The sequence below is a fragment of the Urocitellus parryii genome, chromosome 12, assembly GCF_045843805.1.
Source record: "Urocitellus parryii isolate mUroPar1 chromosome 12, mUroPar1.hap1, whole genome shotgun sequence".
NCBI classification, from domain to species: Eukaryota; Metazoa; Chordata; class Mammalia; order Rodentia; family Sciuridae; genus Urocitellus; species Urocitellus parryii.
This window is the reverse complement of record NC_135542.1, coordinates 64,814,237-64,874,321: the sequence shown is the minus strand read 5'-3', so window position 1 is coordinate 64,874,321 and position 60,085 is coordinate 64,814,237. Positions and strand designations below refer to the sequence as shown.

Below are 60,085 nucleotides of genomic sequence, written 5' to 3'. Positions count from 1 at the left end.
GGGCAATTTAGTGTCTTAAAAAAAAAAAATAGAGGATAGGGTGGGAATGTAGGTCAGTGGTTGAGTGCCTCTGGGTCAAACCCCAGTACAAATTAAAAAAAAAAAAAATTCCATTCTGGGAAAGCAGGTGTAGCTCAGTAGCAGAGCACATGCTTATTGTGCTGGGTTCACTCTCAGGTACCAAAAAATAAAAATACAAAATAAAAGAATCCGGGTTCTGAACAGGTCCTGATGAGTCTGTCCCTGACCTGGGAGCACAGACATATTTTGGATGGGTGCACTTGCTGCTGTTCCCAGGAGCACAGAACAACTGCATCTTCAGCAGGAGCAGGGCAAAGCAGGGAGCATCTGCCTTGCTCCAGGAAAAAAGCACACCCACCAGACAGTTGCCTGTCTCCTTGGCTCCACACAGCCTTTTAGATTTCTAGATTTCAATCCCTCCCAGGGCTATTTTTTTTTTTCCAACCCATGGGTTCTGTATTCCTTTTGGCCTAAGCTGGTCTGAGCTGTTTCTGTTATTTAGGAGGAAGTTGCCTCACTAATTGTCAGCAGCCATGGGGTAAGGGCCTCCACGGGAGAGGCTTGAATAGGTTTTATGGAGAAGACTCAGGCGATACCTAAATCCTATCAAGAGGCTAGAGTATATCCTTAGGACTGAAAGGGATTTAGTGAAAGCTGTCACCTAATCAACTGTGACTAGTACTGAAGCAAGGGTATGACGAGCACAAACAGGAGTCTAGTACAAAATGGGTGTTTGAAGAGGATTTTTCCCCCCTTCCTCTCTCTAATACTGGGGATTGAATCCAGAGGTACTCCGCCAGTGAGCTCCATCTCCAGCACCTTTTTTGGGGGGGTAGAGGTGGAATGGGGGACAGAGTATGATTAAATTACTGGGCTGGATTTAAATATACAGTCCTCCTGCCTCAGCCTCCTTAGTTGCCAGGATGACAGGTGTGCACCGCCACACCCGGCTTAGAGAATTTATTGACAGGTTAAAATTAAAGGCAAATATCAAACTGGGTAAAAATATTTGTGACAAAAGGTCAATACAGCTGGGTAGGATGGTGCACATCTGTCATCCAACGGCTTGGGAGGCTGAGACAGGGAGATTCCTGAGTTCAAAACCAGCCTCACCAAAAGCAAGGCACTAAGCAACTCAGTGACACCTTGTCTGAAATAGAATACAAAATAGGGCTGGGGATGTGGCTCAGTGGTTGAGTGCCCCTGAGTACAATGCCCAGTATCACACACACAAAGGTTATCTACAAAGGTTATCTATATCAAAGGTTATCTACAAAACTAATGCCCACAGTTGGGTGTAATGGGCATTATTTTGTGCATTAAAGTAGGACCCCTCCTCCTCCTTCACCCTACTCAGCCCTGGTGACTGGATCAGGCAGTGATGCTCTCCGGACCAATCAGGGCTCTCCCCTGGCATTTTGTTTTATTTTTATGATGCTGGGGATTGAACTCAGGGCCTTGTGCATGAAAGGCAAGCATTCTACCAACTGAGCTATATCCCTAGCCCTCCCCTGGCATTTTAAAATTTCTATCCGAGAGGGAGGAAGGTGCAGCTAGATGAGAAGCCCAACATCTGATCTGGCAGAGAAGGTCCCAGCTGTGCAGAGGCCATTCTGTGGCAGGAGGGAAAGCGCAGATATACCGTCAAAGGTGGCATTTGAGTGTCTGAGTCCAGCTGTCCATGCTGAAGTTTGGTTAGATGAGCCAATAAAGTCCTCCTTTTGCTTGTTTATTTGTTTTTATGGTGCTGGGGGTTGAGCCCCCAGGGCCTTGTGCATAGGAGTCAAGCACTCTATCAACTGAGCTATATCCCCAGCCCATAAAGTCCCCCTTTCTGCCTAAGTGAGTTCAATTTGGATCACTAGCAGGCAAGCATGCTGATGGACACACGGACTACCTTGGAGGAAAACAGCACAAAGAGAGAATGGGTGGGAAGGTGTGGCTTTTGTGTGTGTGGTAGCGGGGTGCTGGGAATGGAACCCAGCGCCTCCTTCATTCCAGGCAAGTGCTCTGTGGCTGAGCTACATGCCCAGCCCAAGGTACTGCTTTTTGAGGAAAGGAGGTGGCACATCTCCTTTGTTCACTGATGAAGGAATATCCTTACTGTGCAGACATTGAGATGTTCTGCTGGGAAGCTTCAGGCCAGTTTCCTTAAGGAATTTAAAGTCCAATTTATCAAGGGCTTTATTTATTTATATTTATTTATATAGTGATGCTAGGGGTTTAACCCTGGGGCCCTCTACCACTGAGCTATAACCCCGGTCCTTTTATTTTATTTTGAGAGTCTCCCTAAATTGGTGCTGGGGACTAAATCCAGGGGCACGTAACCACTGTGCCACTTCCCCAGACCTTTTTTGTATTTTATTTAGAGACAGGGTCACACTGAGTTACTTAGGGCCTTGCTAAATTGCTGAGGCTGGCTTTGAACTCTCAATCCTCCTGCTTCAGCCTTCTGAGCCTAGCCGCTGGGATTATAGGCCCTGAAAGAGCTCCATTTTGATTCTGACAACTTTTGCATTTCTTTCACACTCCTTCTAAGAAGGAAGATGGGAGGTGGGGAGGAATGAAAGAATCTATTCTCTTTCACCTTCTTCTGCCTGGAATGTGGGGTTCTAATAGCCATTTGGGGCCATGAGATCATAAGCCAATATTTTCATTGTCATCCAAGTCCTGGGCTCCTTCCCTCTTGCTACTCTGTCCCCTGCTCCAGGATGGCTGTTAGAAATCCTCATGATACTTCTAGTTATGTTCACTGGCATATTATAGACAAGGCCTAAAATAATGGTAGCATAAACAAGACAGGGCTGGGGATGTGGCTCAAGCGATAGCGCACTCGCCTGCCATGCGTGCGGCCTGGGTTCGATCTTCAGCACCACATACAAACAAAGATGTTGTGTCTGCCAAAAACTAAAAAATAAATATTAAAATTAAAAAAAAAACAAGACAAAAGTTTATTCTCTAAGTCTTTTTTTAACCTTTAATAGAAAATAAATTTCCATCTGTTTATGCTGTGGTTATTTTGGGCTTCATCTAAAATATGTCACTGAAGCTAATGGTCCATCGAGTAACTTAGGGTGGGCACCGGAGTACATTGGAGAATTCAGTGATGGGATCAATTCCAGGTAGGTAGTAGTGAAGGGTAAAATCCAATGGAAATCTGCTCCCAAACATGTCAGGGTCTTCACTAAACAAGCTGAGAGGGTGGTGCTGTACCTTTACTTCCTCATTTTGGAGCAAGTCTTCATGTTCTCTGTACAGATGTCTCTGTTTCTCTATTTTCCCACCACTGCAGATCTATTGAGGGCCTAGGCTCTAGTATAAACACACACAGACAAAAATAATAATACCTGTAATCCCAGTGACTCCGGAGGCTAAAGCAGGAGGATTGCAAGTTCCAGGCCAGCCTCAGCAACTTTGTGAGACTCTGTCTCTAAAAAAAGGACTGGGAATGTAGCTCAGTGGTCAAGTGTAATTGGGTTCAATTCCCAGTACCAAAATTAAATAAATAAATAGAAGCTCCAAAGCTATAGAGACTTCATGGCTTTGTTAGTTTTATTCATTGCTATATCCTGGAATACAACAGTGCCTAGCACACATAGCAGTTTCTCAATTAATGTTGCTGCGTGGAAGAATGGGCAAAATAAACAACTCATGGTCCAGATACAGGTGGGACTTAGCCACAAGTCCTATCACTGACTGTTTTTCTGGTACCCATAGATGAGGCTGAAATCAGCTGCCTTCCGGGTGCCTGTCATTTGTCTCAGTTCCCACAGCAGAGCACAGTGCCGGTTGGCAGGGTCAGTAGAAGTTCTGACAAATGCCTTAATCTTCTTGGCGGCACCCTGTAGACCTCTGTATAAGTGTGGAACACAGCAGAGCCATGTCTCCTCTCACTCAGGAGGGTAAACAACCAGCTCTTAAGAATGGCAGCAACCCTACACCAACCTTTCTCTGGGGCTATGTCTGGGTGATAGAAACAGCTCCTGGCTATCAGAGTGTTGCTACTATTGATTCTGGGTGATGATTTCTAAGGCTAGGTGGGGTTGCCTGACTATGCAATTCTCTGTGTGTGTGTGTGTTGCAGGGGATTGAACTCCGGGATCTTGTGCATGTGAGGCAAGCACTCTACCAACTGAGCTTTATCCTTAGCCCTGGCTATGCATTTGTTCAAGTGGCATTTCAAGTTCCTGGATATTCTGGTTCCTCAGGAAGGCATTGACAGGGCAGTCCTTTTTCTTCTCTGACAAAGGAGAGGTTGCAAATGGAGTACTAAAGTAATAGAACTTGCTGCCTCTGTCATGCCTCAGCTCTTAAGAGACCCACAGGTGCTTTAGGCTTTGGAGTTCAATTGTATGGTTCCTGGTAGATTGCCCGTTAGGGCTAGAAGGTGATCTTTCTGCACGTGTCTCTTAGTTTTTATTTATTTTTAATTTATTCTTCTTATATCAGATATCTTCTTCTCTTCCAGCAGGGCCAAAATACAAGGGTTTTTGTTTTGTTTTGTTACTGTGCATGGAGCCCCAGGGATGCTTAGCTTCTGAACCATATCCCCAGCCCTTTTTACTTTTCATTTTGAGACAGCCTCACTAAGTTGCTGAGGCTGCCTTTGAACTTGAGATCCTCCTACCTCAGTCTCCCAAGTGGCTGGGATTACAGATGTGTACACTGAACCTGGCCAACATACAAGGTTTTAGAGTCTTGGTGCTTCTAGAATCTGAGACAGAGCAGAACCAACCCAAAGTTGGAAGCATCTATGTTTAATATGAATTTTTTGGCCAGGGTATGTGAAGAGTGACAGCGATGAAGAGAGTTTTACATTTTCCCCCAAACAATGGTTGCGACCTTTCCAAGTAAACAAAAAGCTCTTCCTTAGGGGGCTAATCAAAGAGACAGTGGGTTAAGAGGAATCAGGAAAGGAATAGTCTGCAAAACCTGGGATTTACTTTCTGTCTTCCATGGATTGAGGAGCTTCCAATTCCAAAACCCATATTCACTGTCTTATTAGTTTTTGTTGTTATAGTAAAATACCCGAGAGTGGGTATTTTATAAAAAGAAAAGAGATTTGGGGGTTGGGGTTGTGGCTCAGTGGTAGAGTGCTTGCCTCTCATGCATGAGGCACTGGGTTTGATCCTTAGCACCACATAAATGTAAAAATAAAAATATTGTGTCCACCTAAAACTAAAAAAAAATTTAAAAAAGAAAAAGGATTTATTTTGATATAGATTTTTATTTTTATTAAAACAATTTTTGAAGGCTCAGTGGCAGAGTGTTCCCTGAGCATGCATGAGGCCCTGTGTTCAATTCCCAGAATCTCAAAAAAAAAAAAAAAGTTTTTTTTTTTTTTTTTAAAAAACAGTGCTGGGAAGCAAACCCAGGGCCTTGTGCATGCTAGCATGCTTCAGAACCATTCTACCAACTGAGCAACAGCCCAGCTCCTTGGCTCATGATTTAATTAAATTAATTAATTAATTAATTTATTGAGTGTTAAAGGGTAGGGTTTATTCAAGTGAGAAGAAAAGGGCAAGAGGGGATCCAATAGGGGTTGCTTAGTTATTTTTATTATTATTATTTTTTTGATAAACACAATGCCTTTATTTTATTTATTTATTTTTATGTGGCATCGAGGATCGAACCAAGTGCCTCACACTGGCTAAGCAAGTGCTCTATCACTGAGACATAAGCCCAGCCCAGCTCACAATTTTAAAGGAGGTTCAACAGCGTGGAACCAGCCTCAGCATGGCTTCTGTGCCATAACGTGGGAAGAAATGGAAGTTTCCGCAAAGATGAGGCATGTGTGATATACCACAGAAAATTGACCAACTCCTTGTTTCTTTCTTCCTTTCTTTGGTGAATTGGCTTGTGGATGCTTACCTCTGAGCGACATCCCAGCTCTTTTTATTTTATTTTTAGTTTTGGGGTCTAGGGATTGAACCTAGAGGTACTTAACCACTGTGCTACATCGTCAGTATTTAAAAAAATTTTTTAAGGCAAGGTCTTACTAAATTGGTTAGGGCCTTGCTAAATTGATGAGGTTGGCCTCGAATTTGTGATCCTCCTGCCTTAGATTCCAGAGCTGCTGGGATTACAGGCATACACCACTGTGCCCAGCCCCAGCCCTTTTTATTTTTTGAGACAGGGTTTTGCTAAAGTTCTGAGGCTGGCTTTGAACTTGTGATCCTCCTGCTTCAGCCTCTCAATTAACAACTCTGCTTTATTTAGTTCATTTAGGAGTCAGGTTCCTTCCTTTTGTGGCTCCTCTATCCCCTATGGCCTCATGGTATCTCCCTCGTGGAGGCTGGTCTTTGCCTCCAACAGGTTCCAGCAGCAGGGAGCGAGGAGGAGAGAGCCTGTGGAGAAGAGCCTGCTGACTTCAGGGCCTCAGTTCTCTTACCATTGGTGAGAACTTGGTAGATGAACCAGTGCATTGAAAGAGTGCCCAGGATGTGCAGCCTTGTTATGTCCCCTTTCTTAGGTAGGAGAAAGAAAAACTCCCTCTCTATTCTCTGAAGGTTTGATAATTGCATTTATGAAATAAATAGTGGACAGATTAAGAGGCGCAAAACCATTTTAATTATGTGCATACGCAGGGGAGTCCCACAAAATATCAGACCCAAAGAAGAGCCAGATGATGGAAGCTTATAGAGATAGCATCCTTAGCCACAGAAAGAAACATCTGCTCGGGGCTTCTGGGATGTGGTGGTGACACAAACTATGTGGGCGAAGGAGAAAATGACAGGGGACAAAGGTTGTCCTGCTGGGCCAAGGAAGAGTCTTTTGGCTCATGAGCAGCCCTCAGGATAGGTGGGCACACATGCTCCCATCTCTTGTCATGCAGTGTCCCAGGCTGTCTCGGACTCTGCAGGCCAGAGGGCCATCACCCTCGGAGAACAAATCAGTATCTACCTTCTGCCTGATCTTGCACTTGAATCTCCAGAGCTGTGAGCCAAAACAAAACTCTTTTCTTTATAAAATGAGAAAAGAAGAGGAAGGGCAGGAGGAGGAAGAGGAAGAGGTAACACCCTGTGATAATCTGCAGGGTGTGGGTACCTGCCTGTGATCCTAGTGACTCGGGAGGCTGAGGCAGGAGTACTGCAATTTTGAGGCCAGCTTGAGCAACATAGGGAGATCCTGTCTCAAGATAAAATAAAAAAGGGCTGGGAAGGTAGTTCAGTGGTAGAGTATCACTTGGTTCAATTCCCAGTACAATCGATCGATCAATCAATTAATGAATGCAGTAGGTTGTGTGGGGGGGAGTGTTAAATGCTTTATAGGTGGGAAAAAATAATGCTAGAACCAATTTATTCATATCATCTTCATTCTCCTCCTCCTCTTCATCATCTTGTCTTCTTTTTCTTGCTTTGCCTAGCCTTGAGGACTCCCTTTTTTGCTACCTCAGGCTTTTCATTATTTAATTTTCAATTTTATTTTATTTGTGGTATTGGGGATTGAACCCAGGGGTGTTCTACCACTGAGCCACAACCACATCCCTTTTTATATTTTATTTAGAGATAGAGTCTTGCTGAATTGCTTAGGGCCTCACTAAGATGCTGAGGCTGGCTTTGAACTTGTGATCCTTCTGCCTCAGCCTCCCTTGGAACTATAGGTGGGCTCCACTGAGCCTGGCTCCCTTTTATTTTTTTTAACGCAGAGTCTCACTATGTTGCCCAGTCTGACCTTGAACTCCTAGGCTCAGTGGGTTGTACTGTCTCAGCCTCCTAAGTAGCTGGGATACAGGCACAAAACTACATTTTACTTTTTTCACTTTTTCCCCCACTTTTCCATACTGTGTCTTTGGAAGGAGTCACTATGAACAACCTACAATTAAAGAGTGGGGAGTTAAGCTCCACCTCCTTGAGAGCAGAAAATTTACATAAATGATGATAATTATTCTGTATCAGAGATTCATCTTGTCTCCCTGTTCATGTATTTATTCAATAATTTATTTATGTTAAGTATAAACTCATGGACACTTATTTTATACTTTGGATTAAAATCCAAAAAAAAATTTCATTTTGTTAATCAAATTGTTCTAGCTTTGGCCATTGGAAGGTCTTTCATTTAGTTCCTCTGTGGTTTTTTTTTTTTTTTTTTTTTTTTAAAGAGAGAGTGAGAGAGGAGAGAGAGAGAGAGGAGAGAGAGAATTTTTAATATTTTTTTTTTTTTTTTTTAGTTCTCGGCAGACACAACATCTTTGTTGGTATGTGGTGCTGAGGATCAAACCCGGGCCGCACGCATGCCAGGCGAGCGCGCTACCGCTTGAGCCACATCCCCAGCCCTCCTCTGTGGTTTTGATATGCTCCAATCAATTTTTTTTTAAGCTCTTCCCTACATTCTGGCATTTTGTGATACTCTGTGTTCATCTTGTGTATTTCCTACCCTAAACCTATAGTTAGCAATCTCTCCAAAAAGCCCTAGTTGTTTTTGTTGAAAAATGGTATTAAAACCAAGATCTGGGTGCTGGGTATGCTGGATTCAACTGTATTTCCCCCTCTGTTATTTTCTGACCTAAGATAAAATGTACTATACTTTTGCATAGGTCTACTTTGGTTTCTCTTTTAGCTTCCTAATTTCTTTGTATACTTTGATAGTCATTCTCTGCTTGTCTGCTTTCTCTTTCTTTCTTCCATTATTTTTGGTATGGGAGATTTAACCTATGGGGCACTAAGCCACGGAACCACATCCCCAGCCCTTTTTATTCTTTATTTTGAGACAGGGTCTCACTAGATTGCTTACAATCTTGCTTAGTTGCTGAGGCTGGCTTTGAACTTCCAATCCTCCTGCCTTAGCATCCTGAGCTGCTGGGAGTACAGGTGTGTGCCACCATGCCTAGCTCTCTCTCTATTTAAGGCTCCTTAAATAGTCTTTGGCTGAACCGATGTGCTTGGGTTGTCACCCCAGCTTCCTCAACCACATATACCGTTTCAAGTCTAGACTTAAGTTCCTGCAGCCATTTCCTTCCTTCTTAATGTATGGGTATGGACATTTTGTAAAATAAAACTCTTAACATTTTCCTTGAGTTTGTATACCTGTAAACATGAGAATTCTGTAAAACCATTGTTGATGAAGGAGACAGAGAGTCTCTTTGGACACATAGGGAACTAGGCTGAGGTGGGACCCTACACCAGAAAAGGCTTGAGTTCTATGAAGATATGTCCATCTTCTATGCCTAATGAAAAGCCTGGATCAAAGGAAAAGACAGCAATATTTCTGGTGCTTTTTTTTTATAGTTTATCTGTACTCCTGCCATCCTAAAAGTAAGTGTGGCCAAAACCCCCTGCCCCTTCAGTTTAATAAGCACACACTGAGTTTTTACAGAATGAACTTTTTTAAAAAAAATTTTAATAATTTATTTTTTGGTTATAGATGGACACAACATCTTTATTTTATTTTTATGTGGTGCCAAGGATCGAATCCAGTGCCTCACGCGTGCTGGGCGAGCGCTCTACCTCTGAGCCACAACCCCAGCCCAAGAATGAACTTTTAAAGTGAACACGGGGGCTGTTGGTGTAGCTTGGTGGTAGAGCACTTGTCTACCACCCCAAAAAACAAATCAAGGAAAACAACCACACACAGGTGTGTACATAAAAAGAAAAATGTAAAAGCATAATTTTTTTCTGATTTACAAACAGCATAGAAACGGTGTTAGGTACAGCGCTGTATCCCTGTGATCCCAGGGACTCAGCAGGTGAGGTTCACAAGTTCACTTCCAGCCTCAGCAACTTAGCAAGACTCTGTCTGAAAACAAAAAATCAAAAGGGCTGGGAGGTAGCTCAGTGATAAAGCACCCTTGAATTCAATGGGGTGGGGGGCGGGGGCGATTGAACTAACTGGTCTGTGACTTAGCTCATTGGCAGAGTGCTTGTTTAGCACACAGGATGCCCTGAGTTCAGACCCCAGTATGGCTAAATAAATAAATAACCAAAAAAGCTAAGATCATTGGGATTGTAGTTCAGTAGTAGAGCATGTGCTTAGTATATGTCAGGTCCTGGGTTTGAATCCCAGCACTGAAAATAAAAGGAGGGGGCATCATAGTTTGCAGACCTCTGTTTTAGAATATCTGCTCTTTTTTTTCTCCCTTTTGTAGTGTTTTTAATCCACTTAGAAGTGTGGAGATGGAAAGCAAAGCCTGATTGTAGGGGGTCATCACTGAGTGAGAAGGTTCTTTTGGTGCCTGAGATGTTCAGTCCTAGGGACATTTATTAAACTGAGATCAACCAACCTAAGCTCAGTGACTGTCTTAGCTTTTCTTGAGTATCCCAAGTGTTCTCATTTTATTCCAAGAAGTACCTTAAAGGACACTGTCAAAGTATAGATGATATGCCACAGCAGGAGTCGCTGGAAAGAGCAGTGTCTCCTTTGCCTAGCTGATGATTTAGCAAGTTAGTAGAAGGGTGGGCAGAGGGAACATTCTTCTAGGGGACCCTATAGGGACTGATTCAAATGACATGGCAATATTACTTATATACCTGGAGTTCTCACAATTTTTGGTTTTATTGGCATCATTAAAATTGGAGTTTCCTTAAGGGTCCTATAAGTCAGGGGATGTCTCAGTAATATCTAAACTACAAGGAATATAAATATCACTCTTGGGTTGGTTACTAGGGTGAAAGCACAGTGAACTATAAATTGAAAGAATAGACTGATGCTGATTCGATGGAAGTTACATACATTTCTCTCCCTTTCTAGAAATATCTGTTGCTATTGAGATAGACCGTGGTGCAGTTGTTGAGTGTTTCCTAATCCCCTGATGCTGTCAAAATGAAATATGCTCCATACCTAGAGGAAGGAATGCCTTGGCATCCTCAAACTTGGGAAGCCTATTTTCTTTTTTGTTTTTGGAGATTTACACTGACATCTGCTCTAATTGTTCTTGCAGTTTCATCCATCACAATAGGAGCTAGTGAAAGGGTAGCAAAGGCTTCTCAGTGTCCTTTGTTAACAAAGATTTTTGCGATTACTTTCCTCTGGAAAGAAAAATCCTATTTGGATGGCTTTTTCTTTTCTTGCAGTATTAGGAAGGGAACTCAGAAACACTCGACTACTGAGCTACCATCCTTAATTTTTATTTTTGAGAAAGAGTCACACTAAATTGGCCAAGATGACCTCAAACCTGTGATCCACCTGCCTCAGCCTTCTGAGTAGCTGGAATTACATATAGTCCTGGGCCATTGCACTCAAATATTAAGTGGAGGGCAGGGTCCTGTAGCCAGAGGAAGGTGCTTTTTTGGGGGACAGGAGCTGATGTGACTTGGCCACACAATTGCATGGGGGTCACAGCTCTGGAAGAAGAGTCTTGGAAAGCAGGGAGAGCTACAATAGGCTCTCATTTCATCTTATTTTTGTTGTTTGTTTTTTTAACTGGTGGGCCGTAGGCTCTGTTTGTCTGACCCAGGCCTGAGACAGGGTTCACAGCTCACAGCAACCTCACTGTATCTTCTCCAAACCACTATGAGTAAGGTAATTTTTTTTTTTTTTTTTTTTGGTACCAGGGATTGAAGCCAAAGTTCAATCACTGAGTCACATCCCCAGCCCTTAAAAAAAAAAAAAAAGTATGATTATTATTATTTTGAGATAGGATCTCACTAAGTTGCTTAGGGCCTCTCTAAGTTGCTGGGGCTGGCTATGAACTCACGATCCTCCTGTCTCAGCCTCCAGAGCCACTGAGATTACAGACATGAGCCACTATGAGCCATCCAAACCACTATGAAAAAAGGGAAGTCCGTTGGGTGCACCAGTGTATCTGTCCTAGTCACTGAGGAGGCTGTGGCAGAAGTAGCACCTGAGCCCAAGAGTTCAAGGTCAACTTGGACAACATATGGAAACCCCATCTCAAAACAAAACAAAAACATCTGTAAGTCATCCAGACGGCTGTACTTCTCACCTCTTCCCTCAGAGTTATTTTTGCTAAGGTGTCTCCCAGGAAACTGAGGTAAATGCCTGAGGTTTTTTGACATAGAAGGGTAATAGGATCACACACACTACTATTGGATGATTTTATCTCCAGTTAAGAACTGGGTTCTTCAATCCAATACTATAAAAACAGTATTATAAATCCTGCACCTTGGAGAAAAATGCACTTGAAAAATGCTCTTGAAGAGTATATCAATTATTAAGTGTGGAGCCGAGGCTATTTTGGTTGCATTTACAATGGGAAGATCATTTCCAGGAATGCCATACACTTCCCTTCAGTAACCCCGGCCCCAATCTTTCCTGAGACAGAAATAATAGCACTGGGCATGGGGGAGGCGGGCTGGATGGTGGGGCTGGAAACAGACTGGGAGAGGGACAGAAGGGTAAGAACAGCAGGTGTTTTTGGAAGCTGACTTCTAAACTAGTTAATTTTGGTTCATTTGTGTTGGTAAAAGCAGCTCTCCTCTTTGCAGAACGGATAGAACACAGCGGGGGGGGGGGGAACTTTCATTTTGAAAATGTCTTTGATTTTTTTTTTTTTCTGAGTAGAATGTTCCCTGTTTGCATATGCCCTGCCATGTGATAAGGGGCAGAGTGGGGGAATCCTTCTCTCTCTGCCAGGCTCTCCCACTTCCTTCTTGTCTGGGCTCAAGGACTGCCTTGCTGGAAGGTGTCTCCCTTGACCTTGAGCATCCAGGCAGGCGGTTGGGTCTAGGAGATGTCAATCCACTACGGAGGTAACAGCTTCATAGATTTCCTTCTGAATTTTCTTCCTTTCCTCTTTTTATTTTCTATAGTTTCTGAGTTCTGTAGTTTCCACAATTCATAACAAAGAGCCTCTTGAATCCATCCACGATTCTTTTTGGATAGAATAATTTTCCTTTTGTAATGTAAGAGCCTTATTGAGATAAAGCCCACAATTTGCCCATTTCAAGTGTTCAATTCAATGTGAGACATCTGTTCCTTGCACCCCTGGTCTGCTTCTGCACCAACTCCTTCCTCCAGGAACAGTCTGAATGGGTGAGGGAGACCCAGAAACAACTGGGGCTGGTCCCAACAACTTTTCTGACTAGAGCATCTTCTAGGTAAGGCATGACAGGGGAATACACAGACCCCTACTCAATGTGTAGGGCTTCTGCAGGGCTTTCAGACACCAGAAGCTGACAGATACCATAGATACAGGAGAAGGCAGTGCCAAGATCTCCACCAATGTGCCAAAATTGAAGTGGTTTTTCAAAACAAGCCTGAATTTCTCCAGATGGTCAATTCCAGCCTCATTTTATACATACACAAATACTGCCAGTTCAGCACTCAGAACAGTATTGAGATCAGTGGTAACACCATTTATTCCTTTACTCAACAAATAGTTATTGAGCTGGGTTAAGGAGCCAGACACTGCTCTAGAAGTTGGGGTGGGTGTGAACTGGCTCCAGGGTCCCAGCTTTCAAAGGAGATGAGCAGTCTGGTTGGGAGACAGATTACAAACAAGTAAAGGTGAATAAATCATTATTATTTTTTGGTACTGGGGACTGAACTCAGGGGTGCTTGACCACTGAGCCACATCTCCAATCCTATTTTGTATTTTATTTAGAGACAGAGTCTTACTGAGTTGTTTAGTGCATGGCTTTTGCTGAGGCTGGCTTTGAACTTGAAATCCTCCTGCCTCAGCCTCCTGAGCCGCTGGGATGAAAGGCGTGTGCCACCATGCCCAACAATAGATGATTTTTTAAAGATTAACTTTATTTTTAAGAGCCATTTTAGGTTCACAGCAAAATTAAGAGGAAGGTACAGAAATATCCTGTATACTCTCTACCCCATACATGCATAGCCTCTCCCATAACCAATATCTACACCAGAGTGATAATGGACACAACATAATCACTCCAAATCCATAGTTCATATTAGAGTTCCCAGTTGGTATTGGACATTCTATGGGTTTGGGCAAGTTAGGTTTTCTTGTGGGGTTAAGGGAATTAAAAAAAAAAAAAAAACGGATGATATGCTAGAATGGGTGACCAGGGAAATCTTCTCTGAAGTAACATTTGAACTGAAACTTGACTGATAAGAAGGAATCAGTCACATATGCTCTGGGACAAAATGTTCCAGGCAGAGGGAGTAGCAGGCGCCAAGGCCCTAGGTGTATCTGTGCAGAGGGAGATGCAAGACACAGCAAAAATGGGCCAGAGAAGGCTGGGGGTGTAGCTTAGAGGCAAAGTGCCTCCTTAGCATGCACAGGGCCCAGGGCCCGCTCTCTAGCACTGCAAAAACCAGAGAAAAAAGAATGGGCCTGAGGACAAAGGTAATGTGCAAAGAGAACCTGTGCTGAGATTTTTTTTAAACTACTTTTTTAAAAAAAAAATCAAAAACATATCCTTTCATATTTTTTTTTTTACAAAAAGGACAAAGGGGCTGGGGATGTGGCTCAAGCGGTAGCGCGCTCCCCTGGCATGCGTGCGGCCCGGGTTCGGGTTCGATCCTCAGCACCATATACAAACAAAGATGTTGTGTCTGCCGAGAACTGAAAAATAAATATCAAAAAAAATTCTCTCTCTCTCTCTCTCTCTCTCTCTCTCTCTCTCTCTCTCTCTCTCTCCCCGTCTCTTTCTTAAAAAAAAAAAAAAAAGAGCTTGTCTCAAAATAAAAAATAAAAAGGGCTGGGCTAGGGATAAAGCTCAGTGCTAAAGCAACACTGAACTCAATCTTCAGTATCAAAAAACCCCAAAAAAACAAAACAAAACAAAACCCCCACAAAACTGGAGTGATTAATATAAAGAAACCCTCATCAACTGAGCACTCATCACCCAACTTCGACAATTGACCTGTGGCCAGTCTTGTTTCATCTGTATGTCTACCCACTTGCCCCATTATTATTATTTTAAAAAATATTTTTAGTTGTAGATGGACACAATACCTTCATTTTATTTTTTAAAATTTTTACATGGCATTGAGGATCAAACCCAATGTCTCACATGTGCTAGACCAGCACTCTACCACTGAGCCACAATCCCAACTTTTATGTTTTATTTTGAGACAGGGTATTGCTAAGTTGCTGAGGGCCTTCCTAAATTGCTGAGGATGGCCTTGAACTTGCAATTGTCCTGCTTCAGCCTCCCAAGCTGCTGGGGTTATAGACTACACCACCTGCCTGGCTGAAAGTGATTTTTCTTAAGATTTGTTATCTTGTAGAATATTCTAGATTTGTCTGATCACATCCTCTGTTATCACCTAACTTGTTCCTCCCTCCCCAGATATGTTTTTTGTCTTTGTTTTGTTTTTAAGATATTGAGAATTGAATGCCAGTTGAGGTGGTGTACACCTGTAATCCCAGCAGCTCGGGAGGCTGAGACAGGAGGATTGCGTGTTCAAAGCTAGCCTCAACAAACACTAAGAAACTCAGTGAGACTTTGTCTTTAAATAAAATACGAAAATAGGGCTGGGGATTTGGCTTAATGGTTGAGTGCCCCTGAGTTCAATCGCCAGTACCAAAAAAAAAAAAAAAAGATATTGGGAGTTGAAACTAGAGGCACTTTACCACTGAGATATATCCCTAGCTCTTTTTATTTTGAGATAGGTTCTGGCTAAGTTGGTGAGCCTGGGCTCTAACTTGAAATCCTCCTGCCTTAGCCTCCTGAGTAGCAGGGATTATAGGTGTGCATCATTGTGCTGGGCCCCAGAGATGTTTGATACTTGGCAGATAGGAGAGTAGGTGGTGAATCAGAACTCGAGGCAAGAGAACCTGCCATCTTGGGGTTTCAAGACTGCGCTGCAACACTTACTAGCTAGCTTTGGGACCTGGGCAAGTCATCATCTGAGGATCGACCCTTGGACCCTGCACATGCTAGGCAAGCTCTCTAAACTGAGCTACATCCCCAGCCCCTCCAGCAGGTCCTCTAAACCTCACCCTCTTATCTGTAAAATGAGGGTAACAAAGAGAGTATTTTTGTGGGAAGCTGAGTGCCTGGTGTCACCTAAAAAGGTGAAACAAAGGATATAGAGTGGTGGGAGAAGAGCTATTTCAGTCCTACTCTGGAGGACTAGAGTGAGGTTTGGGGGGGGAGAATGTTTTTGCCATTAATGACTATAGAGTGATGCTCTCCAAGCTGGATGATTAAGTCAGAGAGTCTCTTCTTTTCTTGCATAAGAGCATAAAGTGTCTTGGAGCAGAGTGAAAGCCAAGGGCACTGGTGAGAGATGGAGCTGATACCTTTCTGGTGGATTTTCACCTTTAAGAATGTGGTCCAGGTGCTGGGATGGTTCAGAAGGCAGTTAATGGAATGACGCCACTGAACTAGGACAGCTTGGCTGGCAATGCTTAATTGCCACTATGACCTATGTAGGGAATCAGAATATGCCACCCCAAAATATGCCGCTTTGACCTAAGATTATTTGAAGCTGCAAAATGCAAAGCAGGACGGACAGACAGGCAGACAGACAGACACACACACACACACACACACACACACACACACACACACACACACGCTCTGTGTACTCCTCTCACTACCAGAAAGGGCAGGGAGATACAGTCACTGAGATACCAGATACCCTAAACTCTCATCAGCCCAGAGATGGCACCAGAGGAATCTCTGAGACATCCTTACTAAAATTCTTATCTTCTATTAGTTTCCTCCATATATTTACTTCTCTATAGTCTGTCACCCCTAAAAGTCTAGCCCCCCTTCCTTTGTTACTTCTTTACAAATTTATTGTTCTTTGTTAATATGCTATAGAAGCCCAAAGTCCTAAGTATCCCTTGATTTTCTCCTGAGATGTAGTGAATAAACTCTTGTTCTTTTGTTATCTGTTTGTGTTGTTTGAGATGGGGTCTCACTGTGTTGCCCAGGCTGGCCTGTAACACTTGATCCTCGATCACAGGTGTGTGCCACCACACCCGACCAAATTTTTTAAATATACATTAAAGTGTAGGCACTATGTTGTATAGTAGATCTCTAGGACTTATTTCATCTCGAATAACTAAAACTTTGTGTTAATACCTCTTCAAATTAGATTTTTTTTATTTTGAGTGGAGTCTTTCTATGTTACCCTAGCTGGTCTTGAATTCCAGCCTCAGCCTCCAGAATAGCTGAGACTACAAGATGGTGTAACCATGCCCAACTCAAATTAGAATTCTCTGTGTGTTTTTTTTCTAAATATTTTTTTAGTTGTAGATGGGCACAATATCTTTGTTTTATTTATTTATTTATATGTGGTGCTGAGGATCAAATCCAGTGCCTCAAGCATGTGAGGCAAGCACTTAACCACTGAGCTACAACCCCAGCCCAAATTAGAATTCTTTCAGGAAAGTACTATCTAAGCTTTGTCCTTGAAAATGGTAGTTTTACCTTATATAGGGTAACTAGGCATTATGGGCTAGGCCATTAGAGTCTTTCTTTTATATATAATTGGAGAAGTATTAAAGTTATATTTCCATTCAAAGAACTACTTTTTAAAAAAAAAATGTACGTACTGATTCTGTAGAGGCCAAGAAATAAACTGTTGTAAACACAAGTTCTTGGAAATATGAATTAACAACAGAGCAAGGGCTTCTTAAAGCAGACAGAGCTGATAAGTAAGATGCATGGAATTGTAGTGTCTACAAGGAATTTCAATTTCTAAAGCTTTGGGACTGCCAGGGTATTTAGTCTGCTGTGCAAAGTGATGGGGGAATTCATGTTCCACCCAGAGTTAGCAGTGTAAGAGCTACAACTTTAATGAGTTTTTTATGTTTCAAGTTATTTATTTGTGGTTGGTCACATTTTTAGATGAATCAATTCACTCATCCAATTTGTACTTGTTTAGAACCCAGGAAATAAGTGAGCATGGCCTGTTTGGCTAAAACATACATAAAGCGAGATTCTCCCAGTGTTATGCCCTGAACTATATACCTGTACTTATGCAGGATTATAGCTACAGACCTCACATCATCATTTCATGCTTCATACCCTTGCTAAAGATATCTTTATCTCTCTCTCTCTCTCTCTCTCTCTCTCTTTTTTTTTTTTTTTTTTTGTACCAGGGATTGAACTCAGGGGTACTTAACCACTGAGCCACATCCCCAGCCCTATTTTGTATTTTTTTAGAGACAGGGTCTCACTGAGTTGCTTAGTGCCTCGCAGTTCGCTGAGGCTGGCTTTGAACTCATGATTCTCCTGTCTCAGCCTTCTGAACTGCTGGGATTATAGGTGTGTGCCACCATGCCTGGCCACTTATCTTTATGAATGAGAGAACTGAGGCTCAAAGAGGTTAAGGAGCTTACTCAAAGGTCACTTAGCAAATAAGTTGTACAATCAGGTTTGAATCTAGGGAGAGTCCTAATAGCAAATTTGGACTTTAATGTATGGATATTTCATAATTTCATAGATCAATATAGTCTTTTTATTTTACTTGTTAATTCCCTCCCTTGTCTCCAGGTACTGGGGATTGAACCTCGGAGGGCTCTACTACTGAGCTACATCTCCAGAACTTTTCATTTTTTAACTTCAAGGCAGGGTATTGCTAAGCTGCTGAGTCTGGTCTCAAACGTGAGATTCTCTTGCCTTAGCCTACCATGTCACTAGGATTACAGATGCACCATTACACCTGGCTCCTTTTAGGTTTTGAACTGGGGAATGCTTAGATGAAAATGAACAGAAGGAAGAACTGTCTGGTGGCATTATATAGGACCACAGAGGTAGGAAAAAGCTGGTGTGCAAAGAGAGGTGGTAGAAAGGTTTTTTCAAAATATATTTTTTAGTTGTTGTTGGGCCTTTACTTCATTCATTTATTTATATGCAGTGCTGAGAATCGAACCCAGTGCCTCACATGTGAGGTAAGTGCTTTACCACTGACCCACAACCCCAGCTGGTAGGTTTTGATTGCAGACAATGCACTGGAGACAGAGTGACTAATGTGGAACTAGAAGACCTGTTCTTTTTTGGTACCAGGGATTGAACCAAGGGGCACTTAACCACTGAGCCACATCTTAAGCCCTTTTTAAATTTTATATTTTGAAAGAGGATCTTGCTAAATTGCTTAGGGCCTTGCTAAATTGCTGAGGTTGACCTTGAATTTGCAATCTTCCTGCCTTAGCCTCTGACCTCAAACTTTCAATCCTTCTTTTCAGTCTCCTCAGGTGCTGGGATTATAGGCATTTGCCACCTCACATGGCAAGAATGCTTTCTAAACAAGATTATATTGAGACAAATCAAACATTTCTGCATCTTTCTGTATTCTTTGTTTAAGAAAATGATTAGGGTATTGCTGTCGCTGCAGGGGTACATGTTAAAATCCAACAAGAATATTACTTTTGGGACTGGGTTGTGGCTCTGTGGTAGAGCACTTCCTAGCATGTGTGAGGCACTGGGTTCAATCCTCAGCACCGGGCTGGGGATGTGGCTCAAGCGGTAGCGCGCTCGCCTGGCATGCGTGCGGTCCGGGTTCGATCCTCAGCACCACATACCAACAAAGATGTTGTGTCTGCCGAAAACTAAAAAATAAAAATATTTTGGGGCTGGGGATGTGGCTCAAGCGGTAGCGCGCTCGCCTGGCATGCGTGCGGCCCGGGTTCGATCCTCAGCACCACATACCAACAAAGATGTTGTGTCCGCGGAGAACTTAAAAAAAAAATAAATATCAAAAAATTCTCTCTCTCTCTCCTCTCTCACTCTCTCTTTAAAAAAAAAAAAAAAAAAAAAAAATCCTCAGCACCACATAAAATAAAAGTATTGTGTTCATCTACAACTAAAAAAAATTTTAAAAAGAACAATACTTTTGAAACAAGTGAAATGATTTAAACCCATTTCTGTAAGACATTTTATGAAAATATACTTAGGAGGCATAAATTGCACTGTCATCAAATTAATTTGTTTCCTAAGCTCAAATTTAATTTAAAATGAGATATTTCTTCAACTACTTCAATCCACCTACTGTCAAGGGATTTTTGGATAGAAAACACAGGAAATTAATACAGTAATGTTTGAGCAAATAACCAGCACAGTTCTGTCTTCTGTTGCTTGTGATGCTTCTAAAGAGTATTTTTAACAACTTCCCGATGAAATGGCTATAGCTAGTGTGAAGCCAGCCTCATCTCTGGATGACACCTGCAAATTTTTCTCCATCCCCATGTCCTAAAACAAACCCATTAACAAACTCTGCTAAATCCTTGGTCTGCATTTCTTTTGACTGACCTTTCCATTTTTCCATCCCTGGGTTGCTGAAATGGCCTTCTCTTCAGACTCACCGACAGGGCAAAGGCCTCTTCCCGAAATAAAGCTTTCATCAAGCTATTTCTGTTATTAAAATTGAGGGGATCCCTTGCTTACAGGATGAAGTCTTAATACTGCAGCTGAGCTCCCCATTGTTTCAGCCAGGCAAATTCATTCGCTTTCTTTAGACTTGACTCCTCCACCTACTGAGATTCTGCTACTTGGAATTCTTTGGTGTTTCTTTCTGCCAATTCAGGGTCATCATCTCCTTCTATTCGGAGTTGAGATTCACTTCTTTGAGTATGTTTTCCTTGTTTAGAAGCTATTTAGCAGATGAAAAAAAAACCCTCTTGTTTTCTAGCTTTTAATCACGTTAAGTGCTTTTAAGATAAATCATCCAGGTCTAGGGATAAATAACTTACAGAGATTTCCATTCTTCAAGAACCACACAGAGCGATTTTACTTTGTCAGAAACAGCACTCCAAATTTTAGGCGGCTGCCTTTTCACTAGGAATCTACACGAGAACCAGAGCAAAATGATTCTTTCTGGTGACCTCTAGTGGGCAAGGGACAATCCTACAAATTGTGAAAAGTGGAGGGCAAAGTAAAACCCTTCCCTGTAACCAGAAGGGTTACTCTACGGTCAGCTGATCGCATCCTTCCCCACCCTTATTTTTTTCTTTCAGCACGTTTTGCATCTAACATAATTTGCCCTACGACTCACCTGTTTCGCCTTCCGCAGGTTGGGCTGCCGGTGTCAGATGTCGAGTGAATTGCTGGTAGCGGTTCAAAATAATCCCTACTAAGTAAAACCCATTCCCTGGGCATCCAGCAGAGCTTGGGGTTGTTCGCTCAGCGGAGCCTTAAGGGGCTCTTCAAGCTCCGGTGCTGCAGCCGGATCCGGGGTGCACGGGGGAAATCAAGACATTATGGAAAGAATGCCGACGAAGGCAACGAGAAATTCTGTTTTTGCCAGGGAATCCTCCCCAGACTTTCACCCCACTCTATGAGAGACTTCACGAGAGGGTCCAGGCGCGCTACACGTTGGTGCCTTCCCAGGACAGGTGCAGGGGAGAGCGGAGGCCGGGGCCACTCGGCGGGCGGCATCGCGCGGGGGCTGGGATGTGCGGCCGCCTTCGAGCACACGGCACGTGGGTAGCCCTGCGCGGGGAGAGGAAGCGCAAAGTCTGCAGGAAAAGCATCGGCTGGTGTGCGTTCTCTGAGGAATCCTTTTGGGGCGGTCTCAGAAGCTGGGACAATTTCTGGAAAGAGCTCTGGCCAAACGCCATCTGTCCCTTCTCTTCAGACCCTGCACCCCAGACCTCACCTCTGCACCCCTCCTTACCCTCCTGTCTCCTCCTTTCAGGGGTTGTTAAATGAGGCCCTTGGGAGATGCCCAAGTCATCCCGATGGCCAGGGATGTGGCAGCAGGCAACCTGGCCACTGGGCTTGGCTTGGCTCCCCCTACACCAGGGACTCCCGGCTCCTGGCATCCCCGCCCTGCGGACCCCTCCTGGCCGTGGCAGGCGGGAGTGCAGCAGGGAGCCAGCGTCACGAGGCTGGGAGCCCGAGGTCCAGGGCGGGGCACCGGGGAATCCCAGCCCGAGCGCGCCCGGGAGGTGCGGGCGGACGCGGGCGGGCAGAGGAAGGCGGCGCGCGGAGGGAGGTGAGCGGCGCGGAGCCGGCAGGCAAGGAGGAGGCCGGCGAGGGAGGCCCCGCCCCCGCCTCTCAGAGCCGGCTTCTCGCCGCCGCCGAACCCGCTCACTTTGCCTCTCGCCTCTGGACGGCTGCGGGGCAGCTGCCCGAGCTGCGGCGGGCGGGAGCGCCTCCCGGGACCTGGAGTCTTCCGCACGGCGCCTCCCCTCGGCGCCCGCGCCCCTCAGGGAGGACGGCGCCGCCGCCTTGGAGAGGGCACCCCGGCATCGCAGGGGGCATCCCCCGGCGCGAGGGGCGGCGGCGCCAACACAGACTCGTTCCCAGCCAGTGGGGCGCAGCGCTGGCGCCGGAGGGGACTCCCCGGCCACCCGCAGGTACTGCCGCGCGGAAGGCGCGCTGCTAGCAGCGACGCTGGGCTGCCGAGGAGGCTAAAGCCGAGGGGCCCCGGGCCGGTGCGGGGCAGAGAGGAACCCCGAGGGAGAGCGGGCCCCGACGGCGCTCTCCCCGGTCTGCCAGAGGCAGGCAGGCCCCACGCGGCGGCCGGGCGACCCTTGAGCTGAGGGTCCCCAGGGCAGCCAGCCATGACCTTCGGGCGCAGCGGGGCGGCCTCGGTGGTGCTGAACGTGGGCGGCGCCCGGTACTCGCTGTCTCGGGAGCTGCTCAAGGACTTCCCGCTACGCCGGGTGAGCCGGCTGCACGGCTGTCGCTCGGAACGCGACGTGCTCGAGGTGTGCGACGACTACGACCGTGAGCGCAACGAGTACTTTTTCGACCGGCACTCGGAGGCCTTCGGCTTCATCCTGCTCTACGTGCGCGGCCACGGCAAGCTGCGCTTCGCGCCGCGGATGTGCGAGCTCTCCTTCTACAATGAGATGATCTACTGGGGCCTGGAGGGCGCGCACCTCGAGTACTGCTGCCAGCGCCGCCTCGACGACCGCATGTCCGACACCTACACCTTCTACTCTGCGGAAGAACCGGGCGCGCTGGGCCGCGACGAGGTGCGACCCGGCGGGGCCGAGGCGGCTCCCTCCAGGCGCTGGCTGGAGCGCATGCGGAGGACTTTTGAGGAGCCCACGTCGTCGCTGGCCGCTCAGATCCTGGCCAGCGTGTCCGTGGTGTTCGTGATTGTGTCCATGGTGGTGCTGTGCGCCAGCACGCTGCCCGACTGGCGCGCAGCAGCCGCTGACAACCGCAGCCTGGATGACCGGAGCAGGTACTCCGCCGTCCCTGGGAGGGAGCCCTCCGGGTAGGACGCACTGCTTCTCTGCACGTCCGTCCTGTAGCGTCTGTCCGTCCCGTCCGTCCGTCGCGTCTCCGTCCTGTCTGCCTGATGAACCAGGCAGGGTTCAGGGCCCAGGGAGGCCCCCCGCGCGCCAACTAAGGGAAGGGTTGGGCCCCGTCGTCACCCCTGTTTTCTGGGCACTGACCAGATCTGATACCTCTGCTAGAGACTCAGCTTGAGGGCGAGATCCCCAGGCCTGGATAGGGGCAGACGGAGATACTCAAACCTCTTATCTTTGTAGTTTACTTCTGAGCAGATAGAGACCTGCTAATTAATTTTCTCTAAACTTTTGTTGCTATTATGCAGTCATTTAACCGTGAGCATTTAATAGCAGTTTCAAATATTTGCCAATTTTTGGTGGTGTTTGAAAAGATGAAATCTTGTTCTGGCGAAATGTGGTCTGCTGTGCTCTGCCCACACATGCTATACACCCTGCCCCCGGCGTAATGTGTGCTGTAATGGAATTGCCATATGATAAAGGAGGCTAATTTAACGACAGACTCTAAATAATGGATGTCTGTGCCCTTTTCTGCCTTCTTTCCCTACCAGGGATGAAGTTAGTGAAGCTCCTGTCTATCTGGTACCAAAGAAACACACTGTGACTTTCAGAGGGTCTTCAGTAATGAGGAGGGAAAGAACCCTTGCCTCTGGAGAAGAGAAAAACCCAAACAGCCTAAAACCCAGAAACAGTATCTGAGTAGTTTGTTTTGTTCTTTCCACTTTACTAGATGAAAGGAGAATATTTTAATCTGATTCCTAAGATGAGGCTTACCTCTTAATGGTGATAACACTTTTCTGTTTTTAGTACAAGTGAGTTTATTTTGCATATTTAGTGGGAGGAATAAGCATACTAAAGTTGGACTTTCAAGGGAGACAGCCATTTTGGGCACAAAAATCAAGTTGTATATTCTGTTTTACCTTTGTTTGGTAACCCTTTTAAGATTCTCCCTTCATTCACTTTTGTATTTTATTTTATTTTTCCTAGTTACTTTTTAAATTCAAGTTTGCACCTTGTGATCTTTTTTTCCTGATAGGCCCGTGGATGTTAGGAATGGTGCTATGCTTCTTGATTTTGTAGTGGATTAAGTTCACATAATATTCTTCCTGGGGGAAGCAAAGATTTCTCCATAAATCTAAGTAAATAAAATTGTCTAGTATTATGGAGTCTATTACTGATATGTCATCTTGGCATGAAATCCAAGATACACGCTTTGAAAATAAATAAATTAGGAAACTTACTTTGTTTATTTTATTAGGTTCTAACTGTTTTCAATTTTCAGATAAGAATTACTTGGTACTCCAACAGAACAATAAAAGTAGTTTATATATCTAAATACATAAGAGCCCTTGATTTAGACTCCCCCCCACCAAAGAGGGTTGCAGGAAAATGAACCATAAATGGCCAGCCTTGAAATGATTCACTAGTAACTAGAATTCTAAGATCAGTGAAGACTTGAGCTGTATTAGCAAAGGAAACAGGAGACTTGAGTTATTAGCACAGATACGCAGGGAGTAGACTACACCAATATATAAGCAAACACAGTTGAAATACATGAATAATTTTTTCGAGGGAGCTGAGGGGTTTTGGGAGTTTAGGGAAAGGTAGGCTGCAGATTATTAATGTACAGCATTTGGAAAGAAGTGAGAGGGATGAATGATAATTTCAGGGAGAGCATCAGAAGAAACCAAAAAGGGGAAGAGGCAGAGATAGAAAAGAGGGAGGATGCAAAAAAAGTGAAGGAAGAAGAGTAATGTTTAATTTGTATATATGTATTTCATGTATGTATATAATTATTCAAGTCAGAACTGTTTCCTAGACACCAGATATTTCAGGCAAATACATGTTTTTCTTGGCTTAATGGCCCAGTTTTAAGCTTCCTTTTAGAAGTGTAGGTATATCAAACCAATATCTGTAATCCCAAACAGATGAACCGAAGGATGACTGACTGAGAATGTGACACATTTCAGAGAAAGCCCCTCACATGCCTCCTTCAAGTAGTCTTTCAAACCTCTTTTTTTTGGGGGGGGGGGTGTACCTGGGAATGAACTCAGGGGCACTCGACCACTGAGCCACATTCCCCAGCCCTATTTTGTGTTTTATTTAGAGACTGGGTCTCACTGAATTGGTTAGCACCTTGTTGCTGAGGCTGGCTTTGAACTCAAGATCCTCCTGCCTCAGTCTCCAGAGCCCCTGGGATTACAGGTGTGTACCACCATGTTGGGCTGAAATTAGTCTTTCTAAAACATCATTCTGGTCATTCGATCATAGCTGAGATTTATCAAATAAAGCTCCTTTCTTGGCCTCAAGACTCTACAATTTAAAAAAAATTTAGTTGTAGATAGACACAATACCTTTATTTATTTTTACGTGGTGCTTAGGATCGAACCCAGTGCCTCACACAGTGCTCTACCACTGACACAACCCTAGCCCAAGGCTCTTTTTTTTTTTTTTTTTTTTTTTTTAAAGAGAGAGAGAATTTTTAATATTTATTTTAGTTTTTCGGCAAACACAACATCTTTGTTTTGTATGTGGTGCTGGGGATCGAACCCGGCCGCACGCATGCCAGGTGAGCGCGCTACCACTTGAGCCACATCCCCAGCCCTAGCCCAAGGCTCTTGACAATTTTATCACAACCATCATTAGCTGCAAATATCTTTTCAGTGTAAGCTGTATTAAGGCACTGATTCAAATATTGTAACTTTGTGTTGTAAAGAAAAGTTGGATGTGTAGGACTTAGAGAAGATAGATTTCTTGAGATTGTTCTGAGAAGGCATTCAAGGTCAGGGAGGACAGGGAAAAAGCCTTCATTGGAAGGCTGCAGAGATTTTGCACTGTCCAACACTGGTGGGGTGTCATTTATATAAAAACTAGCTTATGCAGCCTGTATAACCCATGTGCCAGTTGTGCTCTACCTGGGAACAAAGTAAGGACGCTTCCAGGTGAAAGGAACAGCAAAAGTGTGAAACTTATATAATGTGTTCAGGGAGTGAGAATTCAATGATAGAGAGAAAGGTGGCTAGAGAGCAGATGTGAGGGAGAATAATTTTATTTTGCTGGCATTGGCTGCAACAGTGAGTCATTGGCTGGTTTGTAGGGTTTGTGGTGTGTGGGTTATGCATATAAAGTAATGAATGTAGCTAGATGCAATGGCTATGCCTGTAATCCCAGTAACTCTGGAGGCTGAGGCCGGAGGATTGGAGTTCAGAGCAGCCTCAGCAACTTAGTGAGGCCCTAAGTAACTCAGTGAGAACTTGTCTCAAAATAAAAAATAAAAAGGACTGAGGATTTCATTTGGTTCAGTGGTAAACATCCCTAAGTTCAGCTTCTGGTACCTAAATCAATAAATCAATCAATAGAATGAATGTGGTATGTACCATGAATTGGAGGGAGGTGGTGATTGTACCTGGTAAGTTGAATGTGGAGATTTTTTGCAGAGGGAGGGAATGAGAACCTGATTGCTTTGTGGTGGTAAGAATGGAGAATACATGACAACTCTGGAACATTCTAGGAAGAATTAGAATTACTCCAGGATATTGGAAAGATACACGAATCGGGGGCTGATTCAGTGGATTTCCAGGGGCTGTATGTATTCCCTGGGACTTGAGGTTCCATTTGTCCACCCTGGCCTGCTTGCTGGTTCTCAGTGTCTCTTTACTCTGCAATCTTTGGCCTCTTGAAATTGAATAATTCATCAAGCCCAACTCAGGTTGTTTCTCTTGAAGCCTTTACTGTGTATCCTCCTGAACTTCTTGAGAAATTCCTGTTTGCACTGCTTAATTAGCATCTATAATATATACTTCCTAGCATGGTAGTTATTTTCTCATATTAATGTGTTCTAGCTGCTAAGCTTAGATTAGACAGCCCAGGAAGGCAAGTGAATTTGCTTATGCTATTTCTTATCATGGCATTTTTTTTTAGAAAAAAATTACTTTTCAGGTACAATAAATATCTATTGTTTATATTTCAAAATAGAACCTTTCAGAAAAATTTTTTTTTTCTTTTGGTACTGGGTACTGAATCCAGGAGCAATTTACCACTGAGCTGTATCCCCAGCCCTTTCTTTACTTTTCTGTTTTGAGATAAGTTCTTGCTAAATTGCTTAGGGCCTCACCAAGTTGCTGAGGCTGGTTTTGAACTTGGAATCCTCTTACCTCAGCCTCCTGAGTCTTGGGATTACACGTGTGCCACCATGCCTGTCCTTATTACCATTTTTATTACTCTGTCAACCCTTATATTAATTATACGTGGTTCTGGAGATTGTGCCCAGGGCCTCACACGTGAAGCAAACACTCTACCACTGAACTGCATCCCCAGCCCCAGAAATATATTTTCTGTTGTATGGTTTGGAGAGCTGTTTGGGGTAAGGCAGTGGACTTCAGGTGCCAGAACTCTTGGCAGATGGGATCCTGTACTAGAGTAAGAAAAAATTTATCAAGAAACAGTATTTATCAAGTACTTATTGTACAAAAAAGATAAGAAACATGGTTTCTTTAGGAAAAAAATTTTTTTGATTCCATGATAGGAATCAAACTCAGGGTCTTACCCATGCTAGGCAAGCCTTCTACCATGAAGCTATATCCTCAGCCCTTTTTAAAAAGATTTCATCTTACTAAGTTGTCCAGCCTACCTTGGAACTTGCGATCCTCTGGTCTGAGCCTCCTTGGTAACTGCGGTTACAGGTGTGTGCCAGTGTACTCCACATCAGGAACATCCTGATTTTCTTGTGCAGCTTCCTGGGTCCAATCTCTCCCCTCTCCAATTCATGGTACACACTGCTTTTATGGCTGTCCTGTAATTGCTGGGCATCTGTGTTGTTTCTTGTCCATACGAGTTGCTTTGGTGATTATATTGTATATGCATATAATTTTGCTTGCTTTTTTTTCCCCCCTCCTGCAGCACTGGGGATTGAACCCAGGGGTGTTCTACCATCGAGCTACACCCTCCACCCTTTTTGTTTCTCATTTTAAGACAGGGTTACTGAGGGTTTCAGGGTTTCACTAAATTTCTGAGTCAGGCCTTGAACTTGGGATCCTCTTGCCTCAGCCTTCTGAGTCCCTGGGGTTACAGACGAGCACTACCGGGTTACAGACGAGCACTACCGTGTCTGACTGATATTATTGTGTTCCATTTGCAAGTATACATTAGAATAAATTCTTGAGCGTTAAATCATTGAGTTAAAGGACATGTACACTTATAATTTTCATAGATAATTCCAAACTACTCCAAAAAGATGGTATCAATTTATGCTCCCACCCACAATGTATGAGAGATCATGTTCACAATCTGAAGGTGAAGAATGATATCTAGTAGTTTAAGTATGTTTTGTTTAATTTTGAATAAGATCATGCATCTTTACATGTATTGAGAAGTCATTCATCTTAAAAGTTTTTTCTTTTCTTTTTAAAGAGAGAGAGAGAGAGAGAATTTTTAATATTTATTTTTTAGTTTTCTGTGGACACAACATCTTTGTATGTGGTGCTGAGGATCCAACCCGGGCCGCACGCATGCCAGGCGAGCGCGCTACTGCTTGAGCCACATCCCCAGTCCCTTCTTTTCTTTTTTAATGTGATGTTGGGGATTGAAACCAGGGCCTCAAAATACTAAGCATGTTTACCATTGAGCTACATCCCCAACCCCCAATGAATTTCTGTTTAAAAGTTGTTGTTTTTTTTTTTTTAAATGTTAAGAAATTTCTTTATGATATGAGTTGCCAAGGCTGGCCTTAACATTGCAACCTCCTGCCTCAGCCTCCTGAGTCATTGGAATTATAGGTGTGAGCCAGGGTGCCCAATAAGCTGATGTCTTTTTAAAACACCACTGACTGCTGGATAGAAAATGTACAGGAGGTGAACAGCAGATGCTGCAAGACCTGGAAGGCAAGAGATGTAGGGGATGTAGCAGTGGAGATGGTGAGAAGCGACTAGATCCAGGTCAGTGGTGGACTTTTATGATGACTCAGCCATCAGGACTAGGAAAGTGTGAGGGATGTTGTGGATTGAGTGAAGCAGCCCCAGGGCTCACCGATGTTGGGGTCCCTCTGTTGTGACCACTTTGGCCCACAAGTAGCTGTCTTGTATAAGGTCTGCTTCCCATTTTAGGGTATTGTGAGGAGGAGGATCTGAAAGAGGGATACCCAGAGGGCTGGTGGCAGACAGATCCTCTTCCTTACGGTACACCTGAAACCGTCTCACTGAGAAGATCTTACTCTTGAGTCAAAGATCTTTGCACCTCATTTAGTGGTCACATTCACAGCCTCCATTGATAAATAGTACTCCTAACTAATTAATCTTAGAATGGTGATGTGCTTAATGTTTTATCCGATTGAGAAGATAAACTAGATTCTCCAGGCAGTTTGCCTTCCAGTAACATATGAGGATTATTCTGACACTGATGAGATGAATGTTCTTTTTGGCCCTTTAACATACAGACATATAGACAAATCATCCTTTTTTATTTTTTGGTACTGGGGATTAAACCCAGGGGCACTTAGCCACTGAACCATATCTCCAGCTCTTTTTTTTTTGTTTTTTATTTTGAAATAGGGTCTTGCTAAATTGCTTAGGGCCTCACTAAATTTCTGAGGCTGTCCTTGAACTTGGGCTCCTCCTGCCTCAGCCTCCCAAGCCTCAGGGATTACAGGTGTGCCCCACCACACCCAACTCATCCTTTAAAATTACTAAGCATTGCTACCTTTTTTCATAAAAAGATGCTCTTTGCTTGTTGCCTTTGAGAAGTTATGACCTCTGAAAGACAGGTCAGATATAAAGCTGTCCCTTTCACTGCCTGGTCCCTTTTGCCTCAGGACTTCTGTCCCCTTAGACAGTCTCAGTAGAAGTTTATTTGAGTTCTTAATCTCTAGCATGCAGTCTTGTGATGGTTTTGATCAGATCTTCAGAAATTCTTTCTAAAAGTTGTTTTGTGTAGGAATGTTGATCTTTAATTTGTATTACTTTATATTGGGGTGATGAGAATTTGAGGAGATTTTTAAATGTTTGAATTTCTTACATTGTTATTTTAAGCTCAAGTTAAGGAAATTTAAATAATCAACATGAAAAGCTGGATGATGGAAATTTAAAAATCAATTGTATTATTTCCATTGCCTTTTCGTTCGATATTATAAAAATCAAGTAGGTTTTTAAAGTGTGTTAAAAATAAAAAGCAGTATTTGAAACTGAATGTGAAAGTCTCAGTGCTTTTATTCTGCAGATAAGATGGCTATTTTCAGAAGTCAGTAATTAATAGATCTCTGATAAGATTGAACATAACCCAGAACCTCAGTTAAATCCTGCTCTTTCACAGTAGACTTGTTTCTTTTAATATGTATGGGGTTTTCAATCCTCTGCCAATTTTAGAGTCCAATGGAAACTTTGTTTTGTTAATGTCTTCTAACCAAAGTGCTTTTGGTAAGCAAATCATTTTTTGATAATATTAACTTTTAGTTAAAACTTTGCTCATTGGGAAAAAAAGTGTTTTGATGTAAAAAGTTAATATGCCCCTCTCTCCTCCGTCCTGTCACCCAGTTTCTGGGTATTACACGCACACACAAACACATGTGCACACATTTTCATACATATATATATAAACATACACACATATGTATATATTTATATATATAAATATTTTCTTTTAAAATATATAATTTAAGCAAGATCATTGTATAATTACATTCAGCAATTTGCCTTTTTCATGTAACTATACATCTTGGAACTCTTTCTGATATCAGTTCATATAGTTCTTATTCTTTTTAATATCTGTATAGTATTCCAGTGTATGGATGGGACATCATTCATTTAATAAGTGTCTGTCCTGGAGATAATAGTAATGGTTGTAAAAGCCATCAGTGCACACACACACACACACACACACACACACATATGTGCATACATATCCATGCTTGTATAAATATACACAAATGTGTGTGTATTTATTTATTTTTAATATTTTTTTTAGTTGTAGATGGACACAATACCTTTATTTTATTTTTTTAATGTGGTGCCGGGGATCAAACCCAGTGTCTCATGCATAGTAGGCAAGCACTCTACCACTGAGCCACAACCCCAGCCCCATGTATATTTATTTTTGAGACAGTTTTTACTGTGTTGCCCAGACTAGCCTTGAATTCTTGGACTCAAGAAATCCTGCCTCACTCAGCCTCCTGAGTAGCTGGGGTTATAAGGATATATACCACTGTGCCTAGCCGTAATGCATATTTATTGAATACTTAAATATATGCTAGTCACTTAAGTTTTTACATAATTATGTCATCTAAGTCTCATTACGGTCCTATGAAATAATGCTGCTTTTATTACCATTTTATGACTAAGATTTAGATAAATTAACTAATATGTCCAGATTCCCATGAGTGAGTAAGAGTTGCCCTAGTTCTGATTCCCATTTTGATTAATTTGCCTCAATTTCCTTAGAGTGGTGCAGAGCACATTGTTTTTCGTATCTCTTTGGAAATGGGTATAATTCTATATGTAGGCTAAATTCCAAAGTGGAGAAATAGCTGAATTAAAAGGATTATACATTCACATTTTTTGATAGAAGGGACTGGGTATGTAGCTCAGTAGTAGAACATCCCTAGCATGCACGAAGCCCTGGATTTGATACCAGCCCCTTAAAGTATGAATAAAAAGTCAGGACTGTTTGTTTGTTTGTTTGTTTATTTATTTATATTTTTTATTTTGCAGAGCTGAGGATTGAATCTAGGCTCTCCTGCATGCTAAGCAAGTGCTCCGAGTTGTATTCCCAGTTCCCAAATTCACCTCTTCTTCTTCTTCATTTTGTTTTTTAATGTGGTGCTAGGATTGAAACCAGGGCCCAGGACATGTGAGACAAGTGCTCTACCGCTGAGCTACATCCCTAGTCCCCAGATTCACCTTCAAAGTGCATAATTGAGTGGTTTTCAGTGTATTCACCGAGTTGTGCAACCGTCACCATCTGTACTGCTTTCACCATTGTGGCTTAGTGGTGTGTTTGGGGGAGGATACAATGTGTTAAGGAGGGGACCCAGGCATTTTGGCTGAGCAGATGAATCAGAGAAAGTAACAGACAAAACATTTGTGTTTGAATAAATTAATTGATCAACTGGTGGGTTCTACTGGAGTGTTTGGAACAATATATACATTTAAATGACCCTCTTTGTGAATAGTGAGGACTCCTTGGCTCTTAACTCTACTGGCAAAGGGAAGTATGTAATTGAAGCAGTCATTTGACTTTCCCAGACAACACATGTCAAAAGGGAAAATCTGTGGTGGAAAGAACCAGGGCTCAGAGTCAGGAGGGGTGTGTGTGTGTGTGTGTGTGTGTGTGTGTGTGTGTGAGAGAGAGAGAGAGAGACAGAGAGACAGAGAGACAGAGACAGACAGACACAGAGGCACACACTGTACAGTTAATTAGCTGACTCATTTAGTAAATTGGGATATCCCACAGAAAGGGTGAATGAGAGAATAAAGACCAACCCTCAACTAGAAAGCAGACTTCCTTAGCTTTATCTTTCCAGGTTTGAGGCCCCTTCTTACTGTCTAGCTTGTCTTGAGGTTGCTTGAAAGGTTCAGATTCCTTTTAGTCTGTTCTTTGAGAACAGAAATTCTGTGCTTTGCAGCACAGGGTTTAACGCCTTGCACAGGGGCAGGCACCCCATATATATTTTAAATTGAATGAGGTGTGTGAAAGAACCACGCAGATACAATGGCATTTCATTTTTGTAAGAAGATGAGTTGTCTTCGACCTATAAAACCTACAAGCAGGATTTTTTTTTTAAGCTACTGGGGATCAAACCCAGGTCTTCACACATGCTAGGCAAGCTCGCTACCACTGAACTACATCTCCCAGCCCAGTAGTTTAATTTTTTCTCTCTCTCTGTGTGTAGGGGTGTGTGTGTGTGTGTGTGTGTGTGTGTGTGTGTGTGTGTGTGTGTGTTTCCTTTTTCTTTTTTCTTTCTTTATTTCTTTTTATTGGTACTGGGGATGGAACCCAGGGACACTTTGCCACTGAGCTACACACCAAGCTCTTTTTAATTTTTATTTTGAGACAAGGTCTTATTAAATTGCTTAGGGTCTCACTAAGTTGTTGAAGCTGGCCTTGAACTTTCAATCCTCCTGCCTCTGCCTCCCGACCCACTGGGATTATAGGTGTGTACCACCATATCTAGTCCCAGCTCTTCTTTTTGAAAAGGGAAAATAGTAAAGATCTGGGTGTATATCTGAATGTGAGTTTTGAGCAAAAGACTTAATTTGCTTCCTCCTCTTTTTGAAGTAGGGGGCATGAAAGAGGGGGAGGTTGTTCTTTGTTGTCCACATATGCCTTCAATTTGTAATCTGCCTGCTACCACTCCCAGTTTGGTTTAATTTTAAAAGCTTGCTCTAGGGGCTGGGGCTGTAGCTCCCTGGTAGAGTGCTTGACTAACATGTGTGAGGACCTGGGTCCTTACTACCACGGGGGAAAAAAATGTTCGCTCTGGCCCAGGGGTGAGGATAGTTTGAAGGATGTAACAGGAGGCCAGGTAGCCGAGTGGTTTCCTTAGCCATCTCATAGAAGCTTTGAGAATCCGGTTTTACTTTGACACTCAGAGGACTGCCTCTGAGTCCTGGGTCCAGGCAGCTGAATTCCAGGGTTTCCTTGTTCATTTTGTGGGAGGAGATATTGGAATCAGCTAAGTTGCCTCTGTCATCATGGTGTGACCATGATCCCAACTGGTTCTCTACACTCCTAGTTGCCAGAACAGTGGAATTCTGGAGCCTGCATGTGAAGTCAGCCCACTGGCTGTGTCTTTGAACAGATGCAAAGCTGAGGGTAGTTATATTTTTATTTTGTTTTACGGGGATTTTTTTTTTTTTTTTTTTGTACTGGGGATTGAACCCAGGGTCACTTTGTCACTATGCTACATCTTCAGCCTCAGTTCTTTTTATTTTTTATTTTAGAACAAGCATCTTGCTAAGTTGCTGAAGATCTTACTGAATTGCTGAGGCTGGCCTTGAATCTTTGATTCTCCTACCACAGCCTCCTGAATAATTGGGATTATAGGTGTGCAACATGTACCTAGCTTTTTCTTTCTTTCTTTTTTTTTTTTGGTACTGGGGATTTAACCCAGGGGTGCTTAATCACTGAGCCACATCCTCAACTCCCACTTTTTAAATTTTTTATTTAGAGATAGGATCTCACTAAGTTGCTTAGGGGGCCTCACTGAGTTGCTTAGGTTGGCTGTGAATTTGCAATCGTCCTGCCTCAGCCTCCCTAGTGGCTGGGATTACAGGTGTGCACCACTGTGCCCTGCTTGTTTTGTTTTGTTTTTCAATTAAAAGTTTTTTGGTGGTTCTGGGAATTGAACTTGGGGCGTTGTGCTCTAACCATGACCCTGGCCCCAGTGTATATTTTTATAATAATCAGTGTGATGAAATGGGAAATTGCAGAAAGCACTTCTGTGCATACTGGAATATCGTGACTTTCTCCGGAGTACTTGTGCAGTTGGCTGAGTCGTGAACTGAACTAGTGGCTCTCTTCATGACACACTACTCACTTTTATTGCAAGAATGACTAACACACTGGGTTTATTCCTACTTGAGAGTAGAGTAGGCATCTTCTCAAAAACAGACAGGATAAGTCTTTGAATCTGACGAAAATAATGGACAGTGTTTGTTCCTGATGAAAAAAATTCAAGCTTTCAAGAAAAAGTTAGAAATGCCTTCCTAACACTTAACAACTTATCTGATGAAATTTGTGCTGGTGTTCATAAATGTAATTTTTTTCAAATACATAATGAGGTGTCGGGGTAAAGCTCAGTGGTAGAACATCCATCTGCTTAGCACATGCAAGGTGAAAAAGTCTATTTGAAATTGACGTAGTTTTCTCAGTTCTTTCAAGGATCAGCAACGTTTGGAGACTACTGTGCCTCAGCTTGCTGGAGCCAGGCAAGACTGGGGAACCACATTGCTATAGGTTGTGATAATGTCACAAAGCGTCAAGAGATGAGGATGGTCAGCCAAAGGGTGTCAGATCACACAACAGCTCCCCGAGTGACATGTTCAATGACTAGCTTTGTGGGTGAGGACCGTGTGTCACAGAAGCATCCAAACCCTAGACGATACTGAAAAGCCTAGAAGATGACATCACATTTTTGGCTATTTCCAGCTCCTCTTCCTAGGATCATGCCAGGGTTTTTACCCACCCCTTCATTCATTTGCTTCTCCTGTGTCTGCCTTGATGATCACTAAGGATCTGATTGTAGGATATGATACATTTTGAGGAAAAACAGACATTGTCAATTTTGTCTGCATGATACCTGTGGGCACCTCTGCCTTGGGCACAATTCCTGCATGTATGAGATGTGAGTGAGCAGAATAAATACGATGGCGCTCCCTCCCTGTGCTCAGTGGTAACTTTTGTGTACAAAACCTCCTGAGTTTAACCATGAGCATCTCAGGATCACAGGCGATGAAGAAGTCAAGTGTTGGACTCCCTGCAGGCCACCGAGTGCCAGGGGGTTGGGATCAGCCAGGTTCTGGTCCCCCGAGCTGCTGTGTGTGGCTGAAGCTTCATTGCTTTCTGTGCAGCAGCAGCCCTGTCTCTGGGCGTGGAAATGATGCGTGGGGAATTTTGACTCAACATTTCAAGAACCAAATTAAGGACCAAATTGAATTTAATTGGTACTTATTGTCATATATGTCATTTAAGAACCAAGTAAATGAAAAAGATTTTTTTCCCCTATCCCTAGAAAGATAAAAACTAAATTTTAGCAGTTCACAGTACAGTATACAATGGGCTTTTGAAACAAATTGCCCCTATTTCTCAGTTAACTCATAATTTATTTAAATGTTGGTGGTGAGCCCATTATAGTAAATGATCTGAGGACTTTTTCTTTAATACAAAAGACTATTGGAAATAAAACAAGATTTAAGCATTTAGAAAAATGAAGAATTCCTTATGCCAATCAGAATGTTTTCCTTGAATATAACTATCCAAAACTTGAGAAGAACAAATCAATCTGTGAAATGAAAGAAACTCATGCTTTACAAAGGTAGAAGAAGAATTATGCATAAAAGCCATTATAAAGTTTTTCAGGTATGTGAAAAATATAGATTATAGTACAGTGAACATTTGTGTACCACCCAACAGAAGAAATAAACCAAAACCAAAAAAAAAAAAAATACACTCCACAAGGTGCTTCTTTCTTATTAAAATACTTTCCTTTTCCATAGAAATTTCCACCTCCTAACTCTGATGTGATTATTTCCATGTATTAAAAATATATTTTAAGGGGCTGGGGATGTGGCTCAAGCGGTAGCGCACTCGCCTGGCATGTGTGTGGCCCGGGTTCGATCCTCAGCATCACATACAAGCAAAGATGTTGTGTCCGCCAAAAAATTTAAAAAAAAAAATATTTTTTTAATATATACATGTCTATACATTTATATGTGTGTTACTCAGCTTTCCATTACTATAATAAATACCTGACATAATCAACTTAATAAAGAGAAAAGGTAGCTGGGTGTGGTGGTGCACACCTGTAATTCCAACTACTTGGGAGGCTGAGGCAGGAAGATTTCAAATTCAAGGCCAGCCTTAGTCACTTAGGGAGACCCTGTCTCAGAATAAAAATAGTGAAGTGCTGTAGCTGCTGTAGCAGCTCAGTGGCGGATCATCTCTGGATTCAATCCCTCAGTACCAAAGAAAAAGAGAGGGGGTAGGCGGAGAGAGAAAAAGAGAGAAAGGGGGTGGGGAGAAATGAAATGGTTTATTTTGGCTCTTAATTTGGGGGGACTGGCCCTGTTGCTTTGGGGCCTGTGTTGAGGCAGTAGGTCATGACTGAAATCTGTACTGGAGCAAATCTGTTCATCCCATGGCAGACAAGCACAGAGGAAGAGAAAGGGATTCGGGTCCTGTTACCCCCTTTGAGGTCATACCCCAGTGACCCAAAAGATCCCCCACCAGGCATCACATTGAAAGTTCTCATCACCTCCCAACCGTGCAAACTGGGAACCAAACCTTTACCACATGAGCCTTTGGGGAACATTCCAGAGCCAAACTACAGCAGTGCATCTGCACATAAAGTATGATGTCGTTTTAGTACTTTCAACCGTTTTTATAAATGGTATCACCAGTAGAATCTGCAGCTTGTCCTTTTAGGTCAGCTTTATATTCTGATGTTGATTTCTGTAGCTGTAGTCCTTTCATTTTAACTGTAATAAGAAGGTATTGATTTATTTGTTCTTCTGTCTGTAGAAATTTTGCTATTACTGTAGTGCTGCAGTGAATAGCTTAGTTCATATTTCAGTGCACACATAGGAGAATTTCTTTAATGTATCTACTCAAGATGAGAGTTGCTATATCCGAAGGTATGCGTGTTTCTCCTGGATGCTGCTAGCTGGTTCTCCAGGTTAGTTGTACTGATTTATACTCTTTTTGGTAAGGAATAAATCTTGTTGCTGGTTTCCTTGCTCTGTCTATGTGTTGCTAGAATTTAAAACTTTGCTTATATGATAGATGTGAAATAATATCTCATTTTTTCTTTAAAGTGTGTTATTATTTTTTATTATTATGCTACTGGGATCGATCCTAGGGGTGCCATATATCTGAGCTACATCCTAAGCTGTTTCTAGTTTTCATTTTGAGACAGGGTCTTGCTAAGTTACTGAGGCTGGTCTTGAACTTGTGATCCTCCTGAGTCACTGGGATTACAGGTGTGCACCACCACGAATGGTTTAAATTCATTTTATTGAGACATAATTTATATAAAATACATTGCACCCATTTCAAAATATACAGTTTGGTGATATTTGACCAATGTATATACCAATATGATGACCATCCCAGTCAGATACGAAATTGCCTTATTGCCCTAGGTAGCCACTGATTTCTGTCACTGTAGGTTAGTTTTGTCTTTTTGTTTTCTTGGTACCAGGGATTGAACCAAGGGACACTTTACCACTGAACCACATCCCCAGCCTTGTTTACTTTTTATTTTGATACAGGGTTTATCTAGGTTGTTTTTGCCCTTGTTAATTTAGTGATACTGGCTTTGAACTTGGGGTCCTCTTGCCTTAGCCTCCTGAGCTGCTGTGATCATAGACGTGTGCCACCATGTCCAGCTAGCATCATGTTTTTAAAAATTCATCCGTGGGGGCTGGGGATGTGGCTCAAGCTGTAGCGCACTCGCATGGCATGCGTGCGGCCCGGGTTCGATCCTCAGCACCACATACCAACAAAGATGTTGTGTCTGCCGAGAACTAAAAAATAAATATTAAAAAAAAAAAAAAAGAATAAATCCACTTTAAAAAAAAAATTCATCCATATGCTGTTTGTGTCATTGGTTTATTCTTTTTTAAATTGTGATATAATTCACATAATAATTTTTACCATTTTATTTTATTTTTACTTATTTTTAGCTTTTTTGAGAAGGCTTCTTGCTGTATTATCTAGCTGGTCTCAGACTCGTGGACTCATGAGATCCTCTTGTGTTCATAAATAGCTGGAGACTTACAGGCATGCACCACCAATACTGGGGAAATTTACCATTTTACTTATATGCATTTTTTTAACGATTGCTGTGATTTTTATTCAATTTTAAATCCTGATTACAACAAAAGCAGTGAGAATGAACCTTTACAAAGATTGCAAAATTATGACATCATTGTGAAAATTTACCATTGTAGGCATACAGTTGGTGGTTTTTGCTATATTCTCTCTCTCTCTTATTTATTTTTTGTGATGCTGGGGATTGAACCAGGACCTTGTGCATGTGAGTGTATTCTCTGTATGGTGCAGTCATCATCCCTGTTCAAGAACGTTTTCATCATCCTTAAAAGAAACAACCCCCTTAGCAGTCATTTTCCTTTCCCTCTCCTCCCTCCATCCCCTGACAGCTGTTTATCTATTTTCTGCCTCTCTGGATTTGCTTAGACTGGAGGTTTCATATGAATGCAGTTATACAATGTAGAGCCTTTTATCTCTGGCTTTTTTCACTTAGCATGATACTTTAAAAATTCATCTATGTTGTATTTTATTCCTTTTATGATTGAATAATTATCGTATGATTACACCACATTTTGTTTATCCATTTCTCTTTTTTGACTATTCTGATTGTTGGGAACATTCATGTTCAACTTTTTTTTTTTTTTTTTTTTTTATATTAGGGCTTGAACCCAGGGGTGCTTAGCCACTGAGTCACATCCCCAGCCCTTTTTATTTTTCCTTTTGAGATAGGGCTTTTCTCAGTTGCTTAGACCTCACTAAATTGCTGAAGCTGGCTTTGAATTTGGGATCCTTCTATTTCAGCCTCCCCTGTGACTGGCATTACAGGTGTGTGCCACTGTACCCTGCTCATGTCCAAATTTCTGTGTGAATACATTTTCATTTGTCTTGGTTAGACAACTAGTAATGGAATTGCTGGATTGTATGGCAATCATATGTTTTTTTATGTAAGTTTATTCCTCCTAATGGTATTCCATTGTATAATGTACTACCAATTTATCATTTGTTAATTGATGGACATTTGAAGAGTTTCTTATTTTTAGTTATGAATAAACTGCTATGAGCTATGAGCATTTATGTACAAGTGTTTTTGTGGACATATTCCACTGCATCACCCACCCTTAAATAAACACCTAGGAGTAGAATTGTTGGATCATAGGTAGATATATGTTCAGTTTGTTTTCCAGTACTGGAGATTGAGCCCAGAGCCTTGCAATTGCTAGGCAAACATCCTGTCACTGAGCTACATCCCCATCCCTTTTAAATTTTATTTTGAGACAAGATCTCATTAAGTTGCATAGGTTGGCTTGGCCTGGAATGAGGCTGGTATGCTCCTGCCTCAGCCTTCCAAGAAAGTGGTCTTAGATGTGTGCCACAGATGTGTATTTTTTGGGGGGGGAGGGGTACTGGAGATTTAACCTCAGGGGTCCTTTACTTCTGAGCTACATCCTCAGCCATTTAAAAATTTTTTTATTTTGAGACAGGGATTACAGGCATGCACCAACATACCCACTTACTTTTTAAAATATCACCGGCCTTGGGTATTTATGGGGATTGGTTCCAAGACCCCAGTGATATCAAAATTTGTGGATGCTCAAGCACCTTATATAAAATGGTGTAGTATTTGCATTTGACCTATGCATATTCTTTTGTATCTTTTAAATCATCTCTAGATTAATTATGTAATACCTAATACAATGTAAATGCTATGTAAGTAGATGTTATACTCTATTGCTTATGGAATAATGATGAAGAAAAAAGTCTGTAGAGTCAGGATAGATACAATGTTTTGTTTTCTGAATATTTTTGATGTACAGTTGATTGAATCCATGGATGTGGAATTCACAGATTCGAGGGTCTACTATACTCATATAGTCTTCCAAAGTGATTGTACCATTTTAAATTCCCACCAGCAATGTATGAGAGTTTCAACTGCATCATGTCCTCTCTGCACTAGATATTATCAGTCTCTTTAATTTTAGCTTATCTGGTGGGAGTGATACCTCATTGTAAGTATAATTTGCATTTTCCTGCTTAGTAGTGAAGTTGAGCATCTTTTCATATATCTTTTTTGCCATACGGATATCCTTTTTTTTTTTTTTGGTACTAGGGTTAGAACTCTGGGGTGCTTTTACCACTGAACTAAACCCCAGCTCCTTTTTCTGTTTTATTTTGTGACAGGATTTCACTAAATTGCTGAGGGCCCCGCTAAATTGCTAGGCTGATCTTGAACTTGCCATCCTTCTACCTTAGCCTCCCAGGTTGCTGGGATTACAAGTGTGCCCCACTGTGCCCAGAGTATTGTTTTGTTTTGTTTTTAGACAGGGTCTCACTAAGTTGTTGAGGCTAGCCTCAAACTTGTGATCCTCTTGTCTCAGCCTTCTGAGTTGCTGAAATTATAAGCATGTGCCACTGTGCCTGGCTGGATTTCCTTTTTGTGAACTGTGTTCATAGTTTTTGTCCATTTTTCTTTTCTTTTTCTATCCCATCCCCTTCCTTTCTTTAGTACTGGGGTTTGAACTCAGGGATGCTCTACCACTGAGCTGATTCTGTATCCTTTTTTATTTTTCATTTTGAGACAGGGTCTCACCAAGTTGCTCAGACTGGCCTCATCCTTAGGATTCTTCTGCCAGAGGCACCGAGTTTGGTGGATTACCCATGTGCTCCACAGTGCCTGGGAACATTTTTTTTTCCTTAATAGTTGTTTATCCACCCTTTATACCGATTTGTAAGTTATTTGTATTGAAATATCTTTTTTTTCCCAATTGTGGGTGGACTTTTCACTTTGTTTATGATGCTTAGTGTATAGAAATTGGGGTTATTTAGTTATTTACTTATTTTTTTGGTGTCTGTGCATTATTGAGCATGTGCTCTATTATTACACCACTAGCCTCTGTGGATTTTAACAGACACACTTATACTTATCTTCCTTTATGGCTGATGTGATTTTTAATTTAAAGAAATAACCCATGTCTCCAAGTTTGTAAAAATCTGATTCAAAATAAAATTTTAAAAGGCTGGGGATGGAGCTCAGTGGAAGAGCACTTGTCTGGCATGCTCAAAGTCCTGAGTTCAATTCCCAGTATGGGGAAAAAAAGAAAGAAAGGAAGGGAATATATTTATAAAAATTTGAGTTAGCGTTTACTTTTCAAGTTTGATCTTAATTATTTATTCAGTGAGGGGTTTAAAGGTTTTTTTTTTTTTTTTCCCCTCTACTTGGCTAACAGTTTCCTCAGCACTACAGAATAGTCCAATATGAACCACACTAATCTGGGGGGGCTTCATCTGCCATGTATCTGGTTTCTGTGAGTATGTAAATCCTGTTTAAAGGATATTATTGACATAGTAACAAAAGTTATAAAGTACTTAAGTGTAAACCTAACAAAAGATATAGACAGATTTTTAAAAGAAAATCATACTGTAAACATACTGGGCTCCTTACTCTTCATTCCTAACTGCTCCTGTTAATTTGAGCATCAATACCACACTGTCTTAATTACTATAGTAATATAATCAGCTTATCAATTTCCATGAAAACCCTTCTTGGCAATTTTGATTGCAGTATGTTAAATTTTTTTGCATTAAGACTGGATTAATTTGAGACAGTTGGCATGTTTACATTAGTCTTACTATCCATGAGCATAGTATATAATTTTATTTACTCCAGTGTTCTTTAATATCTCTCAGCATGATTTTCTTTTAAAAATTTGTCTATATCTTTTGTTAGACTTACATTTAGGAACCTTATAACTTTTGTTGCTATTGATAATAATATCCTTTTAAAATTCTCAGTTTCTGTTTTTTTCTTTTTTCTTTTTTTGGTAGGGGAATTGAACTCAGGGGAGCTTTACTACTGAACTATGTCTCCAACCCCTTTTATTTTTTTATATTGAGAAAAGATCTCACTAAGTTCTGAGGGTCTCCCTAAATTGTTGAGGCAGGCCTCAAACTTGCCATCCTCCTGCCTCAGCCTCTCAAGCTGCTGGGATTACAGGAGTGCGCCGCTGTACCTGGCCTCCAGCCCTTTTTTGTCTTGAGACAGGGTCTCACTCAGTTGCCCAGGCTAGCTTTGAAGTTGTCATCCTCCTGCCTCAGTCTCTGGAGTAGCTAAGATTACAGGTGTGCATCACTACCCCTGGCTTGATACCAATTTTTATAAGATGATCTAGTTTTAAGAGGGGGATGGCTCTCAATATCCCTTCTAGTCTCATAATTCTCTTATTAATGAATTGCCAGTTAAATGGAAAAGGTGTAGAACCATCTGTTAGTGACATATGGAGTGGGAACAGATGAAGTTTCAGGACAGGATTAAGTTTCTTGTAACATTTTTCAGGTCAGTGCGTGCATATTGGGGTGGTGTAAAGCATCAGTAAGGTTGCTGCACATGTTGGGTGAAGGGGGCCCACCTGGAATGGAGGATGGGGGCCTGGGAGGCCAGGTGCTGGTGGCTCTGGGTTTCTTTTTATCCTTACCTCTGGGAAGTTGTTTAATGAGAATCAGAACCATAGGTTTCAGCCAGACATAATGGTGTATGCCTGTAATCCCAGAGGTGTTGGAGGCTGAGGCAGGAGGATTGCGAGTTCAAAGCCGGCTTCAGCAACTTAGCGTGGACCTAAGCAACTCAGTGAGGACCTAAGCAACTCAGTGAGACCCTGTCTCAAAATAAAATATAAAAAAGGGCTGGGGATGTGGCTCAGTGTTTAAGTTCCTCTGAGTTTAATCCTTGGTACCAAACAAAAACCATAAAAAGCCCCACAGATTTTAGGTCTCCCTATCCACATGCCCACCTAGATCATGGTAGTCTTCTGCAAACTCAGTGCTTAACTCTGTGAAGAGACACATCCCCGATATCTGGGTCAGTCAGAGAGAGACAACACTCCTGACCCAGCCTGAGACACACAGAGCCTTCCAGGGCTAAGGCAAACAACCCCAGGCTTCTGTTAGAGGGAATGAGCATGAACACCATCTCGTTCTAATCGATTCTAGATGGATGAAATTCTTTAGGTAATTTAGCTCCTAAAAGGTGATTTCTCTCTTTTTATCTGTTAAGAACATCAAGAGAATGGACAGAGAGGCTTTCTCTTGAAATAAGACTTTCCTGGGTGGTTTTTGTTCTCTTGTCTTTTCATTTAGAGGAGCTCTGCCTGGCTCCTTCTGACCTTCGGGGCCTGTCTGTGGGAGGTGCAGGTAGTGGCTGAATGTCTGCCTGTGCCATCGGGCTGGGTTGTGCTCACATGCTCCCAGCCAAGACTGTGCACCCCCACAGCCCGCCAGTTGCAGGGTCTTGTTGAAGTCCTCTGGCTTCTCTCTCCCATCACTTGATTTCATTTCATTCCGTTACCATTATCTCCTTCCAGTTTGGGTTCCATTTCTCTGACATCTGTCATGACCTCCTGACTCACGGCACCCTCCAGCCATCCCATAAACTGCTGCCCCGTGTATATTCCCACAGCTTATGTGGCCTCCTCCCACATGCAGGTCTGGTAGGGATAGCCACATGTGGAAATGCCTACTGAGTGAATGAATCACCATTTCCAAATCATCAATGGGCTCCCTTTGCTTTTAGAGCTGCAACTTGACCTTCAAAACCCTTTGCTGGCCAGCTTCCAGGTCCACACCCAGCTGCCTTTCCCAGTCTCCCCCTCTTCCCACTGTACATCTCACTGTGATCCAAGTGGGGCTGTTTCCTGAGCATCTTGAGACACAGTGCTCCCTGCTTTTCTTGATATCAGCCCCTCCTCTTGTTTTCCACAAGCATCGCTTGGTTTTTGGCTTTTATTTTGTTTTTTGAGTATTTTGAAGTTCCCTAACTAGACCGCTTCCTCTCAGTCTCCCCCAACAGAAATGTCTTTGCTGCAGTCCCAGTACCCCGACTATGCCACTGATGAGCCACTAGCCTATGACTTCATCTGTAGAGTAGGGATCATACAATGGTGATGACAAACTTGTGGGCCCTGAAGGGTAGTAATAATATACACCTAAAAGTTTTTTTCTTCCTGGGTACTAGGGATTGAACCCAGGGGTGCTCTACCACAGAGCTGTATCCCCAACCCTTTGTAGTTTGAGACAGGGTCTAATAAATTAACCAGGCTGCACTCAAACTTGCAACTCTTCTGCTTCAGCCTTCCAAATAGCTGGAATTACAGTCATGCGCCATTGTGCTTGCTTGTCTCCTTTGTATGTTGAATAGTCTTTATTCTCCACCTCAGAAATTTATTGAAAAATAAAAAACCTATTATGTTGATAGTTGACTGTAACATAACAACTTCTTGCCAAGCCTGGTGGCTCATGCTTGGAATCTCAGCAACTTGGGAGGCTAAAGTAGGAGGATCACAAGTTTTTTTTTTTCTTTCTTTCTTTTTTATATATGACAGTGGAATGCATTACAATTCTTATTACACATATAGAGCACAATTTTTCATATGGAGGATCACAAGTTTGAGGCCAGCCTCGGCAACTTAGCAAGACCCTGTTTCAAAATAAAAAAAAAAATAATAGGGCTGGGGAGTAGCAAGCAAACAAAAAATGCTGCTTTCTGAGGTTTTAGGGTCTCTGCTAAGACATCCTAGCCACACAGAGTTTCAAGCAAGATGCTACCTCAGGCTGAATCACAGTGCACTTGACATATATTTGGGCAGAAAATGGAATTGGTTATACTAAAAGGAGTCAGAGAAGAAAAGGGTTATTTGAATTAATTGCCTGTAATTTTTTCACAGACACATTCTGATCTTGGTGAAGATCTATGCAGGATAGGTGGGCCTGGTCTTCACAGACCTTGGATACCTTAGATCAGGTGCTGTGGTATTCAGATGTGCAATCAAGAACTTGGTTGTTCTTTTTTTCTTTTTAATATGTTTATTTTTCCATTTTTTAGTTGTGGATGGATAATGCCTTTATATATTTATCTTTATGTGGTGCTGAGACTCGAACCCATGCTAAGCAAGTGCTCTACCACTAAGCCACAACTCCAGCCCATTGGTTGTTCTTTATAGAGGGTCCCTGGTCCCTGTTTACCAGTAACGAGAGAATGTGGATTTGGTGCTTGAGTGGCTAAAACAGAGGACAGAAAAAACAATGGGGGAAACTGGGCAGGTTTCTTGGAGGAGGGAGACAGCAGCACGTTCCTGTTGTCTAAAAGGAGAGTGAAAAAAAACAAGGGCAGCCCATTGGAGGTGGTTAAAGGGAACAACAGAGTCGCAGCTGCCCCTTAAAAGCTCCAGGAGAACTGCCCAGTTCGCCGCAGCCAGCCGGATGCCTTTCTGCTCACCATTAGCCTCACCCTGCCATAGCACCCTGAAGAAATGGCCACCCAAACACAGGGGGGTAGTTTGGATCTGAAATGTCTCCCACAGGCCCATGGGTTAAAGTCTTGGATCCCTAAGAGGTGTGGCCTGGTGGCACACCTTCAGGTCATTGGGGCTGGGCCCTGGAAGGGGATAATGAGACTGCAACCCTTCCTCTCTCTGTTTTTTTCAACTCCTGGCCATGAGCTTCTCACCATGATGTGCTGCTTTGCTGAAGGCCCCCAAAACGAGGCACACCAGCCACAAGTGGAAACCTTTTTCTCCATCAGTTACCAGGTATTTGTTACAGTGACTGAAAGTTGACTAACGCAGCAGGAATGAGTAAACAAAATAATGTAAAGCAAGGAAACCAGAAGAGTAAGCACGCATTGGCTATGGCTACAAGAAAATGCCTACAAGCTGGGCGGTGGCACATGCCTGTAATCCCAGCAGCTCTGGAGGCTGAGGCAGGAAGATCACCAGTTCAAAGCCAGCCTCAGCAATGGTGAGGTGCTAAGCAAATCAGTGAGATCCTGATTCTAAAAAAAAAAAATACAAATAATGACTGGGAATGTGGCTCAGTGGTTGAGTGCTCCTGCGTTCAATCCCTCAGAACCCCCCCCCACACACAAAAAAAGAAAATGCACCCCAGACGGGAGTTCATGTATGACATAGTCATCAACGAGTGCATATTACTCTCCCCTTGGTTAGCTGTGGTACATGAGCCTATTACTTCTTTTTGCCTCATTTATAGGAGGGAGTAATAGCAAAACCTGTCACATACGGTGTTGTGAGAATGAAATGAATTAATACACACAAGTTTAGAGAAAGCTACCATTCGACTAAGTGCTCAATATGTGTTTTTCTTTATTCTCATCAGTAGAGACTGGAAGATAAATAGATAAATGATAGAGTTCTTTTTTTCCCCTCCTTTAAGGTACGTAAGAAAAAAAAGTCATGTTTAAAAAAGATCCTACCTTTTCCTTATGTAATTGATTGTCGTGGAGAAAACTCTTATAAGGACATCAGAGAGACTTCAGGAAATATGGTGGACGTTGATGTGCAGTTTGTTGAGAATTTTTATTACACTACGTATTATTACAGTATACTTGCCTATTAGAAATGTGATTGGAAACACTGTGCACATTTAAGTCTGAAAGCTCAGGGTAGGGCTGTGGTTGGCTTTTCCTTTTGTGGTAATCCTGGGGTTGTACAGGTTGATTTCAAGCTGCTGGTAACTCGATCATGATGATTGCTCTTCTGGTTGGGCAGGGTTTTTACTCTTTCTTTAAAAGTGTTTTTTAAATTGGAACAGTAATACGTGTGCATGGTAAAGCATTTAACAGCACAAAAGGGAATACATTTAAAAAAGTGAGTTTCCATCTAGCATCAGGCTTGAGGTTCCCTCCCTGGAGGCAGCTGGTGTTGACAGTTTCTTGAATATCTCTCATGTGTACACACACAATTTTAGCACACTGTATGCACACAATTATAGATACTATATGTACTGTTTTGCACCTTGCTAACCATGTATCTTGAAGGATGTTCCACACCAAAGCACAGTGATGTACCACATTTTTTAAAAAAAAATTTTTTTTTTTAAATATTTATTTTTTAGTTCTCAGCGGACACAACATCTTTGTTTGTATGTGATGCTGAGGATTGAACCTGGGCCGCACGCATGCCAGGCGAGCGTGCTACCACTTAAGCCACATCCCCAGCCCCCACATTTCTTTTCATAGTATAAGATTGAATCATATAAAATAGTTGATTTTTTAAAAATTGTGAGAACAGCCTTTATTGGTTGCAATGGTAAATAGAAGAGAGAATATGATTATTGCTACTGGGGTGGCATCCAGAGACTTGGACACCACCCTCCAAAATGTTAATCTTTAACTGACAATTTTGTATGATTCAACCCAAAATACCTTTGAGAAATACATTTATATAATCAATCTTGTATAGTCAATTTCCTATAGATAAACATTTATATATTTGTATCATTGGGTACTATAAATCATGGATCTTGTCATACATGTTCTTGTTAATATATGGGTCCATATGTAGGATAAATTTCTATGTATATGGTTGGGCTCCTGAATAGTATGAAGCTTGATAGATTCCGCCAGTTGCTCTTGTAAGTGGTTTCAACAATTTGTGCTGCAGCTGGAAATGTGTAAGAATATATGTAGAATTCTTGAAAGAAGAAAGAATGAAAAAATGGAATATTCACTCTCACCTTCTGTCTAGTCCATTTCCTGTGGCTGTAGCAGAATGCCACAGATGAGGTTATTTATCTATCTATTTATTTTTTTGGTACTGGGGAATAAATCAGGGCACTCAACCACTGAACCACATCCCCAGCACTTTTTTGTATTTTATTTAGAGACAGGGTCTTACTGAGTTGCTACCCAGCCATTGCTGAGGCTGGCTTTGAACTGGCGATCTTCCTGCCTCAGCCTCCGGAGCTGCTGGGGTTACACCGTACCCAGAAGATTGGGTAATTTATAATGAACAGAAATCTATTGGCTAATGGTTCTGGAGGCTGGGAAGTCAGAGATTGAGGGACCAGTATCTGGTAGGCACGTTCTTGCTGCCACATCCCATGGTTCAAGCATCACATGGAATGAGAGGAAAGAGAAGGGAAGAGATGCTCAGGAGGGGGTGAACCCACTCCTCTAATAACAAACCCATCCTGCGACTTGGCATTAGCCCATCTGTGAGGGTGGAGTCCTCTTGGCCTAAACACCTCTTAGAGCTCTTTCTTCCCAGTGCCATCATAATGGCAATACAATTTCAACATGAGGTTTGGAGGGGACAAACATTTAAACCATGGCACCTTCTCTTTGTGCTCAGGAAAGCATTGAACTTATTCTTCTTTGCGTAAGAATGGCTATTATGAGCTCAAGGATAGTGATAATAATTGTAGTAATGCTATGATAATAATTGTAATAATAATAATAATGACAGCAACACTTTAATGAGCATTTATGTGCCAGGCAATGTTCTAAGCACCGCCCCCCCCCTTTACAGTGCGATCATGATTAAGTTGAATTCTTTTGTAATTTAAGGTTTGTGTATCTTTTCTTGGCAGTGTTGGTGATTTAACGCAGGGCCATGTGCCCACTAGGCACACACTCTACCACTGAGCTACGGCCCAGACCTTTTAAAATTTTACTTAGAAGCCAGGAGTGGTGGCATAGGCTCCTAACAGTGACACAGGAGGCTGACACAGGAGGATCTCAAGTTCAAGACTAGCTTCTGCAACTTAGTGAAATTCTATCTCAAAAAAGAAGAAAGGGCTGGGGATATGGCTCAGTGTTTAAGTGCTCCTGGGTTCACTCTCCAGAGCCAAAAAAAAAAAGGAAGGAAGGATAAGAAAAATTTTTATGTAGAGACAGGGTAACGAGTCTTACTAAATTGCCTGGGCTGTCCTCAAACTTGATCCTCCTGCCTCAGCCTCCCAAGTAGCTGAGATTACAGGTATGCGTCACCACACACAGCTACTTTTAGTTTTTTAAAGTCAGCTAATCAGTAAAAATATTTACCTTTTATATATTTCTATAATTTCCTCTTTTCTATGCTGGGAATCATATCCAGCGACTTATACATGCTTGGCAAGTGCTCTGCTGAGCCACATTCCCAACCCCCATAATAATTTTCTTAGTTATCCTCATAATATTGAATTTTATTAGATTCTGCTTGGGGGTAATGACAAGAATAATCACCTTACCTCTTTTTTTTTTTTGAGGTAAAAGCAGAATATAAACTAATTAATGGCAAAGTCAGCACCATTTTTTGTCCTTGATCTAGTGGGTATGTGGTTGAGCAGTCTGAAGTGGCAGATTGAGGCTCTAGTCCCCTTGAGGATGTGGATTTGAATCCCATCACTGCCCTTTCCCTGCCCTCTGGTGGTACTGGGAGGGGAGGGGAGGAGGGATAGTAGGGGATAGGAAAGGTAGCAGAATACAACAGTCACTAATATGCCATTATGTAAAAATGTGAGTGTGTAACCGATGTGATTCTGCAATTTGTATTTGGGGTAAAAATGGGAGTTCATAACCCAATTGAGTCAAATGTATGAAAGATGATATATCATGAGCTTTGTAATGTTTTGAACAACCAATAAAAAAAAATAGAGATTGAAACCAGGGGTGCTCTGCCCCCGAGACACATCCCTAGCCCTTTTTATTTTTTAATTTTGACACAGGATCTCACTGAGGGCCTTGCTAAGTTTCTGACACTGGCCTTGAAATTGTGATCCTCCTGCCTTGGCTTCCAGAGCCACTGGGATTGTAGGTGGACGCCACCAGAGGTACCCTAACTTTGAAAGGTCAAATAATATTTCATTGTTTGTTTATATTACATTTTCTTTATTCATTCATCCATCGATAGACATTCGGGTTGCTTCCACGTCTGGGCTATTGTAAGTATTCTGTTATGTATATGGGAATACAAATGTTCCTTCAAGGCCCTGCTTTTCAATTGTTTGTATACCCAGAAGTGAGATTGCTAGATCATATGATATGTCTATTTTTAATTTTTTTGGAAGCTTCTGTGCCATTTTGCATAATGGATGTACCATTTTACAGTCCCACCATGGCTGTGCTGTGGCCCACATCCTAGGCCTTTGCATTCTGTTGAAGTCATTTACGAGGTACTGGGCAAACATCTGCTGCATTCTTGCTAAGCTAAGTGTTTGATGGATTTGGGAAGCAAGGAGAGGACATCTAAAGATGAATCAGGCAGAGAACTTTCTGGGCGATGTGAATGTTCTATATTTTGATAAATGGGGCACAGATTATGTATTGTCGAAACTCTGTAAATGTACACTTAAGATTTGTACATTTTATTGTATGTAAAATTTACATCAAGAGGAAAAAACCTAAACTATTGAACTCCAGTTAATGACACGCTCTCTGAAGTTTTAGAGGAAAGAGCACTGATAGCTGCAATTTATTTTGAACTGCATGAAAAAGGAGATTAATGGACAGATAAAGAGAATAGTTGGTGATAAGCAAGTGCAGTATATTTAAAATATTAATGAATCTATTCTCTTTGAAAGTTTTCATAATAAAATGTTGGGGGTAGAAGATGAAAAGAGAACCCAGAGGACCCTGATCTTTACCTTATGCTGCATAGTTAATGGCCTTTTGTGTCCCAGCCTCGTCTTTTGGAGGTAGTAGGAGAGCATGGAGACTGATACTGGTTAATCTGAAAGCATTTGCTCCTTACTGTAGCCTGTTTATAAACCTGAGTCATTCCCAGACATGTCTTATGTCTTGAGGGATCAGCCAGCAATTAGTAATGGCCAATGATTGCAAGCAATGTTGAGGTCCTCCAGGACCGGCAGAAAGGGACACTTTTTGCATCATATCTGTCTTGGTCCATTTTCTGCTGCAATACTAGAATACCAGATGGGTAATTTATAAACAATTTACTTGGCTCATGGATTCTGAGTGTGGGAAGTCCAGGGGAATAGCCCAGCAGCTGGCACAACCTTAATGCTGTGTCATGGCATGGCAGAAGGGCCAGTGAACATGTGAGAGGCAGAAAACTGGGATGATTCCCCGCCACCCTCCAGTGCTGGGAATTGAACCTAGGGTCTTGCACATGCTAGGCAAGTGCTCTGCTACTGAGCTACAACCTCAACCCAAATAAAGTTGAATTTACCCCCCCACTTTTTTTTTTTTTTGGCTTCTGAGGATTGAACCAGGGATGACTCACTAATGTCCTGAGGCTAGCCTTGAACTTGCAATCCTCCCGCCTCAGCCTCCCAAGTTGCTGGGGTTTCAGGTGTGCCCAGTGAATTTATCCCTATTTCAAGGAGCTCCCTCCCAAGATAATTAACCCACTTTCTCAGTGGATTGAGCCACATTGATCCATTTGTGAGATCAGAGCCCTCATCTCCTGATCACCTCTTAAAGTTGTCACTTCTGAGTTCTGTTAGAAAGGCAATTAAATTTCAACATGAATATCTGGAGGGGACACTCAAAACCATGGCAATAAACTAGAACACAGTTACACTTAACTGAAGTGAAGCTTTCATAAAACTGTACTTTCATGTACCCTGGTATTTTCTTTTCTTTTCTTTTTTTTTTTTTGCAGTACTGGTGATCAAACCCAGAGCCTCACACATGCTAGGCAACTACTCTACCTGTAAGCTTTTCTAGTATTTTCCCTTTCTATTTTTGAAAAAGAAGTTTTTGATCCACTAATGAGTTAAGAATCTGTATTCTGAAAAATGCTGTTCTAACATCAACCCTGGAGACCCAGAGATTGACAGATACAATTTACCATTACAATCAGTATAAATGGACACCACTATGAAAACTATTAATGTTTTCAGATGTTCCCCATAGTTCTCAAGGCCTGTAGATCTGGGTTTCATTACCTGTGTCATCGCAGTTTCTTAGTTGTGCCAGAAAAAGATGGTTAACCTGTCAGTCTCAGTTTTGTTATCTGTAGCATGGAGATATTAGGGGAATGCACACTGCACAAATTATTATTATTATTAATTATTTTTGGCATTGGAGATTGAACCCAAGGATGCTTTACCGCTGAGCTACATCCCCAGTCCCCTCTTATTTTTTTTGGGGGGGGGAGGGGGCAGGGTCTCGCTAAATTGCTGAGGCTGGCCTTAAATTTGAGATCCTCCTGCCTTTGTCTCCCAAGTTGCTGGGATTACAGGTGTGTGCCATTGTACCTGGCTCAGAGAATTCTTGAAAAGGATTTGGTGTAATGTCTGTACAGTGCTTCGCCTAGTGCGCAACTAAGAGGTTGCAGTAAGTTGTCACCATTTTTTTTTCTTTCTTTTTTTGGTGCTGGGGATTGAACCCGGGGCCTTGGACTTACAAAATAAGCACTCTACCAACTGAGCTATACTTGCAGCCCCAGTTGTCAACATTTTTATTAGTCATGCATTCAGGAACTTCTGTATATGTGGACTGCAAAAACAAGCAGACTGCACTTCCAAGGAATATGGTGTTCCTTGTTATGTTCTTCAGTTCTTTTTTCCTGTTGGTGTTCTGTAGATGTAACCTTCAGGAGTACCCCGTTGTTTCTGCAGTGCTCAGTAAACAGTACTCACTTTCAGCAGTCGTTGGTGGCACTGGCAAGAGAGCCATTTGGAAACATGGGGAGTTTGGCAGGCTGAGTGGTGTTTGTTTTTGGAGACTGCCTTGGCATAATCCTAGGTGGAAGCGATGCCTGGGGTTTCTCACTGATTCATCCCTTTGGTGTGAATTCTGAAGAAACTGCATCTGACTTGAGGGATGGGCAGGAGGAACACCTAGGACTTTTTCATTAAAGATGTGCTTCTTTGAAATTTCCTTTCTGAGAGATTATTCCACATCATTTGAATTTCTTCCTTTTTAATCTGAACAACTTTGATTGCTGGTAGAAATAATTAGAAACCGTTCTGGTATTTTTGGTACAATTAAAAAATTTTACTCTTATGTAATTAATAGAATGTTAGGATTTTAGAGCTGGTGGGACCCACACAACTATGCCACTTGATGGGTAAAGCTCATCCATTAGAAGGGAAAGAACACAGGGCTTCTTGACATCAAGGCCAGTGCCCTTCCTTGCTCATGTTGGCTAGAGAAGAGTATGTTAGCCAGAGAGCTGGTACATTTTATTACAAGCTAGCCTAAGACAGCTATTATTATTATTATTGACTATTTATCTGAAATGCTTTGGGCCAGAAGTATTTCAGATTTTAGTTTTTGGAATATTTGTACACACATAATAAGATCTCTTGGGAATGGGATCCAAGACCTGAAAAAAAAAACAATTCATTTATTTTTCGTATACACCTTATGCACATAACCCGAAGGTTATTTTATACAGTATTTGTAGTGAGCCTGTTTCTTGACTGCTTCATGATATCAGGTGTGGAATCTTCCACTTATAGTATCATGTCAATGCTCAAAAAGTTTTGGATTTTGCAACATTTTAGACTTTGGATTGCAGATTGGGAATGGTCTTCTTGCAGTACATAGTGTGCTTCTGCGGTCCCTTCTGAGCACACAATTTACTACTCCCTATAGTTACCAGTTTATCACCTAGAGTAGCAAGCAATTTAGGAGTCTCCGTGGCTTAACACAACAAAGATTTACCTTTTGCTCACATATTGTGTCCAATCTGGATTAGGTGGAAAGTGTCTTTGCTCTGTTCTGCACAGTAACTCATGGACTTTGGCTGATAGGAACCCCATCGTCTTACAGCCAGCCATTTAGCATAAGTGCCTTCCAGGTTGCCATGGCAAGACAAAGAACTCACACCCACTCTTCTATGCATCTGCCCAGAAATGCTAAGTCATTTTGCGCACTGCCCGTTGGTCAGAACTGGTCACATGACCATACTGAGTTGCAAGGGATTTAGAAATATGGGTAATACGTGGAATATTTGAGCTTTACCAGGAGAAGCGAGGCAAGGTATTAACGCTAGTTAAAACTGTAATTTGGGGCTGGAGATGTGGCTCAGCGGTAGCGCGCTCGCCTGGCATGCGTGCGGCCCGGGTTCGATCCTCAGCACCACATACCAACAAAGATGTTGTGTCTGCCGAGAACTAAAAAATAAATATTAAAAATTCTCTCTCTCTCTCTCTCTCCTCACTCTCTCTTTAAAAAAAAAAAAAAAAAAAACAAAACTGTAATTTGGAAAATTGTAGCTTCCCGTTTTTTAGGTCTACCAAGTTTTATGACTCTCCCAGTTTTTTAAGCGTCCATATTCATGAAGGCCATTGTGGCAATGACCTTTCTGGTTAGCCTGGTGAGGACAGGGAAGCTACTGCCAACCACAGGGTCCATGAGCAGAGCAGCACACAATAGACCACGATAGAGGAATTGTGGGGCCAGCTGTGACGTCATTACCAGAAAGGATGTTAGATGATCTGGGCTGTGGCATGCATCCTCCTGGTTACTTTGTGTGGTTAACTGTCCCTCACCCCCCAAAAGATAAAAAGGACCTAATTCCTAATTTTTAAAGGAATTTTTAAAAATTTTATTTTATTTTAAAATTTGTTCTAATTAGTTATACATGACTGTAGAATGCATTTTGACACATGGGACACAAATGGAGCACAACTTCTCCTTGGCTAAAGGAATTATATAGAGATGTGATTAATCTTCAGATGTTGGGATTATCCTGGATTATCGTGGTAGGTAACTAGTGCCATCATAGCTTGTATCCTTAAAAGGAGGAGGTGGGGGAGATGTGACAGAGAAGAAGAGGAGGGGAGAGTGGGACCATGGTAACAAAGAGTGGAGTGACGTGGTCCCAAGCCAAGGAATGCCTACAGCCACCAGAAGCTGGAAGAGGTGAAAAGTGAATTCCCAGAACCTCCAAAGAAGATATGGCGTAGCTGCCATCTTGATTTCAATCCAGTGATACTGATTTTGTATTTCTGGACTCCACCTTCTGTAAGAAAGTAAGTTTCTGTTGTTTTAAACTGCCAAGCTTGTAGGTATTTTTATTTAAATAAAAAAGTAGCAGTGAACTAATTTACTTTGGTACATACAATAGCATTTTTCATCTGTAAGAGTGGCAGAGATCACCAAATTCAATAATACTTTACATTGGTGAGGTTGTGGGAAATAAAGTCTGACCTGTATTGCAGGTAGGAAGGCAGTTTAGTATATAACATCTGTGGGGGTAGTTTGGCAAGATCTATCAAAATTATCTCCTTCGACCCAGTACATTATTCAAAGTCTGGAATTTATGTATGAAATGATGTAAAAACAAGAATATTCATTGTACCATTGTTTTTGGTACCCAGAGATTAAAAACTACCTAACTGTTCATCAAGTGAGCCTGTTAAGTAAATCACAACACAAACATTCAATAGAATACTGTTATCATATTTAAGAAATGAGGAAACTCTTTATTCAATACTTAAGTGAAACAATCCCCCCTACCCTCCACACTCAATTTTATTATAATGCTGGAAGTTTTTTTTTTTTACATTGTAGATGGACACAGTACCTTTATTTCATTTATTTGATTGTTTATTTATTTTCACATGGTGCTGAGGATCAAACCCAGTATCTCACACATGCTAGGCAAGTGCTCTACCACTGAGCTACAACCCCAGTCCCTGGAAGAATTCTTAAGAAACTGATAATGTGAATATGAATGTGAATATCTGTGCAAAAAACAAAAAGAAAAAGACAAGTTAATAAATAAACGAAGTTAAGTTTTATGTCTCTGCAAAGCCCTGCGATAAGGAAACCTGGTTAGTTGTGTTTGTTCATTTCCATGAGTAACATCCAGTACAGTCTGGGTTCTGTAGAATGCACTAGAGTAATTCTTTTCAGTGTATTGCCACACCTAGACTTATTCTACTTATTCTGATTTCTCTCTCTCTCTCTCTCTCTCTCTCTCTCTCTCTCTCTCTCCATTGGACTTCTGATGTTTAAGTCTAGGTAAGAAAGAATTATGTGGAAAAAATGAATGATGATATGCTAGTAATGATTTAATTTTCAATTAAAAATTTTTAATTAATTTACAATTGCTCCTGAATTACCTCTTTCTTCATGCCAGAGCTTCCTAACTGGCAGGCTGAGATTTGATTTCCTCAGGCTTAGAGCATACAGGGTCAAGACCAGGGTGGCCAAAGCCCTCAGGATGGTGGTTTCTGCTTAAAGAATTCTACCCTTGGGCTCCAGTAGGCTGTGTAAATATTAATTATTTTCAATGTGTGCAGTGATGTGGAAAGGTTGGTAAATATGGCTCTAGGCAAAATGTAGACTTACATTTTTAAAACATATGCTACATAAAAATAATTTAGGAAAAAAAAAAAGTAGTTGTGGTCTTCCGGGAATTCCTGGTGGTGGTTTGCCCCAGGGTGGGAGTCCTCAGCCCTTTCCTACTGAGCTGAGCTGAGCATCGTGGGCAGACACTCCCCAGCGGAGGGTACTTGGGCACCTCCTGCACAAGACTATTGGAGGGAGAGGAAGAGGGGCGTTTTAGGACATGATCTTGAACTTGCTCTAATCTATCAAGAGAGAAATAATCAAAAGACAGCGAGCATGTCCACTGTGGGTAGGAACAACGCCATTCTGACCTGCCTCATGACTGATACCGCAGTTAAGAACTGCTATCCCCAGAGAGTAAGTGACATTTTACGCTGTGGCCAGCTCAGTTTAATTTCAAGCCACCAAACGAGAGGTTTTTAGGTATTAAAGGCAAGTAAAAAAAACATCATTTAAATGCTGTATTTACTTATAGCATTAATATAAATAAGAACTTGATCAAGTTCAGTTTTCATGAGAACTGTGCTGTTTGTCCTTCTGTTACGTCCTGGTGGGTCTGATGATGTTGGTAATGCTGTCTGTTCTTCATGTTTTCTGGAAAAGTAACTGAATTAGTATGTCAGTGTAGTACTATCTGAAGAAATCCAAGAGCTATTAAAATGCTTAAAAATAAAATGATCAATTCTTCCTTTGTTCTCTCGACAGGATAATTGAAGCTATCTGCATAGGGTGGTTCACTGCAGAGTGCATCGTGAGGTTCATCGTCTCCAGAAACAAGTGTGAGTTTGTCAAGAGACCCCTGAACATCATTGACTTACTGGCAATCACGCCATATTACATCTCCGTGCTAATGACAGTATTTACAGGGGAGAACTCTCAGCTACAGAGGGCTGGAGTCACCTTGAGGGTGCTCAGAATGATGAGGATTTTTTGGGTGATTAAGCTTGCCCGTCACTTCATTGGTCTTCAGACACTTGGTTTGACTCTCAAGCGATGTTACCGAGAGATGGTTATGTTACTTGTCTTCATTTGTGTTGCCATGGCAATCTTTAGTGCACTTTCTCAGCTTCTTGAACATGGGTTGGACCTGGAAACATCCAACAAGGACTTTGCCAGCATCCCCGCTGCCTGCTGGTGGGTGATTATCTCTATGACTACAGTTGGCTATGGAGATATGTATCCTATCACAGTGCCTGGAAGAATTCTTGGAGGAGTTTGTGTTGTCAGTGGGATTGTTCTGTTGGCATTACCTATCACTTTCATCTATCATAGCTTTGTGCAGTGTTATCATGAGCTCAAGTTTAGATCAGCTAGATATAGTAGGAGCCTCTCTGCCGAGTTCCTGAATTAATGCATTGCAAATCAATTCTTGCATACACTTGGTTTGATAGAAAGAGTTGACGCTGCTTCATATTTATGTGTTTCTTGCTGGGTGAGCACTGCAGGGGCATTGGCATCATCTTGGTAGGATAAAAATTATCCTTCCCAGCTGAAGGGATGAAACAGTTTACTTATTACGGAGTAAATAGGATTGAGGCTGCAAAGGAAGAGCAATGATCCTGGAGCAAACTTTAGGACTTTATTTGGTTTCAATTTGTCTCTTCCTTGCCTTGAACAATTACATAGTTCTGTTTTGTGTGTGTGTGTGTGTGTGTGTTTTAAAGTACATTATTTGGACACTTTGAAACAGAAAGGTACTATTTTTCAAATGTTTTTCCATCTTAGTGAATTCTGAAGAAGCTTGGAACTTGTAGTGTTATTTTTTGAGACTAACATTTTCATTTCTAAATGTTTTATAATTTCTTGTATCAATGTCAGAAGTATCCTGGAAACATATGTCACATGCAGGAACTGTTTAACAAATACTTTAAAAATTTGGCCAAAATTTAAGCTGTATAATGGAGCTGGATACAAGTGTGAATATTATTTGAGAACCTTTTCCATATTTATCTATCCTCTGCTTTATTTTTATGCCTATTATTTACCTTATCATATCACTTCATGGAAGCTTGAGTATGTTCGCCCTTTTCTATTTTGGGTTTCTTTATCTCCTTACTGAAATGACTTCAAGAAAGTATTTAAGAATGAAGAGAGCTTGTATTGTTTAGCGTTTTGTTGGATAATATTAGAATTCATTGCTGTTACTAGGTGATAATTGTTCTAACATTCAGATGTCCAAACAAGAATATTCCCATCATAAAAATGATAATAGAAATAGTTGATATTATCAATATTATAACCCATATTTGTCATCTTCTGCTCTTAACTTTCCCCCCAGACATCATGAGTTTAATGAGACTCACCAGATGAAAGTATATTTATGTAGCCTTTTGATACCAAAGTCATACTTATGTGTTGTCACTAGATTATCATTAAAAAAAGGAACATTACTGTACTCTTAGTTGCTGAGTAGCTAAGTCAGTTTTAAGCTAGCTAGAAGCAATGAATACATAATTATTTGACCTGATCTTCACCATTGTAAATCAGTTACGGTAAAACTCTTTTTTGTAAGACTGTTGAGTAATATACCATATTAATCTGGCTAGATTTTTAGTACTAGATAATGTGCAAGGTGATCATTTAGTGCTAAATTTTAACAATATGAGCTAGAATTTTGCCTTTTCAACCAGTTGATAAAAAGAAGTCATTTAGAAACAAAAAATTAAAAGTCATAGATTTATGAATAATTTATTGTGCGCAGTATAATTATTGGGAGTGGAGGAGAGAAAGATTGGGAAGTGGTAGATAGAACAGAGAACCTAAGTGTATTTATAAAAAAAGGGGGGAGGGGGCGCTTACCAGGAATGGTCATTAAAGCAACATTAGCCATCAGCTCATTCAGACTTTTGACTATTATGGGTAGAAACCCAGGGCAAGAGAGGGAGCTGCAGCTAAAACCTGGATCTCCAAAACCAAAACCTAGCCCTGCAGTTTTGTTTATTTTTGTATACTGGAACTGAACCTAGGAGCCCTCTACCCCTGAGCTATGTCCCTTTATGTTTTTTTTATTATTTTGAGACAGTATTTCATTGAGTTGTTGGGGCAGGCCCTGAACCTGCAGTCCTGCCTCAGCCACAGGAATTTCACTGGAATTTCAGGTGTGCTGCTACTGCAATTAGCTGGGGTTTTGACACCTGGTAGGTTCTGACAAAGCCTTGAGGAACCCCTTTCTTTTTCATTGTCATTGCTAATGTAATGATTACAAAGCTGTCCCCCTCCCAATTTTCTTTCCTGAGTTTAGCTGATATTTAGGCCATTCAAAATCTCACTCCAGGGCTGGGGATGTAGAGAGAGCTTGCCCAGCGTGTGCAAGGACCTGGGTTCAACCCCCAGTACTGGGGGGAAAAAAACCTCATTCTATCATTCTCTCTACTTCCCCCCCTTATTTATATGTTGCTTTTTTCATACTTAGTACATTCTGTTATTTATTGCATATTCATTGTATTTTTAAAATTTTTTAGTTGTAGATGGACACAATACCTTTATTTTATTTATCTAATTTTATATGGTGCAGAGGATCA

The 60,085-nt window shown here is 41.9% G+C and overlaps 1 protein-coding gene across 2 annotated transcripts; it reads left to right on the top strand.

Annotated features, from left to right (window-relative positions):
- The first annotated feature begins 22,351 nt into the window (after positions 1-22,351).
- Positions 22,352-57,915, top strand: Kcng3 (potassium voltage-gated channel modifier subfamily G member 3). 2 transcript variants are annotated; one of them, XM_026411008.2, is made up of 2 exons: positions 22,352-22,983; positions 57,270-57,915. In XM_026411008.2, the coding sequence occupies exons 1-2, from the start codon at positions 22,352-22,354 to the stop codon at positions 57,913-57,915; spliced, it is 1,278 nt and encodes a 425-aa protein (XP_026266793.1). The 2 variants fall into 2 exon arrangements, with proteins under 2 accessions (XP_026266793.1, XP_026266792.1); XM_026411007.2 differs by having other exon boundaries at positions 22,352-23,016.
- The last annotated feature ends 2,170 nt before the right edge of the window (positions 57,916-60,085 follow it).

Bases quoted from the DNA above. Each gene is read 5' to 3' on its own strand.
- Kcng3 (XM_026411007.2), top strand. From the start codon at position 22,352: ATGACCTTCGGGCGCAGCGGGGCGGCCTCGGTGGTGCTGAACGTGGGC. The intron at 23,017-57,269 runs GTAGGACGCACT...TTCTCTCGACAG, and splicing joins CCTGGGAGGGAGCCCTCCGG to GATAATTGAAGCTATCTGCA.